Source organism: Chelonoidis abingdonii, chromosome 4, assembly GCF_003597395.2.
Source record: "Chelonoidis abingdonii isolate Lonesome George chromosome 4, CheloAbing_2.0, whole genome shotgun sequence".
Classification (NCBI taxonomy): Eukaryota; Metazoa; Chordata; order Testudines; family Testudinidae; genus Chelonoidis; species Chelonoidis abingdonii.
The window spans coordinates 11,342,542-11,414,630 of NC_133772.1; the positions used below are offsets into that span (position 1 = coordinate 11,342,542).

At 40.9% G+C, this 72,089-nt stretch overlaps 1 protein-coding gene across 1 annotated transcript; it reads right to left on the bottom strand.

Annotated features, from left to right (window-relative positions):
* Positions 1–16,068: 16,068 nt before the first annotated feature.
* LOC116833005 (ras-related protein Rap-1A) lies at positions 16,069–49,751 on the bottom strand. Its single transcript, XM_075064826.1, is given in 8 exon segments — positions 16,069–16,793; positions 18,905–19,127; positions 22,938–22,995; positions 29,963–30,103; positions 32,646–32,702; positions 33,922–33,990; positions 40,297–40,377; positions 49,613–49,751. Coding segments are annotated over 7 exon segments (654 nt in total). The 5' UTR covers positions 49,667–49,751; the 3' UTR covers positions 16,069–16,793; positions 18,905–18,933.
* Positions 49,752–72,089: the final 22,338 nt, after the last annotated feature.

Consider the following 72,089-nt stretch of genomic DNA (forward strand, 5'->3'; position numbering starts at 1 on the left):
CTAAAGAATATGGTTTAAGAAACGGCCTAAGTGGTTTCTCTGTGAGTTCCCAGTAGTGCTGAGAGGCTGTTTATGGACAGTGCAAGCAAACTGGGATCTATCCAATGTATTTTGGAGGAGTTCTCTGGCTGGTGCCATACAGGAGGTGAGGCTGGATGATCACAATGGTCACTTCTGGCTTTGGAATCTATAAATTTGCTGGGGGAGAGCACATCAGTGTCAACACCTGTCAGAGATGGCATGGCCAGTAACCTGCAGGTTTAGCTGCAAGTCTGTCATTGATATCTATTGGCAAGTCAGTCTTTATCCTTCCCTGTCCTTGGCTGTAACAAGTGGCCAACTACTTACTAGAGCTGGCTGGGAATTGTCTGTTCAAATTATATTTTCTGAGAATTGAAATTTTTTGGAACTTTTCATTACACAAAAAGCCCTGAAAGGGGCTGTGGTCTCTTTATATGGTCATTTCCAACAAGATGCAGTGGGGAGAAAAGGCACATCAGCAAGCTGTGGCGATCCCTGGCATGGGAGAGAGGTGATGGAATGTATAGCCAGCAGCCTGAGCTGCCCTTTTCCCGTCAGCTTGTTTCCAAGCAAAGGCGCTGAATCTTACTGATTTATAAAGTAAAGGCAACTTCCCAGACAGACTAAATGTCAGGTTAAATATTTCATGCATTGAAACAGTTGCAGGTCTGACTTATAAGTCAATTGAGAGAGACAAGGTGGGGGAGGTGATATCTTCTGTTGGAAGAAGTTTTTGAGCTCCGTAGAGCTCTTCTTCAGGTCTCAAGATAAAGAGCTCTGTGTAAGTGTGAAAGCTTCTCTCTCTTTCGCCAACAGAAGCTGGTCCAGTAAAAGGTTTTACCTCCCCAACCATGTCCCTCTAACATCCTGGGACCAACACAAGCTAACACTGCAAGCAATGTGGGTCTGAAGCCAGGACCAGGGCCAGGCTTTATGCCGATTAACCAATGCCCCAGAATCAGGCCCCACGCTGAAGAGGGCCCTGCGTCTAAGGGGACCTTCAGCAGCATTTCGGCGGTGGGGGGTCCTTCGGTTACACGGAATCCCCGGAGCGGATCCCCCGCCGCCAAAATGTTGCTGAAGCTCTGGACCGCTGCCAAGTATTCCAGTAGGGCCCCGGGGGTCATAAAGCCAGCCCAGGACTCTTCCTGTTCTCCACTGGCTCAAACAAAGGGAATATGAGGGAAGGTGCCCATTATACTCACCATCCAGCACACTGACTGTGTTACCTCTGAGAGGAGAGATGAGGGAGGTGGAGGTATCTTGGTGCCCAGGTACCACAGAAAGAGATGCTGCACTGTGGTCAGCCATTCATGTCAGAACTGGTGAATCAGGTCAGAATTTAAAGGAGACCCTGGGTGGAGACAAAAAAGCAGAATAGGTTGTTACTGGGCCAGAACCAGAGGTTTGTCTGCGTCCAGCAGCCTCAGTAGAAAATCCCCTTACTATTCATTGCAGATTAATCCTACCATATGAGAATCTTAAGGCTCATTCAAACTACTTAGCTCAAATGAACAGAGGCACGACCCCATACATTCTATCCTCCAGAAGCAACAGCAAGTGGCAGTACAGGAGGAAAGGGAAACCCATGCAAGGCCGCAACCAGTGGGCACCAAAGTTTGTAACCAGCAAATACAAAAGTATATTGCAGATTATTTTAGCCAGGTGAGATGCTGTGTTTAATTCCTGCACTTCAGCAGACCCCATTCCTTCAGGTCTCATCAGACAACAAAGGGGGGAACTTAGTTTTGAGACAGTGGTACAAGAAATGAAAAAAGGTGCCCGTTATGTGCTAGGGTGAGGGGAGGTTTCAGGCAGGCAGCCTCCACCAAACTCCTGGGGGGCAAAGCAGCTCCTTTAAAAACCTAACTCTGCCATTGTGCCCTTAAGATACAGCGACATGAGTGCAGGAGGCCATGTGTGGTTCTCTCCCGAGAAAGGACCTGTCTGAGAGCTCAAGATACCATCATTGTCCCAGCCCATTTCTTTTGCAAATAAACTAAGAAAATGCTCAGCACAAAAACAGAGGCCATTAGCTGGAACACTGGAGGGGCTGGCTCATGACACTGCCATAATGCTCAGCTCTGTAATGCTGGCTGCATGAGTGGTGGGTTACGGTGCAGCACTATCAGCCACTTCAGCTGTTGCAGTGGAAAGCAGCTGTCAGCTGGGCTCTCCTTACGGCTGGCCACACTGCTGCCTCTCTGAGAGCCTCCCTTGTGGGGCACACAATGGCTGGACCCCCGCCAGAGCCAGGGGGACTGGGGAGCGGCTGCTCCCCAATTTCCTTTCCTTTCTGCCATTAGAACAATGGGGTCATTATTAGCCGCAGAGTCACTGAAACAAGGTCAGGAGAAATGACTTTTGGCCAGAGTCGCTGGAACAGTTTGAAGAAGCTGCTGTGAATATCTTAAATCCAAGCTTCCCATCACACATTTGCAGCTGGTGGAATGGGAACACAGAGGCAACAAGTTTACCATTAAAGAGACTCAAACTTGTTTCACAGTATAAAAATGGTAGCAGCTTTCTGGGGAAGTGACACTCACGCGGGATCTGCTAGAGATACCAGCTTGGTTCTGGACAGGATGCTGCTGGGCAGCCTTAGACAAGTCACTTCACCTCTGCACTGTCTCCCAGGTGTGTCTATTTTGATGGAAGGGACAATCTCTCCTTACAGCTCTGTATACCACTTAGCACAATGAGACACTGCTCACAGCTGGGGCCTCCAGCTACTCCTGGGATGCAAATATAACAAGGGATTCTACATCACTTTGAACTTGATTTCTCATTTAGGGTAACTAAGAAGGGGGCTAAATTCACACCAGGATAATGGGGCACCAGAACTGCCACCAGCAAGTGACTATGCCAGCAACGTACTTCTCCATCAAGCCTTCCCCTGAGGAGTCCCGAGCTTTTAACCAGAGGAATCACTTCCCCTGCTGGTGCCATGCAGACCCCACTGACTGGGAAAGTGAGCTGTGTCAGCCCCCCCACCCCGTTTGGTTACGTAATACAGACAGTGCAAGCTGGAGGCCAGCCTGGGTCATTGGCTTGCTCTTGTCAGTTCTGATGTTTGTTTGTATTTTTGGAGCCGCAGTGAATTTACTCTTCTTCTCAGCAAGGTCAGCCAGGTGCGCCCCTCGCAGCTATGTGCCTTAGTCAGCAGCAAGCCCACTCCATGTCCCAGTGCACCTCTGAGGCTTGAGGCAGGCACGGGGTGAGAGGAAGAAATCAGCTTATTTTCAGACCTCACTGTGAGGGAACATAAACAGGGGAAACTGCGGGGACAGAACGAGCCTTTCTGAGTGGGACGAACTGGCTTTGTCCCATCCGGGGGAAAATCCATCCCAGCCTTTCCCCTGAGCCTTGTGCCTGTAGGAACAGAGTGCTGGTTATTTAGCAAGTGATGTATGAACACTCATACAGGACAGGCACTATCCACAAAGACTGTAGGTCCATTGCTCAATAGCAAATCTCAGGGCTTTGATTAAATGAGCTCCCAGCTAACCCAAGATACAGCCCAGCCAGTGACGCTAATTCCCTCCCAGAAAGGGGAACCAGCTTTCCAGGTGACTGGTTCATTAAGCCATCCTAGCACACACTGCACATTAAACATTTTGACCACAGAATTTCTTCACTGATAAATAATTCAGACTAACAGTGCAGGGAAGCAATGGACACTGAACTCATCAGGGTGATTGTGAGTTTATTTTCTTACCAGGCATGATCAGTTCAGTTTGCCTCTCTCTGTGCACCATCTTCTCTAGAAACAGGCTCTCAGGCCTCATCAGAAACAGGCCTGTATGCAGCTTGGGAACTGTGTTAGGAGGCAGGCTGGCCTTTGGTGGGTTTGGAGGAATAGCTATGAATGGCCTGGGAATGACTTAAGAAAAGACACCTGAGAAAATACCACTCAGGCAATTGCACCAGAACTGGGATACAGGCACAGGAGCTAAATTGCCAGACAGCTACAGCCCGAACCTTCTCTAGCCAGCTGTCAATGAAATACCATGCTGGACGTATTGCACCCTCAATCCCCCACTGACTGGGGACACTCTTGTCATAAACAGATAGTTAAGGGTTAATGCCTCTTTTACCTGTAAAGGGTTAAGAAGCTCAGTAAACCTGGCTGACACCTGACCAGAGGACCAATAAGGGGACAAAATACTTTCAAATCTTGGTGGTTGTTTTGGTGTTTGGTGGTGTTCACTCTTGGGACTAAGAGGGACCAGATGTCAATCCAGCTCTCCAAATCTTCTGAATCAGTCTCTCATGTTTCAAAATGTAAGTAACAGCAGGCAAGTGGATTAGTTTTTTTTTGTTTCTCAACTTGTAATGTTCTTTGCTGAGAGGATTTTACCTCTGTTTGCTGTAACTTTGAACCTAAGGCTAGAGGGGGTTCCTCTGGGCTATATGAATCTCATTACCCTGTAAAGTATTTTCCATCCTGATTTTACAGAGATGATTTTTTTACTTTTCTTTCTTTAATTAAAAGCTTTCTTTTTAAGAACCTGATTGATTTTTCCGTTTTAAGATCCAAGAGGATTGGATCTGGACTCACCAGGGATTGGCGAGGGAAAGGAGGGGGGGTGGTTAATTTCTCCTTGTTTTAAGATCCAAGGGGTTTGGATCTGTGTTCACCAGGGAATTGGTGAAGTCCCTTAAGGCTACCCAGGGACGAGAGAGTTTGGGGGGGACAGGAAGTGCTCCAAACACTGACTTCTGGATGGTGGCAGTATACCAGATCTAAGCTAGTAATTAAGCTTCAAAGTGTCCATGCAAGTCCCCACATTTGTACACTAAAGTTCAGAGTGGGGAAGGAACCTTAACAACTCTAAAAGTCAGGATGGGGGATATGAATGTCTGCTTCCTTTGTCATTATTTTAATCTATACAAAATGAATGCAGAGCAGGTGTGAAACGCCACCATGCTGATGGGAAAGAGAGAAGGCAGGTGAAATCACATTTTTTATTGGACCAGATTCTATTGATGGAAAGGACAAACTTTTGAGCATTCTGATGTGGTAGGACGTGCCACTCCTTTGCACGGCTGTAAATGACAATGCCATGTACAAAGGAGAGGAAAATAAGCCATGTCTTACGAGCAGCATCTGAAAGCTGCTTCTGCTCCTTCCAGTTACTCCTTCATGAAGTGAGTGTCATAGTCACCACAACTAGGATCCAATCAAACCAAATGTTACAAGTTGCAAGGTAGATACTATGTAAATTTGTATCCAGCAGATCAAGACGGGGTGTTCCTTGGGTGTTCCTTGGTTGTTGTTGACCTAGGGAGGTGCTTTCTCTTCCGTGATACATCATAGGTAGCCTGCGATGTGGAAGTAGAGTCCTTACATATGTGCTTGCTTAGGTCAGGCTTATTATATTGATTACAAACAAGACCCTGTAAGATTCTCCCTAAATCACTTTGATTTTATTTTTGTAACCAATGTCAAAGACACCAGTGTTCAATCCCAGCTCCTATAGGGCTCTGGGACATTTAGCAATTTTGTCCTCTTCTCTTGCATTACACATTGGCTGGAAACATGCTCCCCAGGGAGCAGAGGCGACAGAAAGCTGTACATGGGACACATCCTGGTATCTTATTTAGCTGTGTGTGTCTTGCAATTTCCATATAGAACTTTCTCACCCTGTGCCACGAGAACTGCTTTGAGGTCACCTGGGTCTCTGGCTAGGCTCAAGAGCCATGTATGTGTGACCAGATCCTATGCAGAGTAGTAGTTCTGTTGAGTAGTGGGCAGCCTTTGGCTCCCTGGGGCATGTTGATTTGCCAGGCTGCACAGCTGCATCAAAACACATGTGAATTGACATTAACATGCAATTCAGAAAAGGAAATCTACAGCTTTGCCGCATAACCACCACCAGACCTGCTCTATTTAGGTCATTAGTTTGGAAATAAGATAGCTGGGGCTTGAACAGTCCATGTGAGCAAAGGGTTGAGTTGTGTGGCACACATTAATATCAGTAGCACACACGCTATGTTCAGCTAGTCCCAGAGGGATCCTGAGTGCCCATGCTGCTGTGCTGGGGAAGGGGTTAGATATTATCAGGGGCTGACTTGGAAAGTTTTCACCATTTCCTCAGCTAACCAGTTGCTCCCACACATTCACAAGCAGCATAAATATTTCAGACTCTTTCAGGTGAGGCCTAGGTAATATCTGCTCTTCCTGAGTTATCGTTGCAGGCCAGTCAAAAGGGCACCATGAAATATTTCTGCAGCTAAAAGCTCTAAGGTGGGATCAACCTCACTCCAAACCACAGCATCATCCAGCCCCATAAAAAAGAAATGGGGTTTGGCATTTAGCTCACACTGTAGGGAGATGAGAAAGATAGACACAATTAGCTGGTTTTTGATCCCACTGACTTGCTCTTCCACCCGTCCAGATTGTCTTTCTTTACCCTAAAGAGATGTCAACAAGGAAAGACCTTCGTTTGTCTCAATAAAAGCTCCATTTCAGGTCAAAGCCAATGCAGTCTGGTTAGTCATATTTTAGCCTATATGTTTGAGATACTCAACCAATTAGCGATAATGTACAGTGCATGTTACATCCCTGGTTCACTTTTGTGTCATGCTGGCAACTGTTTTGGCTATGTGAAGTTGAAGCTGCAAAAATAATGTTACAGCCACCTTATGCAGGGGCCATAAAACTTGCCCAGTGCAGTAAGTGCCCTGTTTAGTTCAGGATTCAGGGCCAAACACTCCCCTTCTTTTTAAAGCATTCCAGGGATTTGCTGTCGCTTATCCCTTGGTGGAGGGCAATAGAGAACCTAGCCCTTGAATGGCCTCCGACAGTCATGCAGAGCAGATGTAAATCACTACTATGCCAATGAGGTAGCATTTTGCAACAATACATGTTGTAAAGCAACGGAAATTAAGGCTCTTTCTCTATCTACTTCCCTCCCCTTGTTTAGCACTGGCCTTTCCAGAATCCTGCCAGAGCCATTAGGAAAGGGATAGATAAGAAGACAGAAAATATCATGCCACTATATAAATCCAGGGCATGCCCATGCCTTGAATACTGCATACAGTTTTGGTTGCTCCACCTCAAAAAGAAATATTAGAATTGGAAAGGTACAGAGCGGGCAACAAAAATGATTAGGGGCATGAAATGTCTTTCAGCTGAGGCAAGATTAAAAAGATGGACTGTTCTGCTTAGAAAAGAGATGACTAAAGGGATATTTGAAAGAGATCTATACAGTCACGAATGGGGTGGAGAAAGCAAATAAGGACAGAATTTTAATTCAAAGAAAAAACTGTACAGTGAACCTGTGGAACGCATTGCCAAGAGATCTTATGAAGGTAAAATGTATAACTGGGTTCAAAAAAGAATTAGATAAGTTTATGGAGAACAGGTCCACCAATGGCTATTAGCCAAGTTAGTCAGAGATTAACCCTACATTCTGGATGTCCTTAAACCTCTGAGTGCTAGAAGCTGAGACTGGATGAGACAGGGGATGGATCACTTGAAATTGCTCTGTTCTGTTCATGCCCTCTGAAGCCTCTGGCACCAGCCATCATCAGAAGACAAGATATAGGGCTGGGTGGACTATTGGACTGACATAATATGGCCGTCCTTAGCCTCTGCAACTTGTCTAAGCACTAGTTTCCTGTACCTCTCTCTTTGCCTAATTTCTTCTCCACCTCAAGTCAAATTTCAGCTGACATCTTTTCTCTCAGTGTGTGAATGATTTCACCCGACAGAGTACTTGGGATATAGACGAAAGATAACATTGTCTTATTGTACAGTAGTTGTCTTTATCCCCTAATTGCCCACTACAAGGTTTCTTGCACCTTTCTCTGAAGCATTTCCTACAGGCCTCTGGCAGAGGTAGGATCCTGGGACAGACGGGGCCCTCGTCTGATCCAGCCACTTGGCCATCCCTGTTACTCTGCTACACTTAATGCTTCTGCGCAACCTAAAGTGGATCAAGCATTTAGTTCAGAGAAGACAGACATGAGCAGCAGTGCTAGACAAGAATATTGGCTAACGTAGGGATGAGTCCCATAGAGCTGGGATTAGTTCTGCACAATCTGACCCAGGTGGCTGTTACACTTCATAGGGGATGCTAGTGGGAGCACTCACAATTCTGCCCTCAGTAGCTCCGGGTGCATTAGCAATCATGGACCCTACATATGCCCGTAGATATATAAAAGAGTGAAATCCAGAGTTCCTGTCATGTTTGTCTTTTCAAGGCTTTTTCTATGAATAATGCAGCCGTGAATGCTATTAGGAGCCAGCTTCTGAGGCTCCCAGCAGGGGATAAATAGAGGATAAAAAGATAAAGCCATTTCCACACTCATTCCCCAGCCTAGTTTAAAAAAAAAAAAAAATTCACCTAGCCCATTAAGGAGCCCTTGCATAAGACACTGCATTGTAGAGAAGCACCATGAAAGGGGAAGCTACAAACTACACTAATAGCCTTCAGGATGAACTCCAGGGGATGCTTCACTGAGCATAAGAAGCACTTAGCAGCTCTGCTGAAGAACACGCTCCCTTTTGCTCCCAGAGTCCGCGTGAGCCTCCTAAGTCCTTAGCTCGGCAACCCACGCACAGACACCCTGCCCCGTCCACAGAGAGAGCACTGTATGATGATGTTTAAAATGGGCTGTGGCTAACAGAGTGCCACCCAAATCAGTGTGTGCACCAGTGAGGTATTCCCAGGGTGCTCAGCCCCAGCACCCTTCTGGGCACATGTCAGTCCCTATGAGATGATGTGGTAAAGCTGTTAGACCGACAGTCCTGGAGACGGGCGTGCTCTGCACCCTGCCGTGGGAGGCTGTAGACTTTTCTCTGCACTCCTGCACAGCCCTACAACAAAAAAACAGCACATACAGCCCAATGCAATGAGAGGAGCCAGAACCATCTGCAAATGCACGAGGGATTTCGGCTCAGACAGATGGCGGCTGACTGTCTCTCTCCCCATCCCATCGCTACCAGTGGATGATGAGCTGAACACGAAGGCAGGGCTCTGCACTGCACAGGATGTGATGCCGCCTGGCTGCATGTAGGATAAAAATGAACCCTCCTTCCACAGTGGCTAAAAACGGCTGCCTCAGGTGTCCTACCAAACATCTCACCTCCAGCCTGGAGCCTGTCTTTGGCACGTGGCAGGAGTTTAACGAAACATAACACATGGTCATTTTCACAACCTGCTTGTCTTATGTATGGGCTCCCTGCCGTGAGCCCACTGTTAGTCTAAGTAAACAAGGCTCTGCCCTGCCACAGACTGACAGATTCCCAGGGCTCAGCTGGCTGGGTTACAGGACTGCACTGTGAACTGGAACAGCAAAGCAACCCTGGCCACGGCACAGGGTTAAACCTAGGAGAGAGCAATCCCAGGCTGTGCCAAGGACAGGAGTGCTGGCACCATGTTTGTCCTGAAGGGGTTCAATGGCTTTTGATGAAGGCGTCACGGGGGCCAAGCTGTTGGCTATTACTCCAACCAGATGGTAGCGGGGCCGGGGTCACTATTATGTGCATTACAGTAGCACCAGCTAAAAGCAGAACTCTGCTGCGTGGGGCTTTGCCTGAACACACACACACACACTCTCTCTCTCTCTCTCTCTCTCTCCTTGGGTTCAGGAAAGGATTGGGATTAGTTTTCCCTTTTCTTCTACCTTTTCAGCAGCAAAATGGGGGCGGGACTGAAAAGGAAAAAACAAAAACTGGAAAGCCAAAAACTGATTTTTTCTCTCCACATTTCAGATTTTTTCCCCCAAAATGTTAACTTTTTTTAAAAAAAAATGTTCACAAAACATACGTGCCATTTTTTGACTGGCTCTAGTTATATGGAACAATCTTTCATAGAAATTGCAAGGCTATTCACAATCCAGCAAGTATCCTGTCTCTGAGAGTGGCTAGCAGCAAATACTTTAGAGCAGGGGTAGGCAACCTATGGCACAGGTGCTGAAGGCTGCACATAAGCGGATTTTCAGTGGCACTCACGCTGCCTGGGTCCTGGCCACTGGTCCCGGGGGCTCTGCATTTTAATTTAATTTTAAATGAAGCTTAAACATTTTAAAAACCTTATTTACTTTACATACAACAATAGTTTAGTTATATATTATAGACTTATAGAAAGAGACCTTCTAAAAATGTTAAAATGTACTACCAGCACACGAAACCTTAAATTAGAGTAAATAAATGAAGACTTGGCACATCACTTCTGAAAGGTTGCTGACCCCTGCTTTAGAGGAAGGAAAAAATAAACCTTATAACAGGTAGACGTAGGATAAGATGCCACCAGGGAACATGTCCTCCTGACTCCCAAATGCTAGAGGTTGGTTTTATGCCCTGAAACCTGGAGGGTTTATATTGCTTCCAAAACTTATATTAATATTTATTATAACTTTATATCGATATCCATAAATGCCCAAACCTTGTGTGAACCCTCAAGTATATCTCATGGCAATGAGTTCCACAAGCTAATTGTGCCGTTTGGGAAAAAGTACTTTCTTTAGCATTGGCCAAATATGGACTAGATGGTAACTGACCAATCACTCTCCTCACTACCTTCTCTTATTAGACATTCCGTTGCCACAAATCTTCCCACCTAAATGTTTCTTTGGTGAATAATTATCCAGACCCCTCCCCTCCATACTAAAGCCAGGGCTGTCTAGTCACAGCAACTGGCTTGTTCTATTCACATCTGTGTAAATACCCCCGTGCCTGCCTTCTCATTAAATCTGAGTTTCAGGATTTCAGTCGCAGGGAGCACCCATTAATAGCTCAATCACAGAATAAAATAGTCACTTAAAACCAGTTAGCTTTGGCTGAAATTAGCATAACAATGCTTCAGTTGACAGGGGGCAACAGGGAAGCTGTCTGCCCTTGTCTGCCCTTGCAACAGGAACTTGAATTATGATCCCAGTGGGAAAACTGGCGCACACCCAACCAAAGGGATTTAAATGAAGCATTCATCAGTAGCCTTGTAAAAATTAAATATTATGGGCTCACTGAATTGGAGCGTGCTATAAAACACAGCAATAGGGAGATGATTCCATGGGTTATTTAAACTATAAGGATTTTATTGCTCACGAGAAATAGCTTGAGTCTTAATAAACCCAGCTAGCCAGTGAAGGCATATGAGGCTGTGGTCTGTAGAAACCGTCCAGAACAATAGGAGGTTGCATTTCACAGCTTTTTATGGAGCTTCTTGGCTGTTAGCACTTTCCTTTGCCCTTCTGCATAATTTCTTTGTGATAACTAGGGATTCTTGTGCAGCATAAATAGTTAAACAGAGAAAATTAACAGAACATTGCTATCTTAAAAAATAATTTTCTCCAGGTGCCTTCTATGGGATCTCAGAAGTACCTGAGATGGTTAAAATCGAAAGAAAAAATTAAAACCCAGCTTGCTCTCTATATACACTGATAACTTCTTTGCATTTCACTTAGTCTCAGGCCTTGTCTACACTACAAAGGGCTTGCCGCTATAGATAGAGTGGTAGAGCTACACCAACTATCCTCCCCTTAGTGGAAAGGCAACTTATACTGGCAAAAGATTAGCTTAAACCAGTCCCCTGAGTGAAATAAGGCTATGTCTGTACTTAAATGCTACAGCATTTCAATGTAGACACCTAGTGCAGTGATGGGAGGGGTTCTCCCATTGCTGCATATGAAATCCACCAATCTGCCGCTACCTACACTGGAGGTTAGGACAGCTTACCCCAGCGACACACACCCATGCCAATGTCACTTTTCAGTGTAGCCCAAGTACTATCAAAAAGGACTTTCCCGCTGGTATAACTGGGCTGAGACACTAGTGCTTTCGCTGTCAGAGCAGTATGGGTTAAGGGTATGATTTTTTTCACACTCATAACAGACATAACTATGCTGGTAAAACTTTCTAGTGTAAACTAGGCGTCAGCCACAGAAAGTCAATGTCAGGTTCTGCATTTCTGTGGGGCAGGGTTTGTGTTGCAGACTTCATCAGGGATTTTTTTTTTAGGTAACAAAAGCTATATCATGCACATTTTGGCCTGGTCTACACTTAAAAGTTTTGATGGCCTAGCTGTCAGGCAGGGGAATACAATCCCCTCCCCCTCCCCACAATTCCTGACCACCAGTCATACCAGAAAAAGCCCTAGCATAGATAGTGTTATGCTGGCACAACAGTTCTTTTGCCAGTACAGCTTACTCAGTTCAGAGAACTGGTAATAGCTATGATGGTAAAAGCACTCGTCCTGCTTCTACAAGCTGTGTCTTCACTAGGAGGGTTTTCTGAGATATCTACATCAGCCAATCCTTTCTAGTGTATGTTTTGCAAGATTATTTATATAACCCATGCAATTAATGGCCCCAATTGGTGCTGAAACTGCCGCTGTACAACTGTCACGCACACACACACACACATTGCGCAAATGCTCTTCTAGCCTTAGCAAAACACCTGTCCATTGACTTCCCTGAGATAGAGTGGGTTGTAAACTAGAATTTGGTCCTCACTTTAGAAATGTTTCTCCAGTTTAAACATAGCGTTTTAGGGTAGTGCTGGATATAAGAAATAGAAAGCAGCAAGGGAAGTGTAGTGTATATATTTGCATATCCTTACCCAGAATGCCCATGCAGCTCAAAGTTGGCAGGCTACAAGTAGAATTTGGGTTTCTGCAAGGCAGAATCATGCAATAGTTTCTTCTTTCAGCCACAAGCCTGTTGCCATATTTGGGTTAAAATCAACATCTGCAATAATATACAGCTCAGTTTTTAGTAAGACAGGAGTTACAGTAATACATATTAGCTGATCAAACTAATGTAATAATCCTTAGATGACATTATCTTTTATTTGGCTGAAGACAAATATGAGCTGATTAATTTTAGTTGGAGAACATGATGGTAGAAAATATGAACCAGTTCATGAAAAGTGTAACTCTACTGAAGTCAATGGTATTACACCCAGGATGACTTTAGGGCCTCTGTGATTCAACTGAAATTTTAAATGTGCTCCTGCTCTACTAGCTAAATCCTATTTTGTGTTATTGGATGTTAGGAACAGGAATAATTTAAATCAGTGCCTAGGGAAGATCTTTATTTCAACATGTATCTAGAATATTCTAGAGTAAACTCTTACTGAAACTGACAAAACATTAAATTATGTGCTTCAGGATACATCCTGTCTGCCAATAAGAACAGGCAGCTCCCACTGAAGTGAAGAGCAGAAGCCTCTCTCAAGGCAGAATTTGGGCTATTGTGTTTAAAGACCATTAGTTATATATATTTTTAAAAAGTTATCCAATGAGAACACTAGATCTGTGTGTAGAATAGTAAGCAAGTGCATCAAGGCATCACTCTGGAGTGTGCCCCATCCATAAACAAGGACTTTTCAAAAGGATTCTGCTTTATAGGAACTAGATCTGAGAGTACATGAAATCTGGACCAAAATTGCAGGGTATTCAGCTTCAGCATGTGTTCAGCTGTCAGGTTCTAACTCATCTCAAACAGGAACTAATTTCACATTTTAAATAGTTTTTTTTAAATTAGAGAAGTAAATTAAAACCTACATTTTTAAAAACCATTTTTCTTATACTAGGCATCATGCAAAGCTGTTTTCAAACAGTGTCACCCAGTGGTAAAATGAGAAGTATGCAGAGATTAAAAAAAGGCTAACTCTCTTTTACATCTATCATATTAAAAGTTTGCTATTAATTTTCCAAAGAACATTATGAGTGAAAGTCAGCCTTTACCTTCCCAGGGATGCGATCCTTAGTGGCAAAGTTTGCAAGACCTGCGCTTTATACCCTAGCTTTAAGATGACCTCCAGCAATAAGGTGCCTTTGAGCACCAGACTGGGGTCCTGGGTTTTGTGTATATCCATATGCCTCGCTGTGTTTTATGTCCTACTTCTTCACCTCTGAAGTTACTGCATTTCAGTGCTAGGTGATCCATTCCCTCTACATCCATTGCCTGCTACACACGGGAGTTGTGAGGTTTAACTTGCAGTTCACAAATTTTGTAGCTTCTGTAGAGTACATTGCACCCACAGGGACGTCCTGCATTCTTCTGTCACCCATTCTCCCCCATGCCTGGAGCTCTGTATGCATTCCATTTTCCACTCCAGGTCCCTCCAACCCCCACAAACTCATCCCTGGTTGCTCTGCACATCCCTGGTTCCCCTCCTACAGCATCCTTTTGGCCCTGCTGCTCTAGTCCCATACCCTCCAAACTGTCCCTGTATTTTTGTTAGACCAGGCTACATACAACATTCCCAAGCAGTAAATTAAGCTGATGCCTCTGATATGTGAGGACAGCAGCAGGGGCCAGCAGAGACATTCTTCTGCAAGCAGTACTGGGTGTATGCGCACGAATGCTTTTCCTGCCCATCAGGCTTTCGGGGTGCTCTGATTTGCACCAATGAGAAGGGTTGGATGGGATGTTCCACATGTCATATGACAGAATGCCATCGCATGGTGTTACACTTGGCCTTGCTCAGCCAATTAGTTAATATTTTGAAACTGTGGACTAAAAGATGTTCCAAGTTTACTAAGTGAGAGGGAAAAGCACCATCAAGTTCATAACACCACTTCCTGCAGTGCTTGGATTTGTCTTGGCAGGCTCCCATTCTCATGCTGACCACACCCGACCGTTTCACACGGAGCAGAGTGCTTTGGCTAGGTTGCTGTACAGAGTGCACTAGTTTATTTAGGAAAAAAAGATATTTCCCTTTTTAATGAAATGTTCAGGACCATGATAGCTGTATTGCTACAGCACCACCTAGTGGCTCAGTTGATTAGACAATTCCGATTAGATTTCTATTTTTATACAACAGACATCTGTAACCATCATCAGCAGTTACTTTATTACTAAAATCATTATTAAAAATAATCTTACATTTAGTAAAGATATTGACTAACCTCCAGGGACCACGTTTCTGGTCCTTCTAAAGACAGAAGTGCATATTCAAGTCAGTGAAGTGATGTAGCTAAGCAACTAAATGTTTTCCTAGTAACTGATGAGTGGAGACATTTGCCATATCATTCTCATCCAAATTCTTTCATTCAGTCTTCTCAGAGCTGCATTTAGAACTAGGATCTCTGCATAAATTCAGCAGCTGCACCAACACCACACATTTGAAAAAATGTTTAAGGAAGTTCCTGTAAAATTGCATATCGATCCCTGGAGAATCTTTTAGCTACAATACAGTTTTGGATTTCCTATTGTGTTCTTTTGGACAAAAAGGGCTACAGTATTGCTTGAATTTACTCCCCGGTCACAACAGCGGAGATACAGACCATATTCTCTTCTGACCTACTCCTGGGTAAAGCAGGAGTAAGTCACCAAGGTCCATGGAATTTCAGCAGTGTAGATCTGAAGTGGGGAAATCATGCCCAATATCAAAAACAGAAGGCTGTCATTTTTTGCTTGTACACAAACAAGACTGAGTTTGGCAAACACATATAGGTCTCTCCACTCCCAATATCCTGAATTTTGTGAAACTGGGAGGTTTTAAGTAAAATACATTCAGCTCGCTGTACTCATCAGGCCAAGTTCACCAATCTCTTCAAAACTAATATTCACTGAGTTTTGCCTAAAAAAGTAATAGTTGGTGGTAGCTTCTGTGCAATTATATTTACTCAAAATCAATTCTCCAGTCCACAGATTCACTTGAGACGCTGCATATAAAACTTCATTCTTGGGCTCTTGCCCTGCAGATTAACAATATTAAAACAAAGATTCCCTCAGTGAAATACACGATCATGTCAGACTGAAAGATCATAGACCTTGATAACAGTATTAAACTAATTTTTTACATACAAAAATAATTATACAGAGGGATATTTTCAGCAGAATACAATACTTAAATATCCAAACGAATATACAAAGTATTTAAAAGCAGCCTGATGGTCTTTACTGTGTAATCTGATTTAATACATCAACAGGGGCCAGTGTGGATGGAGACAAGTTGTTGGCATAACCACTTTGTGCTTGAGGTTTATTATGACAGAAGACTAACTACTGCAGTAGCAGGAAGGAATTCACAAAACATTTCGTTCTGAAAACCAAAACCTGAAAACTAACAAAACCACACAAACAAAATTAAAATGTACTAAAATTTAATCATTCATAAAAGCTGTAATTTAATCTGTGACAGTAAAACACAAAAGCAATATTAGAGTTGGTTTAGTATATTATATATTTTTGCTTTGAAAGCCATAGAAATCAGTTATCCCAGTTTTTTCCTATAAAAGACCCATTTTTCCAAAGCATTATGCACAAACATTTTTAATTAGAATATAATGGTAGAATGAAAATAATGATATTCCATAACTTTTAAATATAAAATGAAGTCAATGACTCAAAAAGTTACGTGCTGCAGTGAGTTCAAAGGGAAAATTCATATAGTATATATCTATATAATTATAGATATAAAAGTATAATGGTTGAACATTTTTAGTGCTTGATGGGGAAGAATGATGATAAAAAGGTCAATATGAAATTATTTTAATTATAGTAGCAATATCTAACATTTGAAATGCATCCATGCTCTTTTGTATAATTATACACTAGAGTCAATTATATTTATTTTCACATCTGTTAACCGCTATTGCAAAGGAGAAATACTATGGTCTTAATTTCCAAGAGATATACACAGAGCAATTTCTTTTTCCAGGGATCTTGTGCAAACCATTATAAGATCTAAATTCTTCACATAATATATAAAAACAGGAGAAGCATCTTCAGATATGTTGTTACTTTGTCATTTTTTGACATCTGGAATGCTGGCACTTTCCAATTGGGCAACAGTTCTTCATTCCTGCAATCTAGGATACGTAACAGGAAAAAAAAAAAAAAAGTTAGGGTCTTTCTTAAATCATCATAGAGAGGAAAGATCTTAAATAAAGGCCAAAAGATCATTGCTAAAAATTGGCCATAGAAGGAAAAGCTGAGAACAAAAGTATACCACAATGGATAGCATTCTGACAAAAGGGGATTATTTCACTTCAGCATTGTGATTTGTTTCCACTGTAACATCTCCATATGTATTTAGAACTAGAGGAAGAGAAAATTCTTCTTTGGATTCTTTGGAGATCGTTTATAAACTCTTTGGGACCAAGATTTTTATTTTGTATGTGTCCACAGTGCAATGCCATGAAGCCCCTCTTCTGACTGGAACACCTGGGTACTATTTTCATAGCAACGTGGTCTGCATTTCAACTGAGGCTACAGTATACCAATTCATCTGGTTTGTAAAAGCAGAAGAGAGTCCTGTGGCATTTTATAGACTAACAGATGTTTTGGAGCATGAGCTTTCGTGGGTGAATACCCACTTCGTCGGATGCATGCCTGGTTTGTATTCATTCACTAATGCTGGAAATCAGGAATGCAAAAAATTGAGTTGCTATGGTGTTATATTAACAAAGTAACTATCTGACTAGATATATCCCTTAGGATTTTCTTTAAAGGGATAATGAGTTAGCTTGGGTTGTAACAAATTGATTTAATTAAGATGAGGCTCACAAACAATGGCAAGCCCAGTGGAGAATCTCATATTTTGAATATCTGTCTCAGACTCAGACATTTCTATTAACATAAAACTACTAGTGATTCATCAACAAAACTGCATATCCACATTTTTACCAGTAATTTACAGCATCAGCAGCATGTAGTCTGTGTGTATACTCACTTTGCTCCTAAAACTGCAGGTGAAACACACTTGCTATGCTATGTAACCTATCACAGCATTCCATTTGTTCCAATGAAAATGATACTAGCTGCAAAGCTGTTGCAGTAAAGGACCAGCAGCAAATGATGTGTAGTACTGACAGACCAGCAGATGGCACCTCTTCTAAATGTCACGTGTTAAGAATGGAGTCTGCTTGGCTGATGATACACTGGCTAAATTCAAATCCATTGTCTGAGGTGGCAAGAAATGGGAGAGGTGTCTGGTACTATTTGAAGCATGCTATTGATTTTTGTAAACCATATTTCTTTCCCCTGTTTACTTGTAAAGCATTAGGGTCTAGCCTGAAAATCACTAGGAAAAGATAAAGGTAAACTGCATAAAGCCCCAAACCATTAGCAACCAGCAAGGTAGTCAGGTGACTGCTCTAACCCTGACAATCTGAAAGCTATCTAAAGGAGACATGTTTACATTTCATGAACTAAGTACATGATAGTTATAGAGAGTACAGAGACCCAGGACACAACGGCTGGGCAGAGGATCACTGATTCATGAAATCTTCAGAAATTAAACAAGTCATCTTAGAAATCTTTCGGGAGTTAGTTTCTCCCCAAAAATACATGGCTGCTGCAGGACCAACCAATATACTGCTTCTCCAGATAAACTCTACCTGTATAACATTGGCAGAGTTGCAAAACATGCATCTATTGATAGATTAGGGGAAAAAAGCAAGATACGTTGTCAGTAAAGTTTAAGACAACTTTAAGGAACTGAAAGTCCAGAGCAGCAGCTGACTATGTCAAATTAATGCTGTCTCTAACTCTTTTACTCTAGTCGGGCTGGGCTACCATAGCTCACATGGTACACAATAGCATCTGCCTTTCTGCGGTCCTGAGACACCGGGCGGTCTGCATTGCATCAACAACAATGTAAGATTTTCTTGTTTTCTGAAGATCTCTCCCCTGCCTAATGAAGTCATTTTTGGAAGCATCTTGCCGAGATACACGGGAAGATTATTTATAGCACATGTCCAACCTTAGTATTTTTTTGGTAGGCAACTTTTCATTTCTTTGCCATTGAGATGGGAGAGGCAGGACAGAGTTTCAATTTGTGATTGTCCTTATATCACCTAAGGCTGCGCAACAGCTGCAACAATACCAGAAGTCACAGAAAGGCCACTAGATTTCAGCAGGGGATAATAAGCAAATAGAGAACTCTGTGTCTTAGGCAGTTACTTCCTTGCATTCTTACCTGGCTCAGAGCTGCTGCGTGCTGTGGGTCTAAAGCAGCAGACATGACTTCTTTTTAGGCTTCTTCTTTTCCACTGGTGTTTTTCTGTTTATTTGTCTGACCAGGTCATAAAAGATCTGAAAGAGAAAGGTGCGTTTAGCAAACCATGAGTCACAAATGTAACATTTGAACTACACGAGAGGCTAACTAGACTGTTTGGCAAGTTGGTACTTTTCCTTGGTGGCTGCAAATTCAAGTTACAGATTAAAGCTTTTGTTTCATGAAAAATGTTAAGGAGCAGTACGTTCTGTGTCAACTTGGGTGAGCATGGGAGGTGCAAAGGTGACGTAAAGCTCACCTTTGCCTCCTCTGCGCCTGGTGTAGGCAAGTCTCCTTGCTCCATGTCAGAGCAGCACCAGGCTGCAGTAATTTAGATGAATTTAGGGCAGGGGTATCCTGACTATAGTGCCATTTCTTGAACCCTCTTGGAAGCTGAGCGGGAAGTGGAAAGAGACCCAACAACATTGGGGATCATCTTTAGATAGGAGCTACCCTCCGTGGGCTGATTAATATGGCTTCAGGGCAACATTACACCAATGCCACAGCATAAAGTAGCTTCACCATATTGGAGCACCTGGCCCTCAAGTTCCTGGCTCGTCTCTTAAAACCTTCCTTCCATCTGCTCTGTGAGAGAGCTGCATTTTTCAAGTTCTGCTTTTGGAGTACATGTTGAGGTTATCTGGTGACTTACCTCATCCCTCTTCTCTTTCCCAAAATCATGGGGAACCTCAGACCTGGCTAATAAAATTAGCACGAAAGAGCAACAGATAGCTGCCCTGCACTGAAACTTATCCATAAGGCACCAGTGTCAGGGTCTCCTTACTGCTGCATAAATGCATTTCCTGTGAACTCCTTTGCTATGGTTTGCTCTGCCTACAATGATACTTGGCAGCTTATTCATGGCAAAACTAGCTTTGCAGGGATGTTTGGCGCTACCTCACAGTATCAAAGAGGATTCTTTATTCCCTCGGAAACCCCCACCCGACTCGTTGTTTATTTTTTCCCTTTCCGATGTGGCTGATGGCTGACAAATGCCTGCTGATTCCAAGGAGCTTTAAAGACAAGAAAAAAATAGCTGGAAAACCGCAGGAGATGTAATATTTTCCTGATATTATCTCCTTTAAAGCATTGAAACATAGTCAACTGGTTTTAAATTAAACTATAAAGTCAGTATCATGGTCAAGCTTTAAAACTAAAATATGTTAACAGTATTTAAGTTTCTCACACTCCCTCTCCGTTGGGTTTAGTCTTACACAGTTTTATATTGTCAGCTTCAGGCAAAACCAGCAGCTCGTACTCCATTAAGGTCAAACCAGACTGTTCCTAACAGCTAAACATGTTTTGGATGTTAAAGAGAGATGAGGAAAAATGTTTCTGTAGGGAAAGACACAGTTCACTAACCGTCCTTTCCCCTGCTAGTGACAAGTAGCTCCCAGTAAAGTCTTTCTAAGCCAGGGCAAAGATTTTTGGTGCCCAATTGAAACATCTTAAAAAAGCCTCAATTTCTGAAAGTGCTGAGTATCCCCACTCTGAAAAAGAAGCCTCCTAATAAGTCTAGGTAGGAAAAAATGGAGGTACTCAACAATCACAAGTCACACTGGAACATCTAGGCTCACATGGTTAGGGTGTTTTTAGTGGTCGTGAGAGATAATTGCTAAATGTCTGCATAGAAGTTCACAGTACAGGAAGGACATTCCCTCAAAAAAGAGAGTCAGCTAAATGTAAATGTTATATAAGCCACCAGAAAGGTAAACTTTGAAGAGCTGTTGCTGAGTATGTTCAGCATCATCTTTTCAAAGAAAATGCTCAGAGGTTTTCAGTGTACGTGAAAGGTTTAACATTCCATTTTCAGATCATGGCAAAAGGAATTTAATCCCCCTCGCATCCATCTTTTAACAACATTTAATAACATCAAATCCAATATTAGCCAGAAAAAAAATCAAGATTAAGGGCAACACTTCTGCCATTCAACAACTCCAGACTAAACAAACATGTAGCATAATAGTTCACTTTAGAAATGGAGTGTTCCTTCCCTTTGCTCTCCCCAGCTTGTGTGTGTGTGTCACAACCAGATTATGACACACATATTTTTGGTACTGTCTCCAGTTCACAAAATCTGAGAGTCTTGTGGCAATGTGTCCCATCAGGCTCAAATACTATGGGGATAGGTGCCCTGGAAACTGGAATATCTGGTACAAAGACAAATGTCACAAAACTGATTAAGCTGCCACTTGTGAGTCAAAGAAATCTGAGCTCCCAAGGCAATGGTCCCTGTATAAATGCACATGTAAAGAAGCAATCTTGGGTAACTAGTGGTTCAGATATTTGCCTGGACTATATAAAAGATTCAGCCTACAAAATCTGTTGAAAGAACTATAAAGCCCCATTAAACAGAGTGCAATGCAGAGATTAATATCAATGGTAATTATCTTCACTCCACTAGCATGTCATAGAGAATACACGGAGGGAAATGGGAATATCTGGATTCACTCATTGGGGATGATTTTATGCAACTGTCTTGTGGCTGCGTTTGATGCAGTCACTCATGAGTTAAACATATTCACTGCGTACAAGTGAAACACTCTCCCTCCTGCACGGTTCCCTGGTGTATGTTAAGATGCCTCTGGCCACAGAATCCTCAGTCACCACTATGTGGAGTGTGGAAATCTTATGTATTTTCCCCTCGAAAATGAGGATTTTTCTGACTATTCTGTGTAGCCCACTGTGAAGTATCCTGCAACTGATGCACTGGGTTCATGGTATCATTTACACTGCACTAGGGTCCACGTTTTACTACAATTTTAATTTTCACTCGAGATTAACAGTATCCTCCATCTGGGGCTGACTCCAACTGCTACTTCATGCAGCACAGAGTGCCCGTCTCCTTTTGACTTGTCATGTGAGCTGCCAATCCCAGGTTCTACCACTTATCCTTATCTGTAACCCCTAATATGGGCCCACCTTAAGGGCATTTCACCTTCCGTGGCTGCAAACCTGGGCTCTGTCAGCCAGGATATGCCCAGTAGAGGATAAAGAGCTCAGTACTGCTGGAGAGCAGGTGGGCCTGAATGCCTGAGCCTTGCCACTGTAGAATGCAGTTCAAAGCACACCTATTTGCACAGGTGTTTTCCAGTTAAACCTGTCACAAGCTGCCCTGACAACACTCTTGTGCTGGGACTTGGCCACAGTAAAATAGCGGCTTAAGATAGAAGGGCAAAGAACTTTTCCTTTTAGAATCAGAGGGGTAGTTGTGTTAGTCTGGATCTGTAAAAGCAGCAGAGAATCCTGTGGCACCTTTTAGACTAACAGAGGTTTTGGCTAGGCATTCCAGAGTTATTTCCGTAGGGGTGAATACCATTCGAGAGTGCATCTTTATTAGAGAAGATGAAAGGTTCTGTTGTGGTAGGTATGGCACCAAGGTACTATAATACATGGCTGATCAAAAATGTGGTTAGAAGCACATTAATTTTCGCAGGAGCAGACACACGTACGTACGAAATTCTGGGAAATATAGCAACGCCAGCATTCAAGAGAACGGCCTCTTAAGAAGGTTATATCATTCCACTTAAAAGCTCATTTTGGGAAGAAATCCCTCCATCTTATACCTCTCTACTTGTCTGGCTGGAGTGCCGTGACGAGACCATTATACAACTGAGGGACGAGATCTTCACTTTTGGACTTTGGAGAGACTGAAGAGTATTTCATTACCGTGAATGGAATACAGCTATAGTACCACAAGATCAAGACTCCAGAAGCATCCTAAACGATCAAGATGTGTACAATGGCTCACACTGGCATTAGATGATATTTATATGGGTGGGTGAAGTTAGAATAATACAAAGTACAAAAAGGGATTCATTATTGCCATAGCAATGGAACAGCTGGTAGTTACCTCATTACATATGCTTTAGATGATTTGCTAGAAAGCTACAGTTATCACCCGAATTTGAGAGTACTATGCTAAAGTGTAAGCTTCTGACCCTGTTCTTATCACAAACTACGCGTTCATCTTCCAGGTCACGATTTATGCCACACGACAGAATCATTGGAACCTGTGTGGAGAGACACAATGAAAAGCATATGAACACAACACACACTGAGCATATATACCGCTGACTGGCCCGAAAAGCTCAGTGACAAGGTTATTTCTTCAAGAGAGCATTGTCTCTGTTTGACAGGGCTACATTTTATAAGCATAAGAAAATGCATATTTATGGAGTACATAATCCTATAGAGTTAGAGAGTACACTGTAACTCATATCTGCTCGTGAGACTTCACATTTCATGTACTCTGCTGGACAAAGGAGCTGAAGAAAATTGTGGCATTTGCTAGCACCATGACCAAGTTTCTGAACAAAATCAATTACAATAGCCATCTAAATCAATGGAGATACTGCTGTTTAGGAGGTTACCATTTATACCACTGTTTATTTTGAGATCAATCCACTATATACACTAGTCAAAAAACAAATTTTATGTAAGACGCTTTCAGCGCAAGAGGTTAGACTGCATTGCCATCTTTACTTATGTTAGACATAATCAAGGTATATATAGAGCTTATTTCCTGAGATACATGTGAATGTTGTTGCTCAGCCTAGTGTTGACCATGGCAGTCCTGTATAGTCAAGCTTTCACAGAAATATAAATGGGACACACCTATGTAAAGCACTCCCCCTTGATCTGGAACGAAAGGAAAGATGCATGCACCATGGCCTTCCACATGTGCTGTCTTTTCCCATCAGGATTGCAGGACCATGCTGCATTAACAGTTCTGTGCACACACCTATATAATGGGAAGAGAAAGACTCGCTGACACCATAGTAAATAAATATCACTGGTATCTACTTTCATGTTTCATATATTGAGATGTGCACGAGAGCAGAAAGAGAGACGAGAACTGATGTGCGTGTGTTAAAATATTACCACCACACACGTAAGCAAAAACTGCAACTAATTGTTTTGTAACAGACTCGTAAGAGTCTTGATTAGTACGACTGGATAAAATGCCATTTCTTTGGTTAATTACACTAATTTTGTTTTAACATCAAACACTGCTTACTGCGTTAGTCATATGAGTAACCTGCACCACTGTATTCTAGGCCCACTGTCGTTAAGCTCTGCTCAGGAGATTCAGTGAGTGGAAACAGCTGTATGAATGGTACAAAACGATGGCAAATCATCTGTTAAACAGCCTGATGAAGGAGCTACCAACTGCTGGCTCTCTGAGGAGCCACCTGTCCATTCCCTCAGGAGGGAAGAAGTGCCTAAGGGAGCCCATGGTCCCTGCTACATTTCCTGGGGAGTGTTATGGGAACTGGGGTGCCTTTGGACAGTGACCTTGGCTACAACAAACACTTGTTACTGATTTAGTTGCATTAGGCAGAACAGAATGGAGCAGTCTTTACACACATTCAAAGAGCTGGGACAGTTTTTCAACAAGCGTGAAAGGAAACGATGGATGGAAATGAAGGGATTTCTTGCACATTGGGAGAGAGCCAGTAAAATTCTTTTCTACTGTAAGTTCTTCGGGGCAGGGACTGTATTTATCTCATATACTGTACAGAGCCAAGCATGTTGTCAACATTCAATAAATCAAACATTTCCCCTTTTAAGAATATACTCCCTGAAGCTTCTATGGCAAACAATCAAATGATACAATTCAATACCATGTGACAATCTGATAACCCTTAAAAGCACTCAATTAGTTCAGTCAAAAAATGAGAACCTTTTTTCCAGCAGGCTTTAGCAGTAAGACACCTTTGAGGCAGTATCAACATGTGAATCTCAGGGCTTGGCTACATTGGCACTTTACAGCGCTGCAACTTTCGCGCTCAGGGGTGTGAAAAAACATGCGCTGTAAAGTGTCAGTGTAATCAGGGCGGCAGCGCGGCTGCCAGCGCTGCACTCTACACCCGTAAGGGATGTGGTTTACAAGCAGCGCTGGGAGAGCTCTCTCCTAGCGCTGCGGCTCTGACTACACTCACACTTCAAAGCGCTGCCGCGGCAGCGCTACCACAGCGCGCTTTGAAATTTCTAATGTAGCCAAGCCCTCAGAAGACTTTTCCTGCTTCCCCTCAGCCTTGTGGGCTACGGATGAATATCCGTGCACATCATCAGGGAAGCATACATTTAAAATGGCAGGGAGGAAAGCCAGAAGGAGTTGGTAGGACTTCATATTTAAAGCGGAAAATGTTAAAGAAAAGAGCTCTCACAACACTACAGGGTCTAATCTGTTTTAGATCTCCTGTAAATGAACTCTTTAAGCAACTACAATATAGTACAGAAAGTCCTGGGCTGCACACCATTCATTAAATCCTGCATTTCATATAAATCCCAGGTCCTGAAATAGAGTTAAGGTAAGAAATCTCCAGTTCCTTAAGCATTCCATTCCACTGCTGCATTTTATTTACATGACAATGCATACACCACTGTTTCCCCATAGCACTGTAAGAGACAAAATTACAGAACTGCTGATAATGGGTGTGCATGCCATTCCCTTTCTGCACACAAAACTGAGCCCAAAACCTGTACTTTCCGGATGGAAAATAAATTGTTATACATTTCCTTCCATAATGTACATAAGTACTGTAAAATTTCAAATACTTTTTATACTTAATTTTGCACAGAATTGTTCTTAAGCAGAGTCTTAGTCAACTACATTTAAGACTCATTTAAACCTCAAAACAAGATGGTGTCAAAACAAATCAGACAACTACATTTTGCTTACTATAGCAAAACCTGAAGTCATGAAACAGAAACTGCAGGCAAAACAAAATCTCTATTTCAGATCAAACCATTCTACCCTACACCAAATACAAATATTCACAATTACATATGCTTAATTAGAATCTCTTTCATTTTGTATGAGACCAAAAGAAGTGATCCATTTTCCCAGACGCGGATATTGACGTACATATGTGAATATCTGAACACATTCAAAACTAACTAAATGTTAAAAAGCGGTACAGCAAAAAAAAAATGGAACACATAAAAATGAGCTACAAATTTGTCTAGATATGGGGAGACACAAGACATGTGGTCATTTTAAATGGCAAGAGTTAACTAACTGCTCCCTACCAATGAGATTTCTAGACTTATTGCAATAAACTGAATTTGATCAAGTTTCGTTTTGATCATTTTGAAATTCAAACACAAAATAGCAATTTATATTTTTCTTGCACATAAAACATTGAACAGTTAAAATGCTGAAATTTTAAGAGACTCGTTCCGCTAGCACTAAACACAGGGTGATCTGTCTTTTTTTTCTCATGAGTACAAGGCTTGAAGAGGAAAAAATCGTGTTACATGTTTGAATCCATGAACTAACATCCAACTAACAAAAATGAATAAATACGTTAATTATAATGAAGCAGAATTAAAGTAACAGTGTCCATTGTTTGATTAATTTGACCAACATATGGTACAAATGCCACTGTAAGCAGTGTAGCTGGTTGAACAGCTCGGTGCATTGACCTAAATGCTAATAAAAGAATCATGCTACTTGCAAGCATAATCCCCACATAATGAAGATTAGTTTTACTTAAATAAAAAGTTTACCAAGTTAAACCAGAGAGTGGATCAAAATAATTAAAAAAGCAAGGTAGCCAAGGTTAAGGAACAATGAAGATTTAAAAGTAAACACAAAAGTTAAGAGACTACCTCAGTTTCAAAACACATTTAGCTCCACGATACCATTCATCCTTCAGAACAACCTACTGCATTGTTCAAACAGCTTTTTCATGAATGGCTATTTAAATACAATGCCTATGGCTTACTTATGATCTGGCCTAAATATGTGCAACAACTCCAGCTCTGTTTACTGATCCTCAGCACTACTCTTAACAGGATGAGTGTAAGGAGATAAAGTAACAATATGTGAATGAGAAGCTACCTCTAGCATCCCGGCTCAGCTACAAGGACCATATAAATGACTGAAGTAATCCAACTTCAAAGAAAAGCAGTTACTTTTGTTGTCAGTGATTAAAATCTTTTTCACGCCCCTCAGGGTAAATCCTTGAAAAAGATTACTAATGACTGTACTAGTCAGAGTTTAATTTCAGCTTCCCGTCATCTAAACATAAAATGATGGTCATAAAACTGTACCATTCACCCCAACACTGTCCTGTAAAACATCTGCAACTTCAAGTCCATCAGAAGTTTTGGAAATATAGACTTCAGATGAAAAAAAATCCATCATGAAACACAGAAAGCCCCAGGTAACAGAACTAAAGCCTCCAATGACAGGAACAGTTCCATCTACAGGGTTCAGAGGCATAGCATTATTGCATATAATCTCCAACCATGTACAGGCTGATCAGTGCTTTGCCAGCTAAAGGATTCAGGGTATGTTCTTCTTTAAATCATTCTTTACTTTTTTTTTTTTTAAGTGTTCTAAAATTAACCAACCAATAATTAATTTCTATCATTAGCTGAGAATTTTTCAAAAACTAAAAATAAAATTATTTATTCCACAGCTGTTAGACCCTCTTGGGACTATAAGATTTTTGTAATAGAATAGTGGGAGGGACAAAGAGAACTGTCCTAAGCTTACAAGTCTCAGGAGTTTTAAGAGATTATATATATATATATAAAGTAGACCTTTGACACACACACTTGTAATTCAGACTCTGAATGTGCATGCTCTCCCTGAGGCCAAAATTCCCACATCTGGGTGTCTAAAGTTAGGATCATAAACCCAACCATCTAAATACAAATTGCCAGATTTTCATAAGTGATGAGCACCCACGTATCCCACTGGAATCAATGGGAGCTGCAGGCTCTCAGCTTCTCTGAAGTCAGGCCACATACATATGCAGGTGCCTAAATATGGACTTAGACCAGTATGAAAGTTTTACTCCTGAGTCCCTCCTCCCAGGGCTACCATACACATTTTCAAGTTTGCTATCTAAAACCACTGTAACTAAAACCAGTACTGCATTCAGGAAACTGCCCAAGACATCCTGCTCTATTGAATCTCAGCAACAAGCTTTAAAGATGAGCCAGCAGGATAAATATATAATTGAAAAAGTAGCTATTGACAAACTGCCAGTCAAGTTTAAATGATATGCTGTTCCCACAATAATCACAAGTTGGTGGCCTTAATGCTCAAAACCAACATTGACAGGTTTTGAAATACAGCATTTTTTTTTCTTTGTAGAGTAAGTAGTAATGGGAACTGAACAGAAGCAACTCAACCTCCCCTAGACCTAAGAAGAATTTATGAAAGTTGCTGCCCAAAGGACCTCAAAGACTAAAGTCTTCTCCTTCACAATGTAGATAGAAACATAGGATTCTCCAGAGAACTGATAATGGGATGCAAAGCCTTTCAAACTCTGGCTTACCTAGTGGTCAGTAGTAATTTAAAGTAGTTACCCATTTGCCAGTTGTTTGGTGGCCAATATGAAAATGAATTATTGGTGGGCAGATATACATATCAGAAACACCACCACAGATGAAATCCTTCTTGACAGTCTCAGCAGAGACCACAGATCAAAAGGCCATGCAAACTGAGTTACCTCCTCAATCCTCGATGCATGCAGATCACATGCCTTGGACATTCATTTCTACAAGGTAAAGATCACAATGAAAGCACAAATGTGGTTGGTACAGACAGCTTGTTAGAGACTTACAAATATTAACCGTTTGGATTTGAATTCTGCAATACAGTTTGCTTATGTAAACAGAAACCAAGCTACTACTCAGAGTCTAGAATCAAGACTTCCTGATCAGCAAGTGCAAAATGAATTTTTATTCCCCAGAGCAGCTACTACATAACATTATCGCTTAGAAGGTTATAATAGGAGTATGACAATCTTCAAATCACCCTAAAATCACTCAGTTGATACTAATGCAAAGTAAATAAGTATTTGCAATCTCCAGTGAAGACTTGGAGAATGATCTTGTAGAAAGAAAACTGACTTTGACCCAGTTTATTAAGGCAGGAAATTGAACATGTTTTCAAAATGAGGTTTTTAAAAACTAGTCACTGGCCCAAACATGACTGTAAACTCTTTGGGACAAGCTGTTTATCTGTATTCTATACTGTTATAGCTAAACAAAAAACATCCAACACACACTGAAATAAGCGAGACCTTGATCTTGGTCATGTTTCACAGAAACTCATGGGGAGGGGGGTAGAGGAGGAGTGGGAGGAAACAGAACAGTATTCACTCGAGTAACAGGTCATACAAAACATCTCTGCCTCATGCAATGCGACCTAAGGCTATGTAATTAAGCAGACTGCTCAAAACTGCCATTATTATTCATCCAGCTGGAAAAAAGGTAAGAAGCTTGGCTAACAAGATGACTTCTTCCCTCCCACATACTCAAGTTCTTATTTCAGTTTGGTTGCCTCATCTTTAGGACATACAAGAATGTACATAAAGTTAAAAGAAAGATTTTATCCATTACTAAGGTTGTGACCCAATGCAACAATTGGATTTATTTTTTTGGTGAATAGGCTGAGCACGCCTTTTTTACTTATAGCCCAGGAACAACACATTCAGGATCTGCTGGAAAGTTAGAGGAAAAGAAACTCAAGTACAGTAAAATTTGTTTAATTTTTTAAAACAACAGTATTCTGATATAACCCATCTAGAAAAAAGAAAATGCCTATACTGGCAAAGAATATTAAAGTTAAAAATCAACTAAGGACAGATTTCCAAAAAAGTTGCATAACCAGCATTTCCCATTGTTCTCACCAGGACCACATGTTCTCAACACATCTGAAAATCTGGCCAAGTTGTTTGTGTTCCCAATGGGAGAAGAGCTTTTTTTGAAAGAAAAAAAAAAATCTACCCCTAATTTTGGATGCTGAACTCTTGAAAAATCTGCTCAATAACGTTAATGCAACAAAGAAAAGTTTTTCTAAAACATCTAGCACAAGCTTATTATACAGTAAAAAACATTCCTAGGCAACAGTCTTCAGCCATCCATCAACTTGCTCAAAAAAACAAATACCTGCTTGTTTACTTATGGAAGGATTTCAATGGCTCGCAAAGCAAAAAGTCCTTTACTTACATCTTCAGTGTCCTTAACCCGTAAAATCTGTTCCCTCAGGTCCTGTAAGTCATTAAACGTGGACTGTGCTGTAATAGAATATACTAGTGCAAACCCTTGACCGTTCTTCATATAGAGATCCCTCATTGCTGTAAATTGCTCCTGTAATCAAATATTTTTAAAAAGGTAATTAATTAGCTGTTTAATACATATAACAAACAGTTCAAAAGGAATTCTTTTATTCCAATAGAGGTAAGAATGTAATAGCTAACATTACATTTACATTTTTACCCCTTACAGAAATCCAATGAAGCATATGAATTTAATAAAAAACATTGACTCAATTCCTTCCCTTCTTCCACGCCCCACCCTCAGGAGAAGAAGAAGAAGAAGAAGAAACCTGTTAGAAGAACAGACAAAAATAGCAAGAAAAAAAGCCAGAGGATGCTATAGAATTAAATCTGATAAATATCTTGTAGTGATAAATATGGACTAACGTACATCTAAAGCATACTGTTAACCAAATATTAACACATTTGCAGTGGTATTTCAAATATTATTTTGCTGCCAGGGAAGTGACAATCTGCAAATATGTCCCTGCTCTAGTACTGTGCAAAGACCGCCTAGATGCCACACACTTGTTAGGTTTTTTGTGAACACCAATGGGTAGAAGAAAGAGTGAGCTCACATCTAAGCACATGTAATTGTACAGCAGTTATTTGCTGTATGTAAATGGCTTGAAAGCTCAATGTGATAAAACATAAGGCTATACAAGAATGGCCTGGGAAATCCAGGGTCAGACCCAAGAGCTATCTTTTGTACAGGTCAGTGAAAGAACCTTCACTAGAAATTCTAACCATACTTTGATTTCTATCCACCTGGGCTACTTTCATCATCATGGTCTCCAAGTGCTTCCCAAAACAAATAGCAATTGTGTTTTAAAACTCTTAAGAAGCAGACCCTCCTCCCATAGTGTTCTCAACCATTAAAACCTGTTTGTTTAGCTTTTCAGAATAGCAGCCTTGTTAGTCTGTACTCCTGTTCTTTTGTTCGTTTAGTGACATTCTCCCACAGGATGATAAAGGGGCTTGGTGAGCTTTCAGGAAGCTCCCCTCACAGTAGATGCTAGAACGAGGGGGATGACAGGGGCTTCCCCCAACATGGAACAGCTGGACAGCACAGAGAATCAGCATGAGGGGCAGTTGACCTGAGCAGGAAGGGATTCCCACAGGAGGTGGGAGAACATCCTCAGCTGCTGCGAAGGAGAAGCCTCTCTTCAAATTTGTGCTCTGGACAGACTAATGTTTCATCCTGCCCTCCTAACATGGAAAGCAGCCGAAGGAGAAGACTGTCCCTTCCAGCAGTATTTGAGGAAGAGGAATTAAGTGTAAGGTCCTGTTAGTTGGAGGAGGGTGCTCTAAGAAAGGAGGTAGCAGGTCCAAGTCCAGTGGCTTGACAGAGAACTTCGTTTTTGGAGAGGGGACGGGGAAATCACAGTTCCAATGAATCAGCACCTTCAAGTGCCCATTGTTAGCTTATGGAATGGTATGGTTTTATGATGGTTACCCCTCCACCCCCACGCACCTTTGTCCTATAGCTTGTTACCATCCCTCATGCCTCTGACTGCAAGCTCTTTGGGGTAGAGACCATATCTTCTGTGTGTGTTTGTACAATGCTCAGCATATTGTGAACTCTGGGCACCACCACAATATAATACATTACAAATTATCATCCCCAAATTCTAACATGGTGTTATAAAGATAAAAATTTATTCCTAAGCAGAGTCGATAAGGTGTTTAGAATTTGAAGGAAAACTAATCCATTCATATCCCATCTGTGAGGGAAATTCAGCTGGGTAACATCGACAATCACTAAAGAGACACGGTGGGTGAGGTAATCTCTTTAATCGGACCAACCTGAAACAACCTTTCAAGCTACACAGAACCCTTCTTCCACTCTGGGAAAGGTACTAAGAGTATCACAGCTACATACAAGATCAAACAGATAGTTTAGTGTAAAAGTATCGGGCGTAGCCGTGTTAGTCTGTATCCACAAAAACAACAAGGAGTCCGGTGGCACCTTAAAGACTAAACAGATTTATTTGGACATAAGGTTTCGTGGGTAAAAAAACCTCACTTCTTCAGAAGTGTAGAAGTAGTTCTCATGTACTGTAAGAGACCATTCAAGGTGAAGTGGTCTGTTAACACCCCCATAATCATAGGACAAAAAAGGAGGGGTAGTGGGTTACAGCTTGTTGTAATAAACCATAAATCCAGTGTCTTTATTAAGACCATGATTTTTAGTGTCTAGCAAAGTTACAAATTTAAGCTCCCAGGCTCATCTTTTGAAATTGTTGTGCAGGTTTACTTTGAGGATGAGGATTGATAAGTCAGATATAGAGTGATCGCATTGTGAAAAGCATTCTCCACAGGTGATAGAGTGTTGGTGTCTTTTATCATTTTCCCACATGAATTTATTTGAGAGCACAGTGATTGTATGCAATTTTCCTGGGTTTGGCGATGTTCAGATGACAGATTCACCACATTGGCTTTTGGGTTTACTTAACAAAACTCTGCAGTTTAGTGCAGCAGCAGTCGATCTAACATTTTCTTTTTGATAGGATAGGGCTATTGCACTGACAAATCCTTTTAAAATCCAACTTCATTTTTAACATTAAAAATTCTATATTTTAGATTTTTCTTACTGTCCCTGCTGTATCGAGGATTTCAAGCATACACTGTTGGCAGTCTACTTCCACTTGCTGGAAAAAAAGGAAGAAACAAGCAACATTAAAGAAAAAAATGGCATATGCTCAAAAGTGTGCTAGTGTGAGACATACAGAATTACAACCAAAGAGCCCTTTAACTTATATTTTCCTTCATTCCTTCTCAAATTCACATCCCCCCAACTCAAAACTTGTTAAATTTTCCAAGTGTTCCACTTACTAAAAATCATTTCAGATTAAAGAGGGTAATTCCAGAAAAAGCAATTCTTGACTACGAAGGTTTTAACAATTTTTTCACGTAACTCATGCACAAAAAGCACCACTTCCTTTCATTTTCTGGTTTGGAGCCTTTAACTGTGACAATTATTCTTCTCTCTAAAACAATGGGGTTCTTTACATCAATCTGAGTGGAGAATGCAGCTCTACCAATAAAATTACATCAAGCCACTGTGTCAAGGATTCGAACAATAGCTTCTGCTTTGTAACTGCAAGCTCATTTCCAAAAAGGCAGTGAAAAATGTAAGGAACACTTATTTAAACTAAACAGTAAAGTGGTCTGTTTTTTAAAAACAATGACTATATTTCAGTACTTAAATCTGTGATATTTGTGTTATTTCCTTTACTTACAGCAAGAAACGTTGCAAACACCATGACATGATAAATTCTGATTCATTTATTTTTACATGACAATCAATGTTATGTCAGCATACCATGAACTAAGACTGCATGACATTAAGGGTATGGCTACACTGTGATAAAATATCCTGTGGCACCATGTTTTAGAGCCCAGACTGCGGGGCTAAAAATTGCAGTCTGGACGTTCAGACTTGGACTGGAGCTTGGGCACCCTCACCCTTCACGGGGTCTCAAAGCCCAAGCTCCAGTCCAAACCCAAACATCTGCACTGCAATTGTGGAGCCCAGCAACCTGAGTCTCCTGAGCCAGAGTCAGCTAACCTGGTCCAGTCGCAGCCAAGTCACAGGTCTTTTATCACACATACCCTAAGGCCCTGAGCCTGCAAAGTGCGCTATACAAATACAGGGAACCAGCTGCATGGATCAAGTGCTCTATACAGGCACAAGGTTCCAGCTGCCTGGAGGCTAACAAGCCAGCATCACTACACTAACACAGATCTAAACTCATACCTCTTACTCAGACAAAATTCTCAGGACACGGAGAAGTTTAGGCTGAATTAAAAAGGTGCAGGATCAGGCTCTAAAGGGCTGATAGAAAATAGCATCATTTTATACTGTACCTTTCTGTATGAATCTTCTATTGTGGGGTCATATTTTTCAACAAAAATTCCCTGAACAAATTGTACAGTCTGGAAAAAAAAAAAAGGCAAGAAAATACAGTTAAAGAATAAATTCAGATACGGCCTACTGACCTTCAGGCAGCAGCTTTTCAAAAACAGAATAGTATAAATTATGCGTCAAGTCAGTATTGCCAACCCAAGCATTCAAAGTCACGAGTCAGGACTTCAAAAATCTTTTTAAAATATAATAAAAACTGTGGGTTTATTGGTGGTTGTTTTTAGTTTTAGAATCTTCTAGGTGCACAGTCATATTTTCAAGAATTTCTTGGCAACCATGAGGGCTAGAAACTTATTTTTTAAAGTGACAGCTGAGCGTCTCACAAAAAATCTCACAAAGGAACTGGACCTTCAGGAAAACCACCAAATACTCTGAGACTCGCAAAAAAATCTGGAAAGGTGGCAACACTGTAAAGTAGATCTGTGAGAGCCTCTGTATTTGAAGTCTAAGTTTCATTTAGAGTATCATGGTCTTATTAAAATGCAGTAACTTAGACTATAATCTCTTTAGGGCACGGATAGGGTTTTTTTGTTCTGTGTTTGTGCAGTACCTAGCACAGCGGGGTCCAGGTCCATGATTAGGACTCCACGGTGCTAAGATAATACAAATAAATAAAACATCAATACCGACGAGATCCAGCAAGATTTCAGAATGGCAGATTTAGAAACTATCTGTAAATCATTCATCTTTTAGTAATTGTTTTTATAAAAATCAAAAACCAATAAAAACCAACTAGAACAGGGCAACATACATTCAACAACTACAATTTATATTAAAACAGAAGAAAGAAGAAAGCACTTGTTTCAAAACTGAAGTTCTTTCCTCTCCTGTGCACGCACTCAGAGTGAAACTAGGATGGGAAGCTTTTGACATGGCTGATGTCTGGATATCCAGTATTTATCTTAAATTTGTAAAGGAACCTATATTTTAGCTGTTGTTTTAGGGCATTTGGATGGAAACTTATGCTTTTCCACCAACCACGCTACAGTTTTCTACTTTTGCCCTGTGAGAGAGATGAAATTCACTTTCACCTCTTCCAGGGTTTTGCAAGTGTCTTTCATAGTACGGAGCATATCTTAATAGAAAGGCATGTGCTTTAGATATTTCCTCTCCCATTTGTGATCGCAGAGCATCCCTATAACAACCCCAGCATTTGCTTACATAGAAGAGTGCAGCTTTTAGCTTCTTTTAATGTGATTTAATAGCGAGAAATAAGGAAAATGTAGCACCAAGTGCGACCAGCCAGATCTCTGCAGGTCACTATTGAGAAATTTGGAACTGCTCTACTTTCAGAGTGGAGGATTTTTTGTTTTAACCAGATACTGCTACATAATCTACTAGATAAACTTAGGTCTGTAAAACCAGGAACTACTAAATTCTAATACTAATCTGTCTCTGAATTGCTACATAAATATACTAGCAGCAACCTCTGTGCCTCATCTCTCTCTCTCTCTCTCTCTCTCTCTCTCTCCCCCCCCCACACACACACACACACACAGGAAGAAGAACTTGGGAATTCAAGCGCAGTCTCCCCCCCCCCCCCCCCCCCCGAAACATGCTTTTGCTCCTAAATACGTGGTTTCAGATTTTGAAAGAGTAGCACATGGCCAGATATCTCCAAAAGGCATCACTGTATTCTGGAGAATACAAATTGCCCACTGGTTTCTTTTAAACTAGCAAGAAAACAATTTTCTAGCTTTCATGCTTGAGAAGATTTCCTGCAGATGAGAGGCACGCGCCCTCACTCAAAAGCTAAACTTATTCTGTAGTCTAGAACAGTGGTTTTCAATCTGTAGTCCCCGGACCTCGGGGGGTCTGCAGACTATGTCTAACATTTCCAAAGAGGTACAGTATGCACCTACATTTGAAATTTTTAAAGGTTGAAAACCACTGGTCTAGAAAGATTTAAAGTCTCTTCTTTTCAACCATTTCCCTATCACATTGTATGTTTGTTGTCTCAAAGGTCTCTTCAGATAGAAGATCTCAGATATACCACTTTAAATGAGATCATCGGTAATGCAATCAGCCATGGTGTTACAGAAGGCAACAGGAGCCCTACCACAGCAGGCAGAACTCCTTTAGATTGTGGTGATTATATCCGGAGACTTCTTAATGGTTACTACCAAAAAGGATACAAAGACTTAGTTTTTGGTTAAGAGGCTAACACTGGAAAATGTGATCCAGTCATGATTCAAAAAACCAACTGTATCTCATTTGTATACTGTTAATAGTTTCCCCATGTTTGTAAGTTAGTCTTCACCACAAGGTGCTAGAACCTGGCAGACCACTCCGAACCTCTTCTCCTTCTAATGTAATATCCCAACACAGCTCGTTTTGTAATCAAACATATGGTGCACCTAATGGGAGAAAGTTATTAACTGAATCTACAGGGCCTGGTTTTCAGAAGAAATTATTCAACCGCAGCTCCAACCAAACATGCTGGGAGCTGCAGGGATCAACACGTCTGAAAATAAAGTTCCTTGTTTTCACCAGGTACAAGACTGCCCATTACATAGAAACATCCCTGTATTTACACTGTGGCTCTATTTGTTACCTAGTACTTATTCACCTTCCAAGTACTTTACTGATATTTGCTGATCTCCACAACACTCCTGTGAGGTAGGTAAGTACCCTCACTTTATATGTAAAGTAATTGAGGCAGACAGGAGGAGAATTCAGAGGTTTCTGGCTCGCAGCCACACCTTGCTCTGTTACTTATATTACTCTCCCTTAGCACAGAGCTTGCATGTTTGCTCATTTTGTGTTTTTCCAATTATACATAGGACCATTTGCAGCCAGATGCTGCTAACTTTACTTTCTCACTGATTGGCCAAAGGATCTTGCTTGCCATTAGAAAGGAGCAGAAATCCATCACAAAACAGATGACTATTAAAAGAAAGCTTTAAAATAATTGTGCATGAGTTACTACACCTCTACCCCAATATAATGCAGTCGTGGGGAGCCAAAAATCCCTACCGCGTTATAGGTGAGTGTTAGGATATTGATATTCAGGCCAGTCTGCAAAGGCCTATACTTTAAGAATTTAGGTGTATTCTTACCACTTAGCTAGTTATAGAGGTATAAAAGAAAGAATCAAAATCACTGTCTGTCTGTGTAATGGCCTTCTCTTACTGTGACAGACTAAGGCCTTCAGCTAAGCAGCAGAGGCAGCCATAAGCTGGGAAGTATATGGTCACATCCTCACATTCCAAACTAGTCACATTGAAGTAAGGTGCTGCTGGGTTGTTAGGAATACAATCCTGTCCTGATATTCCTATCACCTCCAGAGAAAGAGATGAGCCTAGAAGATGTAAAAGGAAACTTAGTTTGATAGCATCCTGTCTGGAAAGAACTCACTTATCAACAGCTGGGATGTGAAATCCTCATTTCTGTATTGTTCTATCACTGTAGTCTCCACTTCCCTAATGTTTGTCTGTATAATCTCTGTCTGGTTCTGTGATTGTTTCTGTCTGCTGTACAATTAATTTTGTTGGGTGTAAACCAATTAAGGTGGTGGGATATAATCGGTTAAATAACCATGTTACAATATGTTAGTCAAATTTCAGTAAAATGATTGGTTATGGTATAGCTAAACAGAACTCAAGTTTTACTATATAGTCTGCAGTCAATCAGGAAGTAAGGGGAAATGGGAACAGGGACTGGGGATGGGGGTGGGGGAATTGGGATCATATTTTGCTAAAACGGGGAATGGGAACAGAAGATGGGAACAGGAACAAGGACACAGGCAAAGCTCTGTGGTGTCAGAGCTGGGAAGGGGGACACTAAGGAAGGAAACTGGAATCATGCTTGCTGGAAGTTTACCCCAATAAACATCAGACTGTTTGCGCCTTTGGACTTCGGGTACTGTTGCTCTGTTCATGCGAGAAGGACCAGGGAAGCGAGAGGGTGAAGGAATAAGCCCCCTAACAGTGAAACGCCGTTATATCGGGGTAGTGGCAGGAGGGCTGCAGCGGTGATTTAAAGGGCCTGGGGCTCCCTGCAGCAGCCAGAGCCCCAGACCCTTTAAAGCGCTGCCAGAGCCCTGCTGCTACCGCGCTATATGTGAACCCGTGTTATATTGGGTCGCGGTATAGCAGGGTAGAGGTGTATTAAGGACTTTCTGTTATACGGCCATTAGTGCCAGAGGGCAGGGCAAGGAGAAGTGTTGCACAATCAGCATTATATTGGGAATTAAGAGTCAAAACAAGAAAGGAGGCTTTGCAGTGAAACATGATCACCTTGTATTCTAAACTGTCATTCAAATACAGAATCGAATACCAATACCAGCCTCTCCATCCGTCATTTTAGTTTAATCACTGGGGGGTGGGGAAAAGGGAGGGAAGAGAAATTTTAAGATTACTATTGGCAGCAAAATACCATAGTTCTATTCTGTTTTAATCTCTTCCACTGTATTATTTTAAAACCCATCTCAGAACCGCTCTTCTGATGGCGGTTTGTAAATTATTTGCTATTTTGTTACCTCTCAATGCCATCAGATCTTGACTTGTTTATTCATTCACTACAGTTGTATCCCTGGTACAAAGCTGCTGATTAATGGAGTCACCCCCAATTTACAGTGTTGTAGGTGAGATGAGAATCAGGCATCATACATACTACTTGTAACAAACAAAAAACAAGTTTATTCGTCCACAGAAAAGATATGGGAATTAATGAGTCTGAAAAAAAAAAAATCTAACTTTTACTTAAAGGTTAAATATTTAGAAAAACAAAAGTTTGTTTTTCATTAAAAAAAATCTGCAAGACTGAACTGATTTAGATTTTACATTACAAGTGAGGAAACTTCTTCAAAGTTTGTCTAACCTGCTGTACACACCACTAAAATGTCAGAGTCTCATCACAGGACTCCTAAATCTCAAATATTATATTCCTGATGAGAAAAACAGACATACCCTAAGGGATGATGGGAGGTGGGGGTGGGGAACAGCTTCATTATTAATTGCTGAAGTTACCATGGAAGAGTAGGATTTGATACAAACACATTTTTAAGAATAAAGTTTTACACCTGCATGATACCACAGGTTATTATGGGGAAGTCAATTAAATAGTGCATCAAACCAAATGTATGGTTTAACAACCTGATATGCTTTACACCACATCTGTTTTTTCTCACTCGCCCTTTGGATTCTGCAAGTAACTTACTAAGTACATCAGTTTTTCATCTCCACGTGTAAGTGAAATGATGCAAGAGAAAACAATCTTACTATCCTAAACACCTTATCGTTTCCTACATTAAAAACAATTGGATAGCTACTCCCATCCCTTAGTGGCAGGGCGAATTTGCTTGTTTTAATAAGTTCCCACTAGTCCCCCTCTGCCTACTCCTTTCAGTAGTGAGCTGGTTGATTTAGATGTGATACATAGCTGACCGTATGCTCAGCTACAACAAATGACTGAAGTCTCTTTTACAGTGTATTTGCTTTGCTGTGAGCACTGCAACACAAACCACTGAGAAGCAACACTCATGCTTCAAGAGTGAGCAGCACCATCTGTCCACAGTTATCCTTCTACACCAGGGATAGGCAACTGGTGGCACGCGAGCTCATTTTCAGTGGCACTCACACTGCCGGTGTCCTGGCCATCAGCCCGGGGGGCAGGGGAGTTCTGCATGTTAATTTAATTTTAAATGAAGCTTCTTAAACATTTAAAAAAAATTACTTTACATACAACAATAGTTCAATTATATATTATAGACTTGTAGAAAAAGAGACCTTCTAAAAACATTAAAATGTATTACTGGTATGCGAAACCTTGAATCAGAGTGAATAAATGAAGACTCGGCACACCACTTCTGAAAGGTTGCTGGCCCCTGTTCCACATTACCAGTGAGCTGTTTCTTGCCACACCGGTTTCAGTCTAGTTCCGTCTGCAATGGGAAACACGCAGCCTTCGAGGCATACCAGCTACCCTGCGCCTCAGGCATCAGCAATTCACTAGCATTCAAGCCAATACTCTGTGCTGCATTTTATACTAGATTACACATTTGCAATTTACAAAATATATATTTATATGCTAGGTTATATACATGCAAAGTGAAAATAAAATAGTAGTGTAGGTCTTTTCACTGAAAACAATCTCAGTGCTCCATCTTTAAACATTTGATCATTTTAAATATAATACATTTTCAACTAACTTGAGCAGTTTCAATAGCAGTAATCCAATCAACTGTTGTGTATGCAGAAGTAACAAAAGTGTCCCGATAGTGTAAAATAATCCTATTTGCAACAAGACACTGGTGAAATGTTTGATACTGCCCTCCAATGCACAATTTTCAAGTCAGATACTGAACACTCACTCACCAAAGCAGACTTCCCAACACCTCCTGAACCCAGGACCACTAGCTTGTACTCACGCATGATGTGGTCGTAAATACAGGCAATCTGAAAAACAGGGGGAAAGCATGGAATTAGGAGCAACGTTTGCAAGCATCACCTCAGAAACATTACATGTTCTCCCAAAGAACCGCTGTCATAGCACATTTATTTGTAGAATAGTCTATTTTGTATAGCTAAGTACAAAAATCTCTTCAGCAGCAGCAAAAATATTTTTATTTTAAATCTGGGAACCCAAGCAAATGTCTACTTTGATGGCTGTAATTTACTGTACTCAGCGTCGGAACCTTCAAATTAAAAAAAAAAATTAAAAACCCACAATGTACTTTTCACCAGGATGCTGGTAGATGTACAAAGTCTTTTTATTGTTTCTGTTCAATGTTATAATACAGGCTGGGATTTCCCTTTATTTGTTTTAAAGACTTCCAGTTATTCACCTATTTCAGGAAACTTGTGAGGAGTCTGACTCTGGAATTCATTTCTTCCCTTGGGACATCAAAATTTAGACCTGTTAACTTTCTGGGAATACTACAAAGTTAGTCTTTTCTTTCAGGTGTTTGGGAAAATAGAGGGTCAAATGTGGAGTTATTATAGTGGCATATTTTGTTGTAATGATAAAAGGGCATTTTGATATGTATCCATCCATGAAGGGGAAACAATTCTTCCATAAAATCTACCTGCACAAAATATTACTACTTGCTTATGGTATCTTTCATTCACTCTCCCAACATTTAATTGCATAAAAATGCAAGCAATTAAACAAGAAAATTGAACGAGTGAAATATAAGCACCAGAGTTTACTTCACCCACCCACCCGCAACAAGGAATGATTTAGGAGGTCAGTATTTTCTTTCTGAAAAAGGTCAGGCCTAACTTACTGCTGCCAAGTCAGAAACCTCTCTGCTCTTCCAAGCAACGCCTGTGCCTTTTTATGGAAATCTCTCAACTCCCTATGCAGCACAAGAAAATTTCTCATTCTCATCAAGATGCCCTGACAAATAAGGAGAATGACAAAGCCAGCGATAAACATTTTACACTATGTTTACATTATAAGCCAGGCTTGGCTGCCCCATCAACAGAGCCCAAGCAAACAATGACCTCACCAGCTAATTATCTGTTCATTCTTCCCCTAGTAAAATAGCACTTTCTTCCCAAGTAAGGATTCAGAACTATGAATGCTATGAAACTGGACAGGTTTAGTTTCTCAAAGGGATTTCAGACTAACTTTGCCATATGATTTATGGGCCTTTCTAGGTATAATCTTATGATTTGTTGTAAAAATAAAGATTTATTCCCTGTAGCAGGATATAAAAATAAACCAACTTGCTCACTGGAATTAACAGTATACAATGAGCATGGACTGTGTTCCCAGCTCCGCCACTGATTCACTCTGTGACCATGGGCAGGTCATTTACAACCTGCCTGTGCCTCAGTTTATACATCCATAAAATGAGGATGAAGGTTGTAACACACAAATTCTTGACAAGAATGTTGCTCTACAAATGCAAAGTACTACTGATGCAAAACTTATCCTGAACTCCAAAGATGCCCTATAGCTAAATTACTTGGAGTTTATGTTCTTGAACAAGATGAAGAATCCATAATTACATCCCCATTTGTTTTAAGTTCAAAACTGACATAGTATGAAACAGAGACAATCTAAAGGTATTACCTAAAGTTAGCAGGCTGGGTGATACAGAAACAACAAGTTTGATGTGTTTCAATTAGAGGATCGAACAGTCCCTCACTACAAAATACACTAACAGCAGCCTTCATGGAAACATGCAAGATTTTGGAAATGCGCATGCACAATTGTACATGCACTGTTGAACACATCCAGCTTGCTCAAACTCTAATCTGCATGTGCAGGTCAGATGCTGCATGCACAAACTAAAATACGTACAAAGATATAGCACCTGCATTTTTGAAAATTTAGCCTACTATGTTTACTGGCTATGAACAGTAGGTTCGGACTGGATTGTCACTTCAGGATAAGCCTGTGTTTTAGAATGTTATAAAAGTAACATTTTGCCTTATGATAACTGGGTGGCAGGATTGTGACAGAGAAGTCAATCAGACCCTGGGGTACTACTCAGAGGCTTAGCTTCCTCCTAAAGTGCAATATGTCTGCCTACTGCAGTCCTACTGTTTAAATATTCAGTTTTAACCCTTGTTATAACATGCTTGACCTGTGATCCAAATGTTGGGGGTAACACATAAAATTCATCTTGCTTAACAATCTCTGTGTTTTATTTATTTCTCGCTTTTAAGCTACTAAAATTTACAATGGTTCTATCTTCTTCACAAGCTTGCACCTGATCTAGCAAAGTGTGCAGGTGTGTCTTTGTGTGTGTGTGGTGGTAATGGTGGTGGAAGAGGTGTTTTCTGGATCAGGGCCTTAAGACTCAGAGTTTTAACAGCTCAGAGTATTGTAGTGAGCTCATCACTGAAGCGAATGTTCATATAAAGGTATATTCATTTAACAAAATATATCCTAATAGATTGGTTCAATGCCACATAAAATTAAACTACACTTGTGGAAATAAATACAAGTAATTTTAGCAATGTGATGCCATAAGGTTTTTTGTTTATACATTCATTTACTCATTAATTTGCAACATTTGATTATCTGCAATGGGGCTCCCAGTCGTACTAGCCAGATGATTCTACCACACAATGTCAGTGGAGAAAATTAGACTCCATTATTTACTGCAAGTATCTCTGAAGTCCTGTCTTCTGAGACCAAAAACCCACAAAGGAATGAGCCATAAACATTTTTAGGACAGGTTGATTTATACAGAAGGCTACATCTTATGGCCATTAAATGTATCAATGCCCTTTATAACTAAAATAATAAAACTAAAATCTTGGTCCCTATTTTAAGGAGCCAATGCCGTGACAACCTACAGGAATTCTTTGCAGAAGTAAGATTATTTGGAAGTTACCATTTTGAATGAGACCTAGCTCTCACTGTGGGATCTGAGTAACTCTCAAGCAACAATTAATTTATCTTCACAGCGTGTTTGTGAAGTATTCTCCCCATTTTATAGGTGCAGATATTGAATCAGAGAGATTGTGTGACTTGCCCAAGGTCACACAGGTCTTTGGCAGAGCTAGTTACTGAACCCAGTTTGCTTGAGTCCCAGACCAATGCCTTAACCATAGACCATCCATCCATGCTCATGCGGTAATGGATGCAGAATATATCACAGAAATCAGAGAGAAGAGACCTGTTAGGTCAAATCCCATCTACTCCTCTGGTCACTTCCTTTTAATTAAACGAAGATACATAATTCATGAATGCTGGACACAAATTAGAATCTCCAACTGTCACATCAGTTCTAGTATGTGCCTCGTGTGGCTGGTGTGTTTAACACTTGATGCATCTGTAGTCACATAAAAGAGAAATATTTTGCAAATAACTCTGCTCACTGGGCCCTATGGATAAAGCACTCTAGCTCTCTGCAGGGTTATCCCAGCAGCTGTCACTGAAAAAAATAGTTGCAGCTGATTCTCTTGAATATGAGACTGTCTAATGAGTCATTGTGCTCACTCGTGCACAGGACAGGGAGTCAACAATCCAGTGTTTTACTCCCAGCTCTGCCACAGAATCACTGTGACACCTCAGGCAAGTCACTTACCCCCTCTGCGTTTTAGTCTGCTCTGTGCAATGAGGCTTCTTCATAAAGTACTTGGAGATGTATGGAAGAAAGGCACTTTGAACGTGCTAAGTGCTATTAGTTAGTAGAAGCCTTACTCCATGTTGTATGGCCTCATTGGCCTGAGGCTCTACCTCTTAATTCACACAAAACTCTGCTAAGCCTAGGCCAAACCAAATCCATCTTCGCAGGTGGGACTCCACCTCCTGCTTTGGACAGGAACTCTGTCCCAATGCAAGTTTACCATACCAGACAGAATAGTCATCTACCATCTCTCAAGGTACCCTTACGCCCCTTTTGCTGTGGTATCAGATCACTTGAACTCTTTTTTTTTTTTTTTCCTTCTCCTTGTTAAAAGTAGGTTTAATACCCTCTGTGCCTCATCTGATCTTTAATGGCCTAAAGTGAATAGTCCTCGTAAGTCTGTATATAATTGCGTAACTGTAACTAAACATGAGATACTGGCATTTTGGAAATAGTGTCAGTGGACATGGTAACATGCAGGGAGGGAAGAGAAAGTAAAGTAAAACAAAGCAGGAGTTGAGAGCAACAAAGCCTGATCTTAACTACTAGATCCTACAAAGACACGTCCTTTTTTTTGGTGGTGGTGGTGAGCTAGGGAGGAGTGAACACTAAGGCAGGTTGAGTTCTATGGCACAAAAATTACAAGAGCATCTTAAGTTATTAATGAGCCAGAGCACAGCAGCAATGCAAAGAACACATTGAGAATACAGAAAATCACTGACAATGTTAGATGCAAGCGCTTTTCAAAGGGAGAGCAGTACATCCTCACTGGACTGGCAAGTTAAAGTTCGTGCAACCCAGAGACTGACAAAATACCCGACATTGTCCTCTCTACCTTGTTAAACAACAAGTCATTGGGAGCTCTTCTTACGTTCAGTTCAGTGCCCTATCCATTGGGCCACAGTACCTCTTCTTAAGACCTGAACTTGACCCAGACAGAGGTTGTTTTGGTTTAAATCAGTACGTCATTTTTGAGCATAAAGATCCATCCAAGTTTTCTTTGCAAATTCATTTACATGATTTTGCATCTACCACCATTTTGATTTGAGCCTCATTTTCCAAAGCTGCAAAACACAAACAATACTAAGGCCAAGCCTACACTACAGACTCATACTGGTATAACCACATCACTCACTGGTGTGAAAAATCTACACTCTGGAGCGATGCAGTTATACTGACCTAAGCCCTTACTCACCTACCTGTGGCTGTGAACATCTTAAGTCCTGTAGCTCAGATCTTGCCTATGTTCAGTATCGTATCACTGTCCTCCCCAACCACCCAGATTTTACAGCTGATTCAGAGAGATTGAGATCAAAATTAACTTTGGGTGCTCATCCTTACACAACTTGGGGCTGTTTCTCTAGTGATGAGCACCTGCCACTTCCACAGACTTCCACTTTGTAAAAACTGTGAAACTAAAAGCCAGCTGTGCAGGATTCCCCCAGCATAGCAACTAAATATCTAAAACCAGATGAACAATATTTATACTCTGAAGTTAGCTGGCAATATGTTTTTATGGCTAAAGTTGTGACAACAGTTTATTTACATAAGTTCTTTCACTTGAAAACTTCCCTGAGGAGCAACATTTGCTTCCTTTTTTCAAAGGCACCATTTTGTACTGAAAATGAAGGGGGATTTCTTTTAATTAACTGTGGGTAATATCGAAAGTAAGATCTATTTTTAGGATTTAAAAGAGAATGGCTTTTAAGGGAAGTAAAAAAGCAGCTTGTTTTATCCAGTCTACCCTTTCCTTTCCAGAACACCACACTCTGGTCCCTCCTATTCAAAAACACAGTAATCAAGTTAAAGCTTAGATTAAGCCATGAACTCTTTCACTTCTTTTTTTATAGTCAAAAACACATGTGGGGAAGTTACAGACAGGGAGTATTACTACAGTATTTTCCAGTTACTTTTTTTTGGATGCAACAGGAAATCAAGATCTTGACCTCTTGTGATTAATCTAGGTACTTATACAGCCCATTACATGGATTAATTATCCACGGCACGTTTGCAAGATATTAATATCTGTTTATACAGCACCAACAGAGTGCTAGGGGCTTTTCATATAGGCATTATTACTATGCAATATCCCAGCCAATTTTTCATTTGGATAATTTCATTATATCTAAATTCCCCTTAGGTTTCAGTTAGACACGGTATTCATTTCCACCCTTAACTTTCTGTAGTGGTACTATGTGCTGTTAAGCAGTGACTACACCTTTGTGGTGTATGCAGCGATTTCTCTGTATGAAAAGTACTTCTTCCAGCTCAGCGATGAAGCACATTTGCTATGGAGTTTAAGAAATCTTGTATTGCTGCTGTTTATGGTGTGGATAAATAGAAGTCTTCAGTCCCCAGGGCTTTCCATCGGGCATCTATCGCAAGCACTGATTTCATTTAAAAACAAAGAACAGAAAAATATAGAAGAACTACAAGTCCTCTCTGGGGAACTGAGTAATAAGTGCTTATTTGATAGAAAACCAATTGAAAGGGCCAAGAAAGCCAGTAGACAATCACACTAAGCACTCTTAAGTTACAGGACATATGTAGTAGACAGCATTTTGACCAGCACGTTTGGTATATTAGTCAAATAGGCCAGGATACAAATAATTGAATTAGAACTGCCCTACACACATGCAGAAAAAGCTATCTATTTAAAATAGATACTCAAGGGGCAAAGGACTGGTTTCCGATAGTCAGCTCTTGGAATAAGCAGCAACCCTAAATTACAGACTCTCTCAGAAGTGCAATTTTAAAGAATAGCAGTTATAAATCCACTAGGTCTGGATTTTATCTGTAGCAATGGACAAACCTCATGGTCGTGTAACCCACACACCATTTGGGTGTGGTGTTCTCTCTCATCTAGTGGCATCAAGACCACTTTTAGAGAGAGAAAAAATGAATCTGCTCCACACCCTTTGCTAACAGCCCGTTGGCTTTTAGCTCATGCAGTAGAGGTTCATGCATTAAGCTCCAGAAATCCCCTGTTAGATCCTGCCCACCAGCAACCGAGGTCTGTTGACGTTACTGTTGTGCCACTGAGAATTTGGCATTGCAAGATTAATCTCCCTAAGCATATTACAGTTTTTCACTTGCCCAATGTCTTGACCCAACAATCAAAATGTAGCTGTTTGAAACAATGATTTTTAACACACTAGGGCAAGACTAGGTAATTAAAAGGACCTGTTTCTAGAACCAGAATTAAAATGCTCTTATTTTCTTCTACTATTACTGTCACAAATCACAACTTCCTCAAAAGCAAAAAAACTGGGACATCTGATTATTTATGCCACCAACCACAATGTGCGAGGTACTTTGCAGATACTCAAGAAGGGATGGTCCATGCCCGGTGGAAGTCACAGTCTAACGACAAATTAGGAGAAGGGGAACGAGCTTTTTTTTTTTAATACAAGTTAATTAGATGCGCTACAGACAGCCTGGCAGAAGGGGGTCTTAATGAGATACGTCCACACTACAAAAAACTAAACACACCACAGCAGCGAGTCTCAGAGCCTGGGCAACTGATTTAGGCTCATGCTATGGAGCTATAAATAGCAGTGAAAACATTCCCACTCCCACTGAGACCCACCCCATCACTGGGTGTCATAGCCTTGGTTCCACCCCAAGCAGGAACATCTACATGGCTGTTCTTGGTCCCATAGTGCAAGTCTGAGTCAGATGACCTGGGCTCTGAGACTTGATGCTGTGGGAGACTTTTCTGCAGTGTGGGCCTATCCTAAGAGAGGCATAAAGCCACAGTTTAGCAGAGCGCTTGACCATGTGCTTAGGTCCATCCTATTCAGCAAAGCACTTATGCATATGCTAAAGTACTGGCATTAAAGCATGTGTTCAAGTGGTTTGCCAAACGAGGGCCTATATAAGCAAAGCATTAGGTGTCCTGCACAAGGAGTTGGAAAAGGCATGCATAAGGGCCATATGGGAGAAGACACACAGGGTATGTGTCCACAGATATTAAATAACTGCAGCTGGTCCAGATCAACAAGCTTGGGCTTGCAGGGCTCTGGCTGTGAGGCTGTAATACTACTGTGCAGATGTTTGGTTTCAGGCTCCAGCCTGAGCCCAAATATCTACTCAGCAATTTTTAGCTCTGCAGCCTGAGTTCAAGTCAGCTGACTCAGGCAAGCCATGGCCATGCCTTGGGTCTTTTATTCCAGCATATAAGTACCCAAAGAGCACTGCAGGAGCTCATGACAAAGACAACAATAAAACCTTTTTAGCAAAAATGCAGCAAAAAGGTTGATGAGATATGATCCCGTTGAAGTAAACGGACGGGACTCCTGCTGACTAGGTAAGTGAATACGCATATAGCCCTCTTTGTCTATTTTAAATCTATTTCTCCAAGTACTGTGTATCTTTGGGGCAAAATAAGTCATTCTTTGTTCTGAGAAAGTGCTTCTGTGTATCACTGCAAACATGCTCTCAGAGGATCCCGGTGAGGGTCCAACTATTGAATTATTACTATTATTGAATTATCAGGCCTGTATGTTTGGCCAATTGTTAACTCAGCATGAAAGCAGAATGAAAATTGTCATATTTATTGGGATCCCAAATGACACCATTTTTCAGCAAGACAGATGCCAGAAGTAGCTCAGAATGCCTGTTTTAATTACACAATCTCTTCACACAGTTCATGTGCTGCAAAAGATAGCATACTATCAGAAGAGGACAATTTTATGTATTGCTCAAGTCAAGCGAAGTGGCATTCCAGGTTTAAGAATTGTGTCATTTACCAAGATAAGGATTTAATGCATTTGTTGCAAGTACAGAAACAAACATGCATGTTTGAATTGAAAAGGCTGATCAAAGACTGGAACATACTATTAAAGGCTCAATCCTATGAAGGGGTGACCCAGAGCAATGACAGCATGCAGCACTTAAAACTGCTTTTTACATTTTCAAAACACTCTACAACCACTAATTAATCCTCGTATCATCCCTGTGAAGTAAAGCAATACACCGTTTATATTGTGTAAAAACTGAGGCACAAAGAAGTAACTAGCCCATAGCCACAGTGGAAGAGCCAGGACTGTAACCTGAGCAATGGACTGGGAGCCAGGAAATCCAGTCCATTACATCATGTCCCTTCAGACAGGAAATTTTGCACTAAAGGGCTCAATCGCATTTTCACACACTTCTGTGCTATGTAAGACCAGCTAATGTGCTTGTGCACAGACATTAAGACAGAATTTATATAAGACTTAGGTACATACATGTACTGTAGCACTATATAAGCAGACCAAAAAAATTAAGACATTTGTCAGACAGCCTCTATTTTCAAAAGCATTTCCTTGCAGCCATTAAGAGGATTTAAATAATTCTGACTTTATAATAAATACAAAGACAGTCTTTGGAAAGCCCTTCTGGAATGGACAGCTGGTCCAACCCCTTTTTCTACACCCTCAAAAAACTCTAGCCACTCACCAGGAAATTCCTAACCTGCGGCTGGTGGAAAAATAAGCAAACCCACCACTGAACAGATGTTGAGTGTAAGAATTTCACACTAACCTGAAATGTAACACAAGCTCTTTCACAAATAACTGTCTGAGCACAATTTTATATGTTTGAAGAAGGCGGCTTACGTTTAGTTGGTTCCCCCTTCCTCCAGCAACTGCAGACAGAGCCACAAGTAACATTAGGTATGTGTGTGTTGCTTGGTGTGTGGAGGCCTAGGCAGAAGCGTGGTTTGATGATTTTGCATATCCTGGTGAAATGTGCAGCATGACTGAAGACGTCCTCCCCATTTAAGCAAGACAGTGACAAAAGATTTTTTTTTAAAAGCAGAGTAAGTATCCACATTGCTGACTGCCTCTTAAAGAATATAGAGCTGCCTTCACAAGTGCATGGCTCGCAACATTGTGAATGAAGATAGAAGTAAAAACACACCTCCAACTTTCTGTAACTGCAGGAAACAGAGGGTTGGTTTTTTTTGTTTTTATAAACACCCTTGTATTAGACATTTAGTAATTCTTAAACCTTCCCCTCTTGTATCTCCAACCCCCACACTTTCATAATTGGCAATTTCATTTGAATAAATGCTGAGAACATGAAAAGCTCATACCTTGGCATACAAGATCTCTCATCAGTGTTAACAGCCCTACTGGAGGTTTTTTCCAAGCTCCCTACAGCAGATTCGAAGGGATAAAAAAAAAATGCAGTTTAAAATATTTCAAAACACTTTTTAAAAGGATACTTGTACCATACAGTTTACAGAGCAGTCATGGTTTTGGTTTGAATTTCAAGCCATTAACTATTTTGTTCCATCAAATGAATTCAGAACAACTTTTGGCTACTGGAATCAAACTACCCCAAACACACAAAGGTGCACTGGCATCACCTCTGGAATGATGCAAGTCTGACTGTTTTAACACAGGTTAAATAACAGATTCACAGATTCCAAGGCCAGAAGGGACCACTGTGATGATCTAATCTGACCTCCTGTGCCCACAGAACTTCCCTCAAATAATTCCTAGAGCTCTTTTACAAAAACCTCTAATCTTGAGTTAAAAACAGGCAAAACTCCACCACGACGCTTGGCAAATTGTTTCATGGTTAATTACCCTCATTGTTAAAAAAATATGTCTTATTTCTTGTCTGCAATTTGTCTAGCTTCAACTTCCAGCCATTAGATCATGTTGTACCTTTTGTGAGGCTGAAAAGCCCATTAGCAAATATTTATTCCCCAGGTAGGTATTTATATACTTCTTAACCTTCTCTTTTCTAAGCTAAATAGATTGAGCTCCATGAGTCTAGAACTATGCAGTATGTTTTCTAATCCTTTAATCATTCTTGTGGCTCTTCTCTGAATCCTCTCCAATTTATTAACGTCCTTCAACTGTGGACACCAGAACTGGACACAGTATTTCAGTAGCAGCTGTCCTAGTGCCAAATGCAGAGGTTAAATAACCATAGGTTTATCTTCAACCTTCGCAAGGTCCTCTAAGTCCCTAATATTTCTCTCCCCTTTCACCTCCCAAGGATAGACCGTATTAGTCCTGCAGAACTCCTCAACACAGCAGACCTGGGAACAAAGACCCAAGGAAGAGCCTTGAACACATACCCTTTTCTTGGTCCCTTTCTAAACAAAACCATTACTGTTAAGCACATCCCCTAGAGGCTAGGGTCAATTAGAAAACCTGAAAGTGAATACAGTTGACTAGTCCCCTGCATTTGTGATCTCAAATCACCCATGGAAAATGCTTTTGAAATTGGAGACAACGTATATTGGATTTGGAAAAGACAAATAGTAGAAAATAGTTTTATGGTATAACTTGCAAGCTCAGTCATAAAACACTTTATACGATTACTGTAATATATATAATTAAGGAACTGAATCATTATCATGGTCATTAAGCTCCTCTCTAAAGAGAAATTAGAAGTACAATGCTCCTAGACAGAGGTTTCCAGAAGCTCAGAGAGCAACACACTTCCCCAAATTGCAATGGAACAACATACTTTTAGAGCAAGCCTAAATAATTTGATGCTGTTCTCATCAGCCTACCTCCTCCCACTGTTCATTCTTACATCACATTATGCAAATTGCTAAATAAGCAGACACTGTATAGGAAGTATTGTGTTATACTAAACCAGTGCTACAACATAAGGAAGGTTTTTACAAAGTGTTTCTATCAATTGCTTTATGTTTTGTTCCAATATTTACTCTCTAAAAAACTCCAAAGGTTTTTGTTTCTGTTTCTTTAAACTTAAAATCAATTCCACAGTGTCAGGCAAAGGCCATGAAATATTCAGCTGCTCCATAACTAGATACTAGTCAGTCTTTCGAGCAAAAACCAATGAAAAACACTGGCCAACCAACAAAGGCAATAAACAAACACTGAATTGAAGGAATGCCAAGATACCATGCTTTCCAACAGCTGGATTTACAGATACAGCATTGCTCTCCAATCCCCACAGAGCTGGGATAGGCCCTCGGAAGATTTCTAACCCACAGAACTGGGGAGGGCAAAACTGGACCTTCGCTTTAGAAACTAGCAGGGCATATTGAGAACTACATGATGCTCGTGCTTCAGAGTAAATATTGTAACTTCCAAGAATTACCTGGTTTTCTCCTCTGCACAAGCACACACAAACAATTCACACTATGATGCCAGTGTTTGTGACACTCGGGATACCATGTTTTTTTCTTATTGCCTCTGCTCACGTAATCTGAGGGCTCCAGAAGTATCTTCTTTTTTAACCACCAAAGTATTTCTGTACCCAAGTGCACTCAAAGGCTCTAAAACCAAAATACAAAGAAAAAGCCCAATATATATTTAAATCTCATGATATTCTGGGGCTTAACTCAATTTTTGAACAATGGAGTTGGCAATAGTGTACTCCATTATTGCATGAGTCCACAGCAACTCTGTGTACTACAATCCTGCAGTTCTGAAATTAACACAGGCTACATTACAGGACACCACAACTTGTATATAGCTCTATTTATACAGCAGTTTGCCCTGTGACTCCTCACAAACAAGACTTACAAGCCAAAAGGCACTTAAAGAAAAAAAGACTGGTGGGTACTTAGGGACAGTGGTTCTCAAAGTTTTTCTTATTATGGTGCATGCCTCCATATCAATTCATAGGTTACCTCCCATCCAACTGTCCCAGTTCAAGTCAGGCAACTTCCCTGTGGTGCTTGGTTATCTGAAACAGTATTCAGTAAATATCAAGGAGACAACATTAGAAAAAACAAACAAACAAACAAAAAAACCCACAATGCCCTGGTGGTGCCTGCTTCATTATACCTTCAGTATTTCAGAGCTGTGCTGTTTATTTCCTCTTTGTGACTAGGACTTTAGACTTAATATCAAATCCTCCTCCTTCCTCTCTCCCCTCCTCCCCCTCACACTGCATCCAATGTTCAGATTAAACAGCAAAGAATCCTGTGGCACCTTATAGACTAACAGACATTTTGGAGCATGAGTTTTCGTGGGTGAATACCCACTTCGTCTGATGCAATGTTCAGATTGTTAGCTTTCTTTAAAGGTTGATGACCTTTAATTTTGGAAGTCTAAACTGAATCACACTTGCCTCTTCACCAAAGAGGCACTGAAATAAACAAAACAGCTGTGCAGAGAGCAGAAAGATTTTTTTTTTTTTTTGAGTTTACTGGATCCCAAAAGCTCTTGGAAATGCAAAGGGCCAAATAAATTCTTAGTGTAAACCAGTCCAGACTGATTTGCGGAATCCTGAATCGTGCTATATTTAGCAGGAAACTGCTTGAAGACTGAAAGATGCTTCACCACAGGAACAGCTGCAGCTCCATGGACCACCCACAAGGGATTCCATGAACCACAGTTTGAGAACCACTGGTTTAGTCCCATAATGTGACTTTGGGTCTATTAATAAAAATGTTGGACCAGATCCTCAGTTGGTATAAGACAGAATAGGACCATTCACCTCCAGTTGTAAGAAAAGTAACAAAAAACATTTTTGTTTTAAACTGTTTTCCTGCAGCACTTACCATCAGTTACTGCGGCATTCAGATAATGCACCAGAAAGTGAAACTGAATAGTTTCTTGGAGCAAAGTGTAAAGAGTAATCAAGTAGCATACAGAGTGAAAAACAGATGTAATATCTAGTTTTAATGCAGTGCTATTAGTAACAAAATTTTAAATTTTAACCTCCCAGCACCTCTTTATTAACAGCCCTTTTAGAAACAACCGTATTGAACAGACAAGCTTTCACCGTGAAAAGATTCTTTTCAGATCCCACTTCCTCATACTTGGCAACCACCTCCCCACACACAGGCTACATCACAGCCATCAGGCTTCTGGTAGATGAGTGAAAAGGATTTTCTTTGGAGCCAAGCAAGGCAACTGCTGAAGCTGAACATCACTAGAAACTCCCTTCCTGGAGCCGACTGTACAGCCCATACAGCACCCCCTCGACCTTGGTTGTCCTGAGTACAATTAGACTGGGAGTTAAAGAAGAGAGCCACATCTGGGTTACAGCGTGATGTGTGCCCCAAGTCAGAAGGTGAACTGAAATGGCTTTCGTCTTAGCCTAATTTCACCAGAACAAACTGCAAAATAATCACCCAATTTTGAGGAATCTGTTCCTCCCTCACTTGCGTAGGCCACTACTATCACTGTCAGCGGGAGTTTGGGAAATGGCATAATAAGTATTTAGTGAGCAGACAGAGTCCCTAACAAGATCAGAAACACTGAAAGGCCTTGGAGACATTCTGGTTAGTTCATTTATTTTATCTCTTTTTAATGCTGTGGAATTGTAATGTTTATGTTGAAACAGGACTATGTTCCTCCCCAAGCGCACGCACCCACTCCAACATCCAAGAGATCAGAGTATGGGTATTTCGATTTAGGCCTTGCATGGATGGGACAGTCAACAACACTCAGCACTGGCCTCACTCTGCTCCCACTGACTTCGATGGGAGTAGCTTTAGGTCAGCGTATATTTGAAAGTCCCATTCTATACATCAACCTTGTCTAGCACTCCTCAAGCACTCATTCTAACATGTTTTTTTGTTTGCAAAGTAGATGTGACAGCCCAATTACAGAAACTTAGGGATGGATTTCCTAGAATCGTTGTGATGCTACTTCCACACTATAAATAAAACCTGTTATATCCCTTCTACCCCACAATGTGCCCCAGTTAGTACTGTAGCGTTGATGGGACATTGTACTTGTGCCTGGATAGAAAGGAAGAAATACTTCTCTATATCTCAAGCCATGGCGGTCATCAGCTCATTCAAAAACTGGTTGTTATGTGTCTTTCTATTTGTCTCTTAAAATTGGGTATTTAGATGTCTAAATGTTAGCAAATGTGCTTAGAAAACTGCACTTGCAATTAAATGATAGTATGAGAATAAGGCACAAAATTATTATTAATAATGATGATGCCTATTTCTTCATTAGCACTTTTATCAGTAGATCTAAAAGTGCTTCACAATCTTTTTCATGTATTGATAGAGAAGCATTATCATCCTCATTTCACAGACAGGGAATTTGGGCACAGATAAGCTAAATGTTTTGACTAAAGTCATGCAGGAGGGTCCGTGCTGGAGCAAGGAAATAAACCTGTCTCCCCTATGGCCTAGACTGTGCTGTATCCATTGAACCATTCTTGGTCCTAGCTTGGAGCCTCTCTCGGAGCGGGGGCAAGAAAAATCAAGGTCATGGACTTTCAGGCATACAAGCCATTTGTATTTAGTGCAATAACACACAGTCTTATTAAGGCAAAGTCTGCCCCTGAACTTTACAGGACAGGGCAATATCATTTCTGTGGTAGTATTTCTCTCACTCTGTCATCCAACCATCCAGCCAACTGAGGGAGCCTCCATATTGATGATGATCAGCCGAATTATGATCTACAAGTCTAGTGCTTTTGAGAGAATAAGAAAATTCTCAAGCACTTACCACCTTGCTTTGGGTAACATATAACAACAATTCAGATATAAGCCAAAAATAACCCTATGTTTCCTCTCTATTTACCAAGCATCTTGTAAAACGCCCTTGGTATGCACATCAAAAAGGCACTAGCAGCTCAGAATTGCATTCCGATCCAGTCTTCATCATGTCATGTTAACCAGAGGAGAAGCTCCATGACCACAAACTCCCTCAGGGCAGCTTTTTATGTGCTAATCCTGCTGCCTGTTTCTTTAGAAGTTTCCATTACTAGCACAAGTTAATATATATATGCGTAATGTTTAGTTTTTACACAGAAATCCCATAGAAATAATTCTCTTTCAATGGACACTGACACCTACAGTTTTTCAACCACCAGAAAATGATGGAAATAAATCTATAGTCCATAGATACCTGCTTGAAACGTTTTTTGCCAGTCTGTGGAGGACAGTAACATCCTCTCTTCCCATGAATCAGTGTAATATCAAATGTTTAAATAGCCTGCCTGCTGTTCCTGTTGTATTGAGCTTTACTGGCCAAAGATGTATGGAATGTTGTTGCTTTTGTCCAGAGTTATTTGCACCAACCTTTCAGTAGCTAGGTTTATTCTCAAATCCAGATACACCTCCAAGGCCCTGTTCTTTTCCTTTCCCTTCTGCAATGCCTTTGACTCTTCAGTACTATCAACTTCTACCCAATAGAGGCATTCACCTCTATTGTTGTCCCTTGATTTTAAGTATTCATTTTAAGTATGGTATCTTTTTACACCATAAGGAATATCCTCCAAGGCCCAAAAGGCAGTTCAATGGTCCACCTCCTACTAAAAGAAAATCAGTAGGAGCTGGGTACCTAACTCCCCTAGTCTATCTTAGAAAATATTCCTCATTGTGTCCATGTCCTTCTCATCTACTACTGAATTTGTTTTTACAAATCCCAAATTTGCACTTTGGGAAAATGTAAACAATTCAATGTAACAGATGGGACGCTTTTCATAATCTCTGGCCTGCAGTACAGAGGGCTCAGTCTGTATCATGTGTGTCTACCAACAACAGCTATTTGTTGTTGTGTCTGCAGGTGTGCATTTACAGAGCATGTTTTTCCTGATTTATGTTAGCTTTAATTATTTTATTGTAGATTGAAATTCACATTGTAGCAACAATTTTTCAGAGGAAATTCAAAAAGATAAAGAGCTGGCACTTCTAACTATCCAAACCACACTCCACAAAAAAGTCTTAAGGCACTTCGTTGTTTAGGTATCTGCTTAAATGTAATATAATCTAGTAGCAATTCAAATGCAGCAGATTCTAATAGTAGGGCTTTGGTAACCTTTGAGAATTTGTATGTCTAACATTTCCCAGCTAAAAACTCAAAATAATTTACAAACATTAATTAATATCTTCAAAACCTTCCCAGTGCAGTAGGTAAGTATTATTATACCCATGATATAGACAAAGCCGAAGTTCAGAGGTGAAGGAACTTGCACAAAGCCATGGAAAGAGACTTAGTGGAAGAGTGGAGATAAGAAACCAGGAGTCCTTGGTTCTTGGCCCTGTCCTAAGATCATACGCTTGTCTATACTTCCCCCCAGCCCCAATGTATACACTTTTGCTATTAATATGCTGCCCTCGTATATTCTAGGTTAAAAAAAAATACAAGCCAAAATTTCAAAATCATGAGTTATCAACAAGAAACTGTTATGAGAATGAGTTTGAAAAGAATACGTCAATAGCCTCTGGATTTTACACAGGAGAATATGGCTGCAAGAGTTATCTTTGGTCTCAAATACAATGGTTGAGGGGAAAACATCTTTGAAGTTTAAATCCTAGAACCCACTAGTCACTACTGAATAACAACTTTCAATAAAGAGAGAAAGAAATATTCTTTCTCCAAATATGTCATGTCTTCATTTTAAATGAAACACTTGCCAGTCCAAATGCAAGTCATAGAAGCGAATAGTATGGCTATGTTCAGTAATGGTAAATCTATGGTGCTGAAAGTTAGCTTATGAGAAATTCTGAATGGGTTTTGAGTGAATGCTTAGATCTTGAAAATCAGAGCAGGCCATATTTACAACTCTGGACGTGTTTCTCCTGCTGGAATAGCACAGGGATAAACTTAGTGGGTCCATGCCCAAGAAAGAAAGTTCTGAGGTGTCCCTTGTTTCCATACAACTGGAGACAAAACTCATGTGTCAAGAAACCTTCTCCTCCAATAAAGACTTATTCTAGAGAAAAGTCAGTTTTGAAAGATCTATAGATTCAGTTTATATCATACTGGGTTTCTGAATAACTGCAGAATCCTCTACTTGCATTAGTTCACTGCATTTCTCAGTGCATGCAATATTATGAATAGTGAGCATGATTTTTAGATATGTTGTGTACTTGGCAACTCCCAACGGAGATGGCTCAGTACCTCTGAAAGCCAGCCACAGTATCTTACTGCTTATGTCTTCTCAATATCAAATCTCAGAAGTATTACTAATCTGCAATTTACTATATTTCAGTGAAGTCAGCTTGCATATATTATACCTAGGCCTTTTAGGTTGTTAGCATTTGCAACAATAATAAAATAAAGCTTTTTTTTTTTCCCCCCCTGGCACATCACTCCCTGAATCCCAACTACTTAACATTCCTTCAGCATTCCCAGGTTATGCACTTGTTTCTCAGCTCTGAATAGCTCCAACACATGAAACTGACTAGAAATGGCATGAAGCAGACAGGTGGGGATCAAAAAAGGAGCGTTTTTTGTGCCTGCAGTGACCCAGATTCAGAGTAACCCAAAACAGAATGATTTTTCCATTTTTGTCAGGATTTTGCAAGTTATTAGTTTAAAAGTTTACCGCTGTTAAGTCCGATTCAAATATCTTGAAATCTCACACCCACCTGCCCACCCACTTGGAGGCTCAGCTGGTAGCTAGGGCAGTTTGCATGCTGAAGTGTCTCAGACTCTGTCTCCAACCTACATAAGCCAGGAAGAGCTACAGCTGTAATTTCAGCTACAGTAGCAATCTACCCTATAACCCTTTAAACAATCTCACTCTGAAGAGGGCCCTTCGAGAGCAAATCATTACCTGCGTCCTTCCATGAAGGATGAACTGAGCAGATTTCAGTGAAGTCTGCTAGTCTGTGCATAAAAACAGCTAAACTCCTCCCAAGGTCCAAACTCACCCCAAAGTCCTCTGCACCATTCCAACCCTAATTAGACCTCAGCTGGAGGTCTGAATTGGAGCTGAGGTACTACAAGGAGGCCCCTCTGTACTAGAGTGAGTTTCACCCTAGAAAAATGACCCATTAAGGGAAAAAACACTCTGAAGAATGAGTTACAGCTTCCAGATGAGCAAGTACTTTTTATTTTAGTCACTAAAAAAAATGAGTCATACACAAGTAACTTGGCTTTAAAAAAAGTGGGGATGAAGGGGCAGGAGCGTAGAGGAAGCTACTCATATTCAAACTCTTACTTACCGAAGCGAACCTTGCGTCTTAAACATGCTGTATTATTAACTGGGTAAGATAGTCAAAAAAAAAGCAGGAAATGATACTGAGAGCAGTGACTAATGCTTCCACTGAGCTTCAAGTACACATCAAATGGAGTGTTTTATATCTGGCCACATCTGAACGTATCAGAATACTGAACCATTTTTGTCAATTGGAATTATTCAAACAATACTCAGGCAGATGGAAATATTTTGTTCTAAAAATCTGAGTGTTTATTATGCAGAATGGACAATGCTAAATATTTACTCGTCTCCCATGGTTTTTGTTCTCCCCAGAGTCAAAGGTCACTAGGTTGCATGTTTTGTTTTTAAAATATGTGAATGCACCCAATACAATATTTGATGGTTGAATTCTCTAAGTCAGTGTTTCCCAAACTTGGGACGCCGCTTGTATAGGGAAAGCCTCTGGCAGGCCGGGTCGGTTTGTTTACCTGCCCTGTCCACAGGTCCGGCCAGCTGCGGCTCTCACTGGCCAATGGGAGCTGCTGAAAGCGGTGTGGGCTGAGGGACTTGCTGGCTACTGCTTCCCACAGCTCCCATTGGCCTGGAGCAGCGAACTGCGGCCAGCGAGAGCCACAATCGGCCAGACCTGCAGACGCGGCAGGTAAACAAACCAGCCCAGCCTGCCAGGGGCTTTCCCTACACAAACGGCCTCCCAAGTTTGGGAAACATTGCTCTAAGTTATACTTAAGCCACCATTTGTGTTACTAACCCAATTCTCAATTATTTTATTGTCTCCAATGCATTTTGAGAGATGCAAACCAGGTTTACTTACTACAAGGAGCTCATGAAAATAGTTGAATTGGAGCAAAATATTTTAAGTTTATGGCTCAATTGTCTGATTAATCTTAATATGCAGAGACTGTAGCAAAGCCACATGGTAGATCAAAGTTGCCAAGTGAAAAACTAATTTATGCTATGCCATCTGCGAATTAACTTATTAAAATTGTTTTATGTAGTCTTCCAAGAGACTTTAAAAAGAACACATTCTCATCTCTACAAAAGAAATATGCAGCTTTTCTGTTAATGAACAGTAACTTAACACACCAATTGTATTCCGTCTATAGGTGAGCGGGCAGCTCTGCTACTGACCTGTCATGTAACCTTGGGCTAGTTATTTTACTTCTCTGCCTCAGTTTGTCCAAATGTAAAAAAACAAGGACAGTGATCCTGCTCACCTTTGCCCAGTGCTATAGGCTCTACATATGAAATGTACTGTATAAGAGTTAAGTATTTTTTATTAATAAAGCCTAGGAAGTACTATTTTAGTCAATGGAACTTAGTAAAATTGAGAATATAGCTATAGACCCTTTTTGTGAAATCACACTTGATTTCTGCTAAAGAAACAAGAATTTGTCAACATGTTAGCAAATAACTGAACCAGCCATAAACCACTGAAGATGAAGGGTCATCTTGCTTGTTAAGATTGGCCTAGAAATTGGGTTCAAATGCCAGCTGTTCCACAACCTCTCTGTCTGATACAAGGCAAGTCACTTCATCTATCTGCGCCTCAGCTCTCCCCGCCTATTTAGACTGTAAACTCTTTAAGTAGGGACTAACTCTCATTAAGCACCCAAAATAAGGGCTACTAGGTATTTCTCATACAAATAATAAAAAGTTAGGGACTAACAATAATGTGCCACTTTCCCAGCTGAAGGTGGAGGAGGATAGGAACTGAATCCTGACCTCAAAAGATTCCTGAGTGGATGTACCCTGAATGAGCTTATCATTTGGGTATGGAAAGACATAGACCCAGTTATGGCTATTTTCCCAAATGAGACTGTGCCTCTCTACATAACCATACATTCATATTGCCAGAACCTTCCCTTTGAAGGCTGCTCAGGCTGTCAAAACATTATTGCAAACAGCACAGCTCTCCCTCCTCTTCTAAAAGCAGAAGGGAGCTCTCCTAACCTGTTCTCCCTGGTTTGGGTAAACCGTGCTCCCTTCCACCTTGATTGAGCCAGCAAGAGTTCCCCCATCCTGTTTGCATCTTTATCTAGCAGCTGTAACCCTTTGTGATTGCTCCATCCAAAGCCACAGGCTGATGACAGTGGTAACAGTCCTTGCCTAAAGGATGACAAGGGTGCACGTACCTCTAGTTACAGCACTTTCAATTTCTACAGAAGCTAAAGAAAGTCTTGCTTTGCATGTGTAATACCACGGTGCAGCCAACTAATTATGTTTCTTGTCTCATCCCAACAAAAACTACTTAGGCAGAAAACTAAGATTTCTTCAAAGAACTGGAAACAAGAAAAGGTAAAGTTTAGCTCCTACTGACTCCTTCCTTCAGAGAGAGAGAGAGAGAGAGAGAGAGCGCGCGCATATGTTCCTAACCATTCACTGTCCTGTTTCCAACACATTTTCAACCTTTGTGCCCCAACTACAGAATAATGAGTCTTTCAATCCCTCAGATGTAGTAAGTCAACCAAGCTATCCCACACCACAGCAGGATTTTTCCCTACTGTACATTTATCCTTTCTTCATGCCCACTTCCTGTGCGCCAGGACCCATCCCTCTCATTTAAAACCACTCTTAATAATCTGACCCCGCACAGACTGTGTATTCCAGGCATTATCTTTTGTACAAAAATTCACCTGAATTAGGAAGACAAGGCTTCTGACTTGAAGAAATTACCTTGGGTTTTTGTAAAGCTCTTTGTACATTTGCAGCATTCTATCACCGTTAAATATTAGCCTTTTAAATGCCTTGAAGGGTATTAAATAACAACACGCAACCAGGTCCTCTCAATTTTAAAAGATAGGTAGACAACAGCTCACTTAATTGTACTGGCTCTGTGTAAATTCAAGGGATTCCTTAAAAAAAAAACAACTTGTCAATGTTTGGTTTTGTTTTACTTGTTATGGGTAATACCTAAGGTGTCCAAAAGACATTTTATTCTGTTTTGTTCAGCTTGTTTTCTTTGTGCATTTAACAGTATTTTGAGTACACTTGGTGTCCCTTTCATCTGTGCAGGGCCCCAATCCTACAAACAACAGTGCCTGGGCAGATTAGTGGGCTCCTCAGAGACGCAGCAAAGTCAATGGGGCTCCACACGGGCGAAGCAGTCTGCCCATGTGCTCAGCTATAAGACTGGGGCCCCACTCTGTTTCCCTTGTTTGCATGAGTCTTCTACACAGCAAGAGAGAAATACCAACTTTTTGTCAAGTTGACAGTGTCTCTTCAGACATTATCGACCCCTGGTCCCTACCCTTGCTATGGGGCACCAGCGTCGTCCTTGCAGATAGGGACCTGAGACATTTTCTTTAAATTTCCCAGAAGTGCTACTACCAGTTAGTAACAGCAATGAGAGTACTAGGATCTCAGGATTCAGTTGGCAGCTCCCATTTTAAATACTCTGTTATACGGTCCTACACATAATATGACAATATTACAAATAATTTTGGCCACATGGAGCTCTCTTTACATGAGGGTTCCCATTACTGCTACCCTGCATGAGAAAACATCAGAAAAAATGCAAGTGTAGATGCAGATTTAACAGTCTTCAAATTATTCCTTTTTGGAAGTGCTGACTACCAGACTCCTTCGAAATACCAAATGCATGAGCACCATCAAAACAAAAATATAGACTACTTTCAATGGAAGCAGCATTCAAATCACACTAGTAAATCATTACACTTTGAACTCAACATTTGTCAAACATGGCATAAAAAGAATCGTCACTCAAACCAAGAGTATGTATACGGTTCTTTTGCTACAAGAGTTTGCTCATAGCTGAGTTACATATACTTGAAAATAGGGAGATAGAATCAAAGTGCTGACACAGACTCAACTATACGCTTGTAGACAGTGATGCTATAATTAAACATTGTGGATTGCATTTTTCCTGAGGAACTGCAACCTTTACAAAAATTAGACCTACAACCCTACCTTTAAAAAGTGTGGGGGAGGGAAGAAGGGGGAAGGCAGAGAACAAGAACATAGCCACCGAATGTTTTGCTTCTACACGTATTTGCACTGCAAACCAAGATTATTATTCAGTATTTTAGTCCTCCGCTGTTCACTTGAAAGGCTCATATTGTGGCACTATGGAGATACAGATCAGCTGAAGGGAGGAAAGGAAGTGGAAGGAGAGCAAGCATCAACATTTACCAAACTGGCAGAAAAAAAAAAAAGATAAATACTACCTCCGTTTTGTACTCTGGCTTTCACATCACTTGTAACACTCTCTTATTATTGGTAGGCTATGTCTGAGCTGAAACCAAAATATTTAAATTTTCAATTGGAAATAAGTTGCCAGTGTTTTAGAGTTTGGGGATAAAGAGACATTTAAATGAATGCCTGTAGATTAAACTGCCATCAGTTCCTTCAAGCTGTCTATCCTACAGAAACAAATGTCACTTTCTCTATTTCTCTCTGAGAGATGGGCAGACTCTTGGAACATGACAGCCATATGTTCTGGTTATTGTTACCTTGGAGCTAAAGAGTGATTCATTGCAACTATTACTATAAACAAGCCTGTTTAACTTTGAACATACGAACATATCACATGCCAAGTTCAAAGTTACTATAAACCAAGTCATGAAAAATTTCTTATGATTTCCTCCAAAAATTAATCTCTACTCTCACAAATACTCAAGCCTCAGTCTAAAATCCACCATTTTTGGAATGGGAAGTTTTGTCTTGATCAGCACTGTACTAAAACTTCAAGCCCACTCTTCTTAAAGAGCTGCATACTGAAATGTACAGGAGGAAAGATGGTCTGTGTTTACAGCACAGGACTGGAAACAGGAGACTTGAGTTCTACATTCAGCTTTGCCAAAGACCTGATGCTCCCAAATTGAAATCTAAGGACTATTACTGGTCTATTGAGAAATAGCAGGACATATGAGCTGGCTTCTCATTTTCAGCTGGTAAACTGTATTAAGAGAAGTTAAAATTCTATTAAATACTTTCCTAATATGCATTCTTCATGTCAGCAATTGTGCAAATTCCATAAAACATTATACAATCGAGAATGGGAAGGGAAGTGGTCTGTGTAACCATAAATAGAAGGGAAGATGTCTGTCAGAGTCACACTACAGAGATATGGTTCATATGAAAAAAAATGAAAATCGCTGAGTCCATGGCAGAGATCTCAGTGACACCTCTGGTAAGTCACTTAATCACTACAGTCAATTTCTCATCACTTAAAGGTGCATATTACATTCTCCACCCTTTGAGAGGTTTTAATGAATTTATTTTTGTGAAGCAAAGAACACCACAAAAAAAAAAATCATTATAAATGAATGAACAAAGTGGACTTTTAGTGCTATTCTCAAACTGAATTTAAAACATGATTTGACAGATGTTTGTTCATCTCACAGTCTACCTGCATTATTGTAACAGTCCCCATCTCTGTAGTAGCTGACACCTAATAAAATTATCTTGTATAGTTACAGCAGCGGTAAGAATCAATTGCACAAACGCTCAAAAGTAACACAGCTAGAAGTCTCTCTATTACCTTAGTTATTTTCAACAGTGTCATAGCCAATATGGAATAAAGTATAATGCAGAAACTATATAATTAACTATCATATACATACTGTATTAAGAGTTGTTGTTACTATGCCATAGAGCAGACTACTTACTCAGTACTGCAGATATAACCTTTTCAGTTAATAGGGTGTTTTTTTCCTTTTAAATTCAATCCAAGTAATAGCCTACATTATTTCTTTTAAGAACAAGAAAACCATTTAGTTCCAGGAACTCCAAAGAGACTGAATTAGCATTTTTGTACATCTATAAGTTAAACATCAGGCAAGGGGATTTTTGGACATTCTGACAGAAATTTGTTCCTGGGGAGCGCAGACACTTTGTATGCCAAAAATTTCAACTAGAAGTGAATCTTCATAGGTGAGTAATAATGTCTTAAAAATAAGACTTAGTAATAGAATTAGACACGGAACTACTTCAGTCCCAAGAAGCAATTTGATAATGTAGTTAAATTATTCACAAGTGTTTAATTCAATTTGAAATGCAAGTGGAAAATTTATTATTTGATTTAAAAAGGGAACTTTCAGACAAGATTGATTTGGTTATGGCAACATTCTAGTTACACTACTTGCTCAAAATGTATGGTAACCACAACAAATCAGTTTAAATAACTCTTAAATAGGTCAATTAATCTCTGTTTCTGAGTATCAGATACCACAGTAAGTTTCATGGACACATTTACCCACTTGGCAAAGCTAATGACTAGCCAAGAAAACTATCAGATATTTGAAGATTGCTTTTGTTCTTCATGTATGCCACTGGATATGTAGTTTTACAATTAAAAAGATGGTAATGCTCAGAGTTCAGCATGTTATGGACATCAAGCTACGTGCTAGTGCTACTGCTTCATTCAGCTGGAGATGGCACAATGTTCACTTTCAAGCCCTCTTCCATGAAAAATTCAGACAATAGGCTTTGGACATATCTTTTCCTACAATTCAGCTGAGTATGTGTTCTCTACAAACTACCTTCACAAAGAATCCTAGTGTACGTCTAAGCTACCCACCAGATCGGCAGGTACTGATCAATCTATCAGTGATCGATTTATCGTGTAGTGCAGACACGATAAATAGATCCCCGATCGTGCTGCTGTCAACTCCAGAACTCCAGCTCGGTGAGAGGCGGAAGTGGAGTCAATGGGGGAGCGGCAGCCGTTGATCCCGCACCGCAAGGACACGAAGTAAGTGATTCTAAGTCCATCTAAGAAACGTCGACTTCAGCTACGCTATTCTTGTAGCTGAAGTTGCATATCTTAGATCGATCCTCCCCCACTCCCGGCCCCCCGCAGCATAGACCAGGCCCTAGCTCCTACAATAAATCTTCAAGGATCTCACATTGTGAGAGTTTTGAGAATTACTCCCACCTGAGACTTTTATAACTTAGGGCCCAATTCTGCAAAGCACATGAGCAGTCCCTATCAGCTTCAGTGCGACTACTCACATGATTAAAGTTAGCACCTGGTTAAAAGTTTTGCTGATCTGAGACATTAGTTCTGTACTGCAGTTCATTCAAGTTAAATCTGAGAGAAACATTTAAAAGAAGCAATTAATTTAGTCTTGGGAAAAATGACACCGGCCTCAACCTTTTTTTTTTTTTTTTTTTGAAATAAAACTTTTAGTCTGTAAGCATCAAAATATGCCCTTCTAAGAAACTGACTGCCTACCTCCTTGCTGTGCATTTTAAAATGCTTCCTACCAACACTTTAATCGGGGAACAAATACTCTGTGCATCTACAGCTTGTAGTGCTCAAATGGCTAGATTTATTTTTTGTCCTGTTGGTCTGCATTTACAGAAAGTTGCTAGGGACATGTGCCAACTAGACAAAGACAGTGGAGGGAAAGCCAAAGGCAAAGCTCAGAGACCAACACGTACTGCATCCTCAAATTAGACCAAAACACTATGTCACTGGCTGTAATTGGCAGGCTCCCCTCTAAATGGACTGCAGTACCACTGCAGATTTAATACTAAGAATGCTACTCTGGGAACAGGAGGACAAGAGCCTACCTAGGTTGTATGTGTTTTGGGGGAAGCTGGACTTTTATCAATTATGTCTACAGAAGAGACTCAGTAGAGCTGCTTCCTCAGGAAGTGCTGTGTATCTCTACTGTGGAAACACAGCATCACAGTGAATTACACAGTTCAAATGTAGCAAACCACACAAGAATAAAAGGTCCTCCTGAGAAGCATAACACACAGCTGCATTTGGGCATTTCTCTGCTTTTGACCTAGAGCTACTAAAAGTTTTCAGCACAGGAATTTTTACAATATGGAAAAGTTCTTGACGGCTTTTCCTCTTCTATGAGGAAGACAACTCAGATCTTTCCTTTCTCCCTCCACCACCATCAAAAACAAGTAAATGTTACAGGATACGAACACTAGATAAATTGATTTAGTGAGTGGTCACTTTCCATCTGTTGTCTGCTGACTCGTACTGTATGTCGTTCATTTCAAATCATATACAATTTTCATGTTTCTTCATCAGGTTGTTGTGCAACTATTTTGAGATATTTAGTAAAAGGTTCAACTTGGAGCAAAGCTGAGGTTGCTTTGTTGAAATGTGTGTTATTCTTACCAAGTCATGTGTTATACAGATAGGGAAAGATTGCTTATGTTTTTAACTATTCACTTCCTTGTTTATGTACTTAGGTTTTGTACATGACATGATAAGGTGGTAGATGATCACTCAGCAACCTTAACTGTTTTTAAAAACAACGATGTTGTTTCTAAAACAGTCACAGATAAACCTATTGGCTTTCTCTCTTCCAAAAATGGCATTCATCTTAAGAGGAGAATTTTCGATAAACACAACTTTATGTGGTTATTTTTTTAATCCCATATAATGTATCGATACAATATTTTTTTTGCTAGTGAGAGCAGAGGCAGGTATGAGTTCTTAAGTATAAAGGATTTTTTAAAAAAGTCAAATTATATTACAATATGATGTTTTAAAAGCTGGGTTTTCATTCTTCAATCATTCCTTGAAGAAGCATTTTAGATTCACACTACATCTTAAATATGAACATCTCTCAATGTTAAACCAGTATTTTTTGTAGCAATTATGAGAGGATCGCTTTAAAGAAATGCATGTATGGTTAATATGAAATAGTATCCCATCGACTGTACTTGATTGTTTAATGCCATCAAGGAGTTTTAATGAGATCAAACAAAATGAAAGTTAAAGAAGTTTGTTCAGGGCAGTATTCTAACATGGTTAAAAAGCTCACCTTGTCTAAACCCGTTGCCATCTCACTCCTTCTGAGTCTCCTGCTTAAAGCTCTCATCTTCCCCCTACCGTATACTTCGTCTCTATCCTCTTCCCCTACCCCTGGTGTTTTCAAGCTATTCCTAGGAGCAACCTGCCAAGCCACAGGGAAGACACTCTGGAAGCTAACAGTGACATGATTATGCAGTTTAAAATTGCTTCTCTTCTTCTTGCATTCAGGCTACCACAGCTTTCAAGAAAAACTTAGGCTACCTCACAAGAGCTGTATCTTTAAATGTAAGTCTCAGTGGTAAAGAGTAAAGTCATGTACTTTTGATGAAAACAAAATGTATTTTTAGATAGCAAATCTTGCTAATTTGCTTATCCACCTGTTCTGTACACAAAAACCAGTAATCACAGAAGTTCTCAGCCAAGATGTCTAAACATACAGAGCTGCAGCAGCATAGCTGTGCCAATACAGCTGCAGCACATCTGATGAAGATGCTCTATGCCAATGGGTCTCCTGTCAACATAAAAAACCCACCTCTGTAAGCAGAAGCTTTGTTAGCAGGAGGAGCTCTCCTGCTAAAATAGCGCTGTGCATACGAATGCTTGTGTCAGTGTAACTTATGTCACTCAGGGGGTGGAATATTCACATCTCTGAGTGACACACGTTTTGCTGACAGGCCGTAGTGTAGACCACGGATTCTTTTTGAGGCCCCGTAGACAACATTATATAAAAACGCTATGGCCCACATGTGTCATAACAAGTGGTTTTCTGCATATAAAAGCCTGGGCTGGCATTAAAGGGTAGCAAGCAGGGCAATTGCCTGGGGCCCCATGCCACAGGGGACCCCGCAAAGCTAAGTTGCTCAGGCTTTGACTTCAGCCAGGTGGCAGGGCTCAGGGACCCAGGCTTCAGCTTTCTGCTCTGAGCCCCAATGAGTTTAACACTGGCCCTGCTTGGCAGAGTGCCTGAAACCTTCTCGTGGCCCCCGGACCCCTGGTTGAGAACCACTGGTGTAGTGAGTTCTCATCTCAGTAAACCCTCATCACATTACTAATATACCACAGCACATTTACTAGTTTTTTTTATTAGAGCAGAGTGAAGTAAGATAATTCCAATTTCCGCAGAGAAATTTTTTTTATTACAAAATTTGGTTTCATTCCAAATCAGAATGAAATGTTTGGTCTAACTAAAGTCACGTTTGGGTCACATTTTAATGGTTGTGATATACAGGAGGTCAAACAGATGCTCTATGGTTCCTTCTGACCTGAAACTCAAACTCCATGCAATTCTCTGCAAAAGAAAAAGGAGTTCTGGCTCCTGGGCAGTCCGCCTGGTGAGCCACAGACGTTGAGAGCCTAGGCTGTTGAAGAGCTGTGAGGCAGCATATCCAGGGTTTCCAGGTTCCTATCAGCTCACCAGGCAGGCTGCCAAGGAGCTGTGAGCCCGGAAGCCTGGGCTGCCACGGAACGGGATGGGCAAGCTGTCAGGGACCCTGCCTGGATTCTGTCGGAACTTTGTCAAAAAAACCAGTCTCCACAAAATGTTTCAATTTTGATGAATGGGCAAATTCAGATAAAAAAAGTTTTATCAGAATTTTTTTCCAACAGGCTGTTTATTATTAATCAAAAAACAGCTTCTATCATAAGTAGGTAACAGCTGTATTCTCATTCAATTTTGGTATAACACTGACACTTAAGTATTCTGGATCTCCCAATCCCCATCTGTAAAATATTAGCAGTTCTATACCTCATCAGGATGTTGCGAGGATAAATACATTAATGATCATGAGGCACATAGATATTATGATAATGGAGGCTGTAAATGCCCCTAGCAGAGTGAAAAAAAGAAAGAGGAGAGAAGCCAAGAAGCCAAGACTCAAGACAAGGAGGGAAGCACCCTCTGTGCACCACAGAGCTGCCATGTATTCTACATTAAACATTTAAAATGTGTTTTACATGAAGAGGGAGGGGAAAATGTTCAGCCCTTAACTCTAGTTCAGTGTTTGCTAGATTATAAACTAAATTCCAGAAAATACTAAGATTCCTTGAATAGCCGAAGCAGTAATAACCAGGTTGTGTATACATACATTTGATTTAGCTATGCAGCCTGCTCTAAAGGTCATGCTTGCATATGTAAGTCTAGGGATTCTCACTACCTTAAAAAGCACTTCCAAGTTTAGTCTATAAGTAACGCACAAGCAACAAAACTGTCCCTACCTTCTATGCACATGGGCTAATTAAATGTCTGTTCTAACAATCATTATTGAATGAAAAACATCCATTTTATGGTAATTAATTAACAATTTTATGTGTACCATTTATTTTTCAATGCCTTGGGTGATGAGCACCCATTTCAGAAAAAGAAACCCCTAATAAAAACAAAAATGCGGTGCTAAAATAAAGCTATTCCTAATCAAAGATGCATCTCGAAGTTCTTTCACTAAGTAGCAAGAGCAACACTGAGACTTCACAGGAGTCTGGCTTGCAGTAAGTCAATTACTCCACAGAAAAATAGCAGTTTTAATAACTTCATTTTATTGCAAGTGAGAGCATCTAATATGCCTGCTAAATCCTTTATTATTCATCTCTCTCATTTAGTATTATTCCCCAGAGCCAGAGGAGAAAATCACACACACACACACACACAGGGCTGGCTTTAGGAAGTGCGGGGCCCAATTCGAACATTTTCGGCGGGGCCCTGGCAGGGATGACTTAAAAAAAAAAAGTGGAAAAAAAGCCTCTCATTTCTTTCATGTATTATTTACTTTCCATTAACTATATGAATAATAAAATTATATTATTATATACCATTGCATCATATATGCTGTGATTGGCTATTAAGAGAACGCCATTTCACATGATGTCATGGGTCCCCCGCCACTCCCTGGGTGGGTGCACATGTAGGTTGGTCCCAGCTGCGTCCCTGCCCCTCATTGAAGCAGGTGTGCAGGGTCTTACTTGCCCTGGAAACTGCAGGCAGCAGTGGACATGGGGCTGGCTGGAGGGCATGGGCAGGGGGACTGCTGGTAGGGTCTGCTGAGGCAGGGCAAGGGGTTGGGGCTGGCTTGGAGACAAGGGGTGTGGGGCGGGCTGGCTTCAGGCAAGGCCGCACAGGGGGTGCAGCAGAGGTTTTGCAAGGGCTGGAAGAAGAGGAGTGCGGGGACTGGCTGGCTTCAGCAGTGGGGTGCAGCATGGGTTGACTGTGAGACAGGGCAGGGGTGCGGGAGTGGGCAGGTTGTGCAGGGCTGGTGCAGGCAGCACTGTGTGGTGGGCTGGCCGGCCTTTGGCAAGGGCTGCAGGAGGTGTGTGGCAGGGTCTGGGCATGGAGATAGGAACTGGAGGTTTTGGCAGGGACTGGCCTAGTGGTACGGGTGCAGAGCTTGCTGAACAGGCGGGGGGCTGGGCTGGACTGGTGTTGGGCAGGTCAAGGGGGTTGCCCGCAGAGGCAGCATTGGAAACCCCAGCCCTTTGAGTAGCACCCCAAACCCCCTTCCTACACCATCGCGCCCGACCTTTTAAATACCCGCAGGAAGCGCCGGGAAATAGCATGGGGGAGGCGGGGCTCGCAGCGGACTATTTAAAGGACCCGGGGTGGCATAAAGAGGCGAGCTGGAGCCCTCTGGGCCCTTAAATAGCCCCCCCCCAGCCCCTCACTGCCTCCAGGGCATCTGGGGGGCTATATGAAATAGTTGCACATTACTTTCATTTCAGCTCGGGTTACGCCGCTGCCATGCGCGCCAGTAGCGCTAGATCATGGAGAGCCGCTTCTGCTGACGCCGTTACTCCTTCCCGGCCAAGCGTGGCAAAAGCCCCGCCGCCTCGTTCAATCTGCCTGCGGAGCACTTGCCCGCAAAGCTCTCCACCGCCCTGTTCGCCCTGACGAAGCGCTTGGCGAAACCCGCCGCCCCGCGACTGGAGCTCTAGCTGGGAGAGCGAGTCTGCTATCCGCTTTTCCTGGGCGCTTCGCTCAAAGAAGACCCCGGACACACCGCAGCAATGACCGGGTAAGTGTAAAAAAAACAAAATAACAAAGGTGCCTAAGCACCGGGGCCCTCTTAGGCGCGGGCCCCGATTCCCCGGAATCGGTGGAATCGGCCTAAAGCCGGCCCTGCACACACACACTTACACTTCATTCTAGTACTAAAAGGCACTGACAACTCATACACAAGTTCACTGAACAGGTTGTTAAAACATCAAAATATCAATATCTACATTGAGCATAAAAGGCTCGGTTTTCCCCGAAACTCTCAAAAAGCAGTGCAAAATTTGTCTTAATTACTTGTTGAGTACAGTGTTCCAAAATCTTTCAAGTCTGCTTTTAAACTATTTATTTTGATCATAGCAGAAAGAACTATGGAAGCTTTATGAAGAGGACGTATTTGAGTTTTACCTAAAGGGCTTTGGTAATTTGAAGACTACCCATCACCCTGTATCTGTGAATCAGTTTGACACTCATGAATGTTGGGAGGATAGCCAGGCATAGTGTG